The following is a 72,089-nucleotide window of genomic DNA, read 5'->3' on the forward strand; positions in this document are numbered from 1 at the left end:
ATAACTTGAGCAAATTTTTAGGCACAGTGGCAAGGAATTCAGATTTTTGTTCATTAAGTTACACAAATTGAAAGGGGATTAAAGATAAAGAAGCTATTTGGGACTCAAAGACTCTGGATGACAGCTTCTTATCATGCCATCTTTTTGGTTTCTCTTTGTAAACTTTTGCATTTTCGAAAGCATTGAGTCTGAATTCCTCTAGCTCATTTAACTAGAGCAATCTTTTCTCTCCAGCTAACTTGGCATCAAGGTTTAGGAATCTGGTTGCCCAGTAGGCCTTGTGTTCCAGTTCCACTGGCAAGTGACAGGCTTTTCCATACACGAGTTGGTATGGAGAGGTCTCTATAGGAGTCTTGAATGCTGTTCTGTATGCCCACAGAGCATCATCCAAGCTTCTTGCTCAATCCCTTTTATGGTTAATCATAGTCTGTTCCAAGATTCTTTTAAGTTCTCTATCAGAGACTTCAGCTTGTCCATTTGTCTGTGGATGATATGGAGTTGCCACCCTATGGCTAACTCCATATCGAACCATAGCAGAGTAAACCTGTTTATTGCAGAAATGAGCGCCCCCATTACTGATTAGTACTTTAGGGACACCAAATTTGCTAAAGATGTGTTTCTAGAGGAATTTCAACACTGTCTTAGTATCATTAGTGGGTGTTGCAATAGCCTCCACCCATTTGGATACATAATCCACTGCCACAAGAATATAAGTGTTTGAGTATGATGGTGGGAAAGGCCCCATGAAGTCAATACCCCATACATCAAACAACTCAATCTCCAAGATCCCTTGTTGAGGCATGGCATAACCGTGAGGTAGATTACCAGATCTTTGGCAATTGTCATAATTACGTACAAACTCTCGGGAGTCTTTATAGAGAGTAGGTCAGTAGAAGCCATATTGGAGGACTCTTGTGGCTGTTCGCTCACTTCCAAAATGTCCTCCATACTGTGATCCATGGCAATGCCAGAGGATCTTCTATGCTTCTTCTTTAGGCACACATCTACGGATTACTCCGTCTGCACATCTCTTGAAGAGATATGGTTCATCCCAAAGATAGTACTTTGCATCCGAGATCAATTTCTTTGATTGCTGCCTACTATACTCTTTGGGTATGAATCTCACAGTCTTGTAGTTTGCAATGTCTGCAAACCATGGTACTTCCTGGATGGCAAAGAGTTGCTCATCCGAAAATGTTTCAGAGATCTCAGTAAGAGGGAGGGACGCCCCTTCTACTGGTTCTATTCGGGATAGGTGATCTGCTACTTGGTTCTCTATCCCTTTTCTGTCTCTTATTTCTATATCAAACTCTTGCAGAAGCAACACCCATCTTATTATTCTGGATTTTGAATCCTGCTTTGTGAGTAGATATTTAAGAGCAGCATGGTCAGTGTACACAATCACTTTTGATCCTACTAAATAAGATCTGAACTTGTCAATGGCGTAAACCACTGCAAGTAACTCTTTCTGTAGTTGTGTAGTTCTTCTGTGCGTCATTTAAAATACGACTGGCATAATAAATGACGTGCAGAAGCTTTCCATGCCTTTGTCCCAACACTGCACCAATGGCATGGTCACTGGCATCACACATTAGTTCAAATGGTAATGTCCAGTCTGGTGCAGAGATGACTGGTGCTGTGACCAGCTTAGCTTTCAGAGTCTTAAATGTCTACAGACACTCCTTATCAAAGATAAATAGCGTGTCTGCAGCTAGCAGATTACTCAGAGGTTTTGCAATTTTTGAAAAATCTTTTATAAACCTCCTATAGAATCCTGCATGCCCCAGAAAGCTTCTGATTGCCTTAACATTGGCAGGTGGTGGTAATTTTTCAATTACCTCTACCTTAGCTTGATCCACCTCTATTCCCTTGTTCGAAATTTTGTGCCCAAGGACAATTCCTTCAGTCACCATAAAGTGACATTTCTCCTAGTTTAAAACCAGGTTAGTCTCTTGGCACCTATTAAGAACAAGTGCTAGATGGTCAAGACAGAAGCTGAATGAGTCTCCAAATACTTAAAAGTCATCCATGAAGACTTCTAGAAATTTTTCTACCATATCAGAGAAAATAAAGAGGATGCACCTTTGAAAGGTTGCAGGTGCATTGCACCGACCAAATGGCATCCTTCTGTATGCAAATACTCCAGATGGACATGTGAATGTTGTTTTCTCTTGATCTTGGGGATATACTGCAATTTGATTATAACCTGAATATCCATCCAGAAAGCAGTAGTAATCATGACCTGCTAGTCTTTCTAACATCTGGTCTATGAATGGTAAAGGAAAATGATCATTTTGGGTAGCTGTATTGAGCCTTCTGTAATCAATACACATACGCCACCCTGTAACTGTTCTTGTAGGAACCAGTTCATTTTTTCATTATGAACCACTGGCATGCCACCCTTCTTAGGGACGACTTGAACAGGGCTCACCCAGGGGCTATCAGAAATAGGATAAATAATCCCAGCCTCTAGTAATTTAGTGACCTCCTTCTACACCACCTCCTTCATGGTTGGATTCAGCCGCCTCTGTGGTTGAACCACTAGCTTAGCGTCATCCTCCAATAAGATCTTGTGCATGCATCTGGCTGGGCTAATGCCCTTAAGATCACTGATGGACCACCCAAGAGCTGTTTTGTGTGTCCTCAGCACTTGAATTAGTGCTTCCTCTTTCTGTGGCTCTAAGGTAGAGCTTATGATTACAGGAAAAGTCTCACCTTCTCCCAGAAATGCATATTTCAGGGATGGTGGTAATGGTTTGAGCTCGGATTTAGGAGGTTTCTCATCTTCCTGAGGGATATTCAGAGGTTCTATTATTCTCTCTGGTTCCTCCAGATCAGGCTGAACATCTTTAAAGATATCCTCTAGCTCTAATTCGAGACTCTCAGTCATATTGACCTCTTTCACCAGAGAGTCAATAATATCAACGCTCATGCTGTTGTTTGGGGTGTTTGGATGCTGCATAGCTTTGACAACATTCAACTTAAACTCATCCTCATTGACTCTCAGGGTTAATTCCCCCTTTTGGATGTCAATGAGGGTTCGGTCAGTTGCTAGGAAAGTTCTTCCTAGAATGAGAGTTGCACTCTTGTGCTCCTCCATTTCCAGCACCACAAAGTCAATGGGAAAGGTAAATGGCCCAACCTTGACAATTATGTCTTCAATCACGCCTGATGGGTATTTAATGGAGCCATCAACAAGTTGGAGACATATCCAGGTTGGTTTGACTTCTTTAGTCAAACCAAACTTTTTGATAGTGGATGCAGGTATTAGGTTGATACTTGCTCCAAGATCACATAGAGCTTTCTTGGTACAAGTACCCTCTAATGTGCATGGTATCATGAAGCTTCCGGGATCTTTAAGCTTCTCTAGTAAGCTTTTCAGAATGACTGCACTGCATTCTTCAGTGAGGTAAACTTTTTCAGTTTCTCTCCAATCCTTCTTATGACTTAAGATCTCTTTCATGAACTTAGCATAAGAGGGTATTTGCTCAAGTGCCTCTGCAAACGAAATCTTTATTTCAAGAGTCCTGAGATAGTCTACAAAGCGGGTAAATTGCTTATCCTGTTCTGCTTGGTGGAGTTTCTGAGGATAAGGCATTTTAGCTTTGTATTCCTCAACCTTAGTTGCTGCAGGTTAATTTCCTACAAATGTGGTTGGAGAAGCCTTTTTAGAGGGGTTGCTATCAGTACTTGTATGTGTCTAATCTCCCACTGACGTTTGAATGCCAGAGTTGGAAGCTGGATTGGCGTTGGACACCAACTCCTTACCTATTTCTGGCGTTTGAACGCCAGAACTGAGCTTTCTTTGGGCATTCAACACCAACTCCTTACTTGTTTCTGGTGTTTGAACGCCAGAACTGAACATTGGTTGGGCGTTTAACGCCAGCTCTCCACCCTTTTTTGGCATTTGAGCGCCAGAATTATTCCTCTCTGGGCTCTTACTATCCTCAGAGGGATTTTGAGTAGTAGTTTGTTCATTTCTTGGCTTCATATTGCCTTGAAGTGAGGTATTTAATGTTTTCCCACTTCTTAATTGAACTGCTTGGCACTCTTCTCTTATTTGTTTTGATAACTGTTGTTCTGTTTGCTTCAACTGTACTTCCATGTTTATATTAGCCATTCTTGTGTCTTGTAGTATCTCCATGAATTCGGCTAGCTATTTTGTTAGAAAATCTAATTGCTGATTGAATTTAGTAACTTGTTCTGCATGACTGAGTTCAGCAGTTACTGTTTTAGCCTTTTCTTTCATGGAAGACTCACTACTTAGGTACAGATGCTGATTTCTGGCAACTGTATCAATGAGCTCTTGAGCTTCTTCAATTGTCTTTCTCATGTGTATAGATCCACCAGCTGAGTGGTCCAAAGACATCTGAGCTTTCTCTATAAGCTCATAATAGAAAATGTCTAACTGCACCCACTCTGAAAACATTTCAGAGGGGCATTTTCTTAGCATCTCTCTGTATCTCTCCCACGCATCATAAAGAGATTCATTATCTCTTTGTTTAAAGCCTTTGATGTTCAGCCTTAGCCGTGTCATCCATTTTGGAGGGAAATATTGATTCAGGAATTTTTCTGACAACTGTTTTCATGTCCTTATGCTAGCCTTAGGTTGGTTATTTAACCACCTCTTAGCTTGGTCTTTTACAGCAAATGAAAACAGTAATAATCTGTAGGCATCTTAATCTACTTCCTTATCATGTACTGTGTCAGCAATTTGTAGAAACTGTGCCAGAAACTCTGTAGGTTCTTCCTGTGGAAGACTAGAATACTGGTAACTTTGCTGCACCATGATAATGAGCTGAGGATTCAACTCAAAACTACTGACTCTGATGGAGGGTATACAGATACTACTCCCATATGAAGCAGTAGTGGGGTTAGCATATGACCCCAGGGTTCTTCTGGACTGTTCATTTCCACTTAGGTCCATGATGGAGAAAGGGAGATGACGTGGATTTATTTTATTTATTTTATTATATTTAAAAAAATTTCGAAATAATAAAATAAAATAAAAAATAAAATAAAAATAAAAAAATTTGAAAATATTTTATGAGAATTTTCGAAAAATGAAGAGAGAGAAAAAGTGGTTAGGAAGTTTTGAAAAATATATGATTTTTAAAAAAAAATTAAAAAGGATATGATAAGATAAAATTTTGAAATTGAAATCTGAAATTTTTTTTTGAAAAATTTCGAAATATTTGCTTAAAAATAGTTAGAAAAGATATTTTTATTTTTGAATTTTATGATGAAAGAGAAAAACACATAAAAGACACAAGACTTAAAATTTTTAGATCTAATGCTCATTGTTCTCAAAAATTTTGGAGGGAAAACACCAAGGAACACCAAACTTAAAAATTTTAAGATCAAAACACAAAGAAGACTCAAGAACACTTTGAAAACTCACAAGAACAACAAGAACATGAAGATAGAACACCAAAATTAAATTTTGGCACAAGATTTAATCAAAGAAAAATTATTTTTGAAAAAGTTTTAAAAGGAAGATACCCAACTACCAAGAACACAAGCACAATGATCTAGCCAACTGAGCTATAAATGTAACATGTTTTAAAAAGGTATTTTTAAAGGAAAATAAAAGCATGCAATTCAAAAATTGAAAGATGAAGAAAAGCATGCAATTGACACCAAACTTAAAACATGACACTAAACTCACAGAAAAACTCAAAATTAATAAAGAAAAATAATATTTTTGAAAAATTTTTGAAAAGAAAATAAAAGACTCTGACCCAAAAGACAAAATTTTCCTAATCTAAGCAACAAAATAAACCGTTAGTTGTTCAAACTCGAACAATCCCTGGCAACAGCGCCAAAAACTCGGTGCACGAATTTGTAAATCACACTTTTCACAATTCGTACCACTAACCAGCAAGTGCACTGGGTCGTCCAAGTAATACCTTACGTGAGTAAGGGTCGATCCCACGGAGATTGTTGGCTTGAAGCAAGCTATGGTTATCTTGTAACTCTTAGTCAGGATATCAATTATAAATATCAGTTGACTTGCAAATGAACAAGAGAGCATGGATTAAATAATACTTATTATGTAGTAATGGAGAATATGTTGGAGTTTTGAAGATGCTTTGTCTTCTGAATCTCTGCTTTCCCCCTGTCTTCTTCTTCATGCACGCAAGGTTCCTCCTATGGCAAGCTGTGTGTTGGTGGATCACCGTTGTCAATGGCTACCATCCGTCCTCTCAGTGAAAATGGTCCAGGTGCGCCGTCACCGCACGGCTAATCATCTGTCGATTCTCACTCATGATGGAATAGGATCCATTGATCCTTTTGCGTTTGTCACTACGCCCAACCCTTGTGAGTTTGAAGTTTGTCACAGTCATTCAATCCCTGAATCCTACTTGGAATACCACAGACAAGGTTTAGACTTTCTAGATTCTCAAGAATGCTGCCAATGAATTCTAGCTTATACCACGAAGATTCTGATTAAAGAATCCAAGAGATACTCATTCAATCGAAGGTAGAACGGAGGTGGTTATCAGGAACGCATTCATAGATTGAGAATAGTAATGAGTGTCACGGATCATCACATTCATCATATTGAAGTGCGAATGATCATCTTAGATAGAAACAAGCGTGTTTGAATAGAAAACAGAAATAATTACATTAATTCATTGAGACGTTGCAGAGCTCCTCACCCCCAACAATGGAGTTTAGAGACTCACGCTGTCAAAGAGTACAAAGTTCAGATCTAAAATGTCATGAGGTCCAAAATAAATCTCTAAAAGTTGTTTAAATATTAAACTAGTAACCTAGGTTTATAGAAAATGAGTAAACTAAGATAGATAGTGCAGAAATCCACTTCTGGGGCTCAGTTGGTGTGTGCTGGGGCTGAAACTTGAGCTTTTCACGTGCCTGGGCTATTTCTGGAGTTAAACGTCAGGTTGTAACCTGTTTTGGGCGTTTAACTCCAATTTGCAACCTATTTCTGGCGTTTAACACCAGAATGGAACATGGAACTAATGTTAAATGCCAGTTTACGTCGTTTGTCTTCGAGAAAAGTATAAACTATTATATTTCTGGAAAGCCCTAGATGTCTACTTTCCAACCCAATTGAGAGCGCGCCAATTGGACTCCTGTAGCTCCAAAAACTCCATTCCGAGTGCAGGGAGGTCAGAATCCAACAACATCAGCAGTCCTTTTTCAGCCTGAATCAGATTTTTGCTCAGCTCCCTCAATTTCAGCCAGAAAATACCTGAAATCATAGAAAAATACACAAACTCATAGTAAAGTCTAGAAATATGAATTTTTCCTAAAACTAATAAAAATATACTAAAAACTAACTAAAACATACTAAAAACTACATGAAATTACCCCCGAAAAAGTGTATAAAATATCCGCTCATCAAGTTGCTTGGATGGAGAAAAGTTGAATTTGACAAATAAAAGTTCTCTAATAATAAGTGGCAGTGCATTAAGTGTGATAATCATGGATTGAGCTAAAAGGGTTAATGATCGTGTATAAAAAGGAAGGATGATTCCTTATGAGCTTGAGGCTTAGAGAGGTATTATGAGATTTTTTACCATGAGAAAAGAATCCTTGAAGTTGAATTGAAAAAGAAAAAAAAGAAAAATAAAGAGAGAAAAGAAACAACAAAGAAAAATCAAGATAAAGATCAAAAGTTGCAAAGCTTTGAGCATCAATGGTTAAAGAACCCAGTTATGTGTCTGTGGTGTGATTGTCCAAGGATAGGACTTGGGCGATTAGAACCGAGGGGTGCTTCATCACCCAGTAACTTAGGCTAACTGGTCTGGGATTATCGATTGAAAGCCCACCATCAAGAGTTCCCTTGAGACAAAGCATTTAAAAGCCCAAAGAGGCTTTGGACATCGATGGCTGGAAACTTAAAATCTTTAACTATATGTTTGTGGTACGAACGTATCAAGGAGTGGGTCGGATAATTAGATCCAAATGGTGCCTTATCAGCCGGTAACTTAGGGCAATTGGCCCGGGATTACCGATTGAATGCCCACTATAAAGAGTTGCCTTGAAAATAGAGCATTTAGAGTTGTCAACCTGAAAAGCTCTCTGTGCAAATAAAGGATTCAAGGATTAATCAAAGAGTAAAAGAAGGATCTCATCATATTATCCGAACCTTAACTCTCAGGGATCCTCCACTCCTAGGAATACAAGATTCATTAAAGATAGAGAGAATTCAAGGTACTTGGTGGATGAAATTGTGATCACATCAATGTAGTACTCTTTGTTATTGTATGGAATCATTATTATGGCTCTTTGCTATGTGCGGACACAACTCCGTTCAACTAACCAGCAAGTGTACTGGGTCGTCCAAGTAATAAACCTTACGTGAGTAAGGGTCGATCCCACAGAGATTGTTGGTATGAAGCAAGCTATGGTCATCTTGTAAATCTCAGTCACGCGAATAGTAATTGATTATGGAATTTCAAAAATCAATAAAAAATAATAAACATAAAAAAAAGTTAAATTTACTCATGTATTTCCATGGTGGGAATTTCAGATAGGTGTATGGAGATGATGTGCTCCTTCTGAATCTCTGCTTTCCTACTTCTTCCTTCTTCCTTCTTTGTCACTCCTTTCCATGGCAAGCTGTATGTAGGGCATCACCGTTGTCAATGGCTACATCCCATCCTCTCAGTGAAAATGGTCCAAATGCTCTGTCACAGCACGGCTAATCATCTGTCGGTTCTCAATCAGGTTGGAGTAGAATCCCTTGATTCTTTTGCGTCTGTCACTAACGCCCAGCCTTCAGGAGTTTGAAGCTCGTCACAGTCATTCAATCCCGGAATCCTACTCGGAATACCACAAACAAGGTTAGACTTTCCGGATTCCCATGAATGCCGCCATCAATTCTAGCTTATACCACGAAGATTCTGTTTAAGGAATCCAAGAGATATGCGCCCGGCCTAAGGTAGAACGGAAGTGGTTATCAATCACGCGCGTTCATAGGTGAGAATGATGATGAGTGTCACGGATCATCACATTCATCAAGTTGAAGTGCAAAGAATATCTTAGAATAAGAATAAAGAGAATTGAATAGGAAATAATAGTAATTGCATTGAAACTTGAGGTACAGCAGAGCTCCACACCCTTAATCTATGGTGTGTAGAAACTCCACCGTTGAAAATACATAAGTGAAAGGTTCAGGCATGGCCGAATGGCCAGCCCCCAAAACATGATCAATAGCCTCCTAAGATGAAGAATAAAACAAAACTGAGACCAAAGATGTAACGTGGTCAAAAGACGACTAATACACTAGTAAAAAGTCTTATTTATACTAAACTAGCTACTAGGGTTTACATGAGTAAGTAATTGATGCATATATCCACTTCTGGGGCCCACTTGGTGTATGTTTGGGCTGAGCTTGATCTATCCACGAGCTGAGGCTTCTCTTGGAGTTGAACGCCAAGTTATAACGTGTTTTGGGCGTTCAACTCCGGGTTGTGACGTGTTTCTGGCGTTTAACTCCAGACAGCAGCATGTACTTGGTGTTGAGCGCCACTTTACGTCATTAATTCCCGAATAAAGTATGGACTATTATATATTGATGAAAAGCTCTGAATGTCTACTTTCCAAATCCGTTGAGAGCGCGCCATTTGGAATTCTGTAGCTCCAGAAAACCCATTTTGAGTGCAGGAAGGTCAGATTCCAACAGCATCAACAGTCCTTTTGTCAGCCTTTTTCAGAGTTTTGCTCAAGTACCTCAATTTCAGCCAGAAATTACCTGAGATCACAGAAAAACATACAAACTCATAGTAAAGTCCAGAAATGTGAATTTAACATAAAAACTAATGAAAACATCCCTAAAAGTAGCTTGAACTTACTAAAAACTACCTAAAAACAATGCCAAAAAGCGTATAAATTATCCGCTCATCACAACACCAAACTTAAATTGTTGCTTGTCCCCAAGCAACTGAAAATCAAATAGGATAAAAAGAAGAGAATATACTATAAATTCCAGAATATCAATGAATATTAATTATAATTAGATGAGCGGGACTTGTAACTTTTTGCTTCTGAACAGTTTTGGCATCTCACTTTTTCCCTTGAAGTTTAGAATGATTGGCTTCTCTAGGAACTTAGAATTTCGGATAGTATTATTGATTCTCCTAGTTAAGTATGTTGATTCTTGAACACAGCTACTTATGAGTCTTGGCCGTGGCCCTAAGCACTTTGTTTTCTAGTATTACCACCGGATACATAAATGCCACAGACACATGACTGGGTGAACCTTTTCAGATTGTGACTCAGCTTTGCTAGAGTCCCCAGTTAGAGGTGTCTAGAGCTCTTAAGCACACTCTTTTTGCTTTGGATCACGACTTTAACCACTCAGTCTCAAGCTTTTCACTTGGACCTTCATGACACAAGCACATGGTTAGGGACAGCTTGTTTTGGCCGCTTAGGCCTGGATTTTATTTTCTTGGGCTCTCCTATCCATTGATTCTCAAAGCCTTGGATCCTTTTTTTACCCTTGCCTTTTGGTTTTAAGGGCTATTGGCTTTTTCTGCTTGCTTTTTCTTTTTCTATTATTTTTTTTTCGCCAATTGTTTTTTTTTGCAAGCTTTTTGCTTTTTCACTGCTTTTTCTTGCTTCAAGAATCAATTTCATGATTTTTCAGATCATCAATAACATTTCTCTTTGTTCATCATTCTTTCAAGAGCCAACATTTTTAACATTCATAAACAACAAGATCAAAAATATGCACTGTTCAAGCATTCATTCAGAAAACAAAAAGTATTGTCACCACATCAATATAATTAAACTAAATTCAAGGATAAATTCGAAATTCATGTACTTCTTGTTCTTTTGAATTAAAACATTTTTCATTTAAGAGAGGTGAAGGATTAATGGGATTTATTCATAGCTTTAAGACATAGTTACTAACTACTAATGATCATGAAGTAGAGACACAAAACATAGATAAACACAATATAAAAACCGAAAAGCAGAAAGAAATAAGAACAAGGAATGAATCCACCTTAGTGGCGTCTTCTTCTTGAAGGACCAACAATGTCCTTAAGCTCTTCTATGTCCCTTTATTGCCTTTGTTGCTCCTCCCTCATTGCTTTTTGATCTTCTCTTATTTCATGGAGAATGATGGAGTGCTCATGATGTTCCACCCTTAATTATTCCACATTGTAGCTCAAATCTTCTAAGGAAGTGTTGAGTTGTTCCCAATAGTTGTTGGGAGGAAAGTGCATCCCTTAAGGCATCTCAGGGATTTCTTGATGATGAGCTTCCTCATGCATCTCTTGAGATCCGTGGAGGGTCTCTCTTGCTTGCTCCATCCTCTTCTTGGTGATGGGCTTATCCTCCTCAATGGAGATGTCTCCTTCTATGATAACTCCAGCTGAGTAACATAGATGGCAAATGAGGTGAGGAAAAGCTAGCCTAGCCATGGTGGAGGGCTTTTCGGCTATTTTGTAGAATTCATTGGAGATGACTTCATGAATTTCTACTTCCTCTCCAATCATGATGCTATGAATCATGATGGCCCGATCCACAGTAACTTCAGATCGGTTGCTAGTGGGAATGATGGAGCGTTGAATGAACTCCAACCATCCTCTAGCTACAGGCTTGAGGTCCAGTCTTCTTAGTTGAACTGGCTTGCCTTTGGAGTCTCTTTTCCATTGAGCTCCTTCCACACATATGTCCATTAGGACTTGGTCCAACCTTTGATTAAAGTTGACCCTTCTAGTGTAGGGGCGTACATCTCCTTGCATCATGGGCAAGTGGAACGCCAACCTCACATTCTCCGGACTAAAATCTAAGTATTTCCCCAGAACCATTGTGAGATAATTCTTTGGACTTGGGTTCATACTTTGATCATGGTTCCTAGTGATCCATGCATTGGCATAGAACTCTTGAACCATTAAGATTCCGACTTGTTGCATGGGGTTGGTTATGACTTCCCAACTTCTTCTTCGGATTTCATGTCGGATCTCCGGATACTCATTTTTCTTGAGCTTTAAAGGGACCTCAGGGATCACCTTCTTCTTTGCCACAACATCATAGAAGTGGTCTTGATGGCTTTTGGAGATGAATCTTTCCATCTCCCATGACTCGGAGGTGGAAGCTTTTGTCTTCCTTTTTCCTTTTCTAGAAGATTCTCCAGCCTTAGGTGCCATTGATGGTAATGGAAAAACAAAAAGCTTATGCTTTTACCACACCAAACTTAAAATATTGCTCACCCTCGAGCAAGAGAAGAAAGAAGAGAAGAAGAAGAAGAAGAAGAAGAAAAATAGATGGAGGAGAAGGGGGAGTGTAGGTTTCGGCCAAGGTATAGAAGAGGGGGTTTGTGTTGTGTGAAAATGAAGTAGAATGGAAGGGTATATATAAGAAAATGGGAGAGGGTAGGTTCGGCCATTTAGGGTGGGTTTAGGTGGGAAAGTGTTTTTGAATTTTGAAGGTAGGTGGGGTTTTTGGGGAAGAGTGGATGGATGTGAGTGGTGAAGGGGGTAATTGGGAAGAGAGATTGAAGTTGATGGGAAGTGTGACATGGGGAAGAGTGAAATAGGATTAGGAGGTAAGGTGGGAATATGTTAGGTGGGGATCATGTGGGGTCCACAGATCCTGAGGTAATCCTGTGGGGTCCACAGATCCTGAGATGATCCTGTGGGATCCACAGATCCTGAGGTGTCAAGGAATTACATCCCTACACCAAATAGGCATGTAAAATGCCTTTGCATACCATTCTGGCGTTTAAACGCCGAGGTGATGCACGTTCTGGGCGTTCAACGCCCATGTGAAGCATGTTCTGGGCGTTCAACGCCCATGTGTAGCATGTTTCTGGCGTTGAATGCCAGTTCCATGCTTGTTACGGCGTTCAGCGCCATCTTTCCTCAAGGCACATTTCTGGCATTCAAACGCCAGAATGTTGCTTGTTTCTGGCGTTCAGCACCAGATTCATGCTCTGTTCTGGCGTTGAACGCCAGCCAGATACTCCTTACTGGCGTTGAACGCCAGTCTGTCCTTCCTCCAGGGTGCGAATTTTTTTCTGCTGTTTTTGATTCTGTTTTTAATTTTTATGATTTTTTTCGTGACTCCTCATGATCATGTACCTAATAAAACACAAAATAACAATAAAATAAAATAAAATAAAAATTAGATAAATAAAATTGGGTTGCCTCCCAACAAGCGCTTCTTTAATGTCAATAGCTTGACATTGTGCTCTCATGGAGCCACAAAGGTGATCAGGTCAATGTTGTATAGTCCCAACACCAAACTTAGAGTTTGGATATGGGGTCTTAACACCAAACTTAGAGTTTGGTTGTGGCCTCACAACACCAAACTTAGAGTTTGACTGTGGGGGCTCTTCTTGACTCTGAACTGAGAGAAGCTCTTCATGCTTACTCTCTTTTGTCACAGAGGGATGGCCATGTGTCTTAAACACAAGGTAGTCCCCATTCAATTGAAGGACTAATTCACCTCTGTTGACATCTATCACAGCTCCTGCTGTGGCTAGGAAAGGTCTTCCAAGGATGATGCATTCATCCTCTTCCTTCCTAATGTCTAAGACTATGAAATCAGCAGGGATGTAAAGGCCTTCAACCTTTACTAACACGTCCTCTACTATTCCATAAGCTTGTCTCAATGACTTGTCTGCCAATTGTAATGAGAACAAGGCAGGTTGTACCTCAATGATCCTCAGCTTCTCCATTACAGAGAGTGGCATAAGATTTATCTCTGACCCCAGATCACATAGACCTTTTCAAAGGTCATGGTGTCTATGGTACAAGGTATTAAGAACTTGCCAAGATCTTGTTTCTTTTGAGGTAAAATTTTCTGAATCCAGGTATCTAGTTCACTAATGAGCAAGGGAGGTTCACATTCCCAAGTCTCATTACCAAACAACTTGGCATTCAGCTTCATGATAGCTCCTAAATATTGAGCAACTTGCTCTCCAATCACATCTTCATCCTCTTCAGAGGAAGAATAGTCATCAAAGCTCATGAATGGCAGAAGGAGATTTAATGGAATCTCTATCGTCTCTATATGAGCCTCAGATTCCATTGGATCCTTAATAGGAAACTCCTTCTTGCTTGAGAGATGTCCCAGGAGGTCTTCCTCACTTGGATTTTCGTCCTCCTCCTCCCTTGTGCATTCGGCCATATTGATTACATCAATGGCCTTGCATTCTCCTTTTGGATTCTCTTCTGTATTGCTTGGGAGAATACTGGGAGGAGTTTCAATGACTTTCTTACTCAGCTGACCCACTTGTGCCTCCAGATTTCTGATGGAGGATCTTGTTTCACTCATGAAACTGAAAGTGGCCTTTGACAGATCAGAGACTACATTAGCTAAATTAGAAGTGTTTTGTTCAGAATTCTCTGTCTGTTGTTGAGAAGATGATGAAAAAGGCTTGCTATTGCTCAGCCTATTGCGTCCACCATTGTTAAAGCATTGTTGAGGCTTTTGTTGATCCTTCCATGAGAAATTTGGATGATTTCTCCATGATGAATTATAAGTGTTTCCATAAGGTTCACCCATATAATTTACCTCTGCTATTGCAGAGTTCTCAGGATCATAAGCTTCTTCAGAAACTGCCTCTTTAGTACTGTTGGATGCATTTTGCCATCCATTCAGACTTTGAGAGATCATGTTAACTTGTTGAGTCAACACTTTGTTCTGAGCCAATATGGCATTCAGAGCATCAATCTCAAGAACTCCTTTCTTCTGAGGTGTCCCATTATTCATGGAATTCCTCTCAGAAGTGTATATGAATTGGTTATTTGCAACCATGTCAATTAATTCATGAGCTTCTGCAGGCGTTTTCTTTAGGTGAATGGATCCACCTGCAGAATGGTCCAATGACATTTTCGAAAACTCAGATAGACCATAATAGAATATATCTAATATGGTCCATTCTAAAAGCATGTCAGATGGACACCTTTTGGTCAACTGCTTGTATCTTTCCCAAGCTTCATAAAGGGATTCACCATCTTTTTGTTTGAAGGTCTGAACATCCACTCTAAGCTTGCTCAGTTTTTTAGGAGGAAAGAATTTATCCAAGAAGGCAGTGACCAGCTTATCCCAGGAGTTCAGGCTATCTTTAGGTTGTGAATCCAACCATATTCTAGCTCTGTCTCTTACAGCAAAAGGGAAAAGCATGAGTCTGTAGACTTCAGGATCAACTCCATTCGTCTTAACAGTCTCACAAATCTGCAAGAACTCAGTTAAAAACTGGTAAGGATCTTCAGATGAAAGTCCATAAAACTTGCAGTTCTGTTGCATTAAAGCAACTAGCTGAGGTTTAAGCTCAAAATTATTGGCTCCAATGGCAGGAATGGAGATGCTTCTTCCATCAAATTTGGACGTGGGCTTAGTAAAATCACCAAGAATCCTCCTTGCATTATCATTATTGGGTTCAACTGCCATCTCCTTCTCTTGTTCGAAAATTTCTGAAAGGTTGCTTTTGGATTGTTGTAATTTAGCTTCTCTTAGTTTCCTCTTCAGAGTCCTTTCAGGTTCAGGATCAATTTCAACAAGAGTGCTTTTGTCCTTGTTCCTGCTCTTATGAAAGAGAAGAAAACAAGAAAAGAAGAGGAATCCTCTATGTCACAGTATAGAGATTCCTTTATGTTAGTAGAAGAAGAAAGGGGAGAAGAGTGAAGGAGAATAGTTTCGGATTTTTAGATGAAGAGAGGTGAAGAGAAGTGTTAGTAAATAAATAATTAAATATAATAAGAAAAGAGATAGAAAATTTCGAAAATAATTTTGAAAAAGTGGTTGGTGATTTTCGAAAATTAAAGATAAGATATGATTAAAATTAAAATTTAAAACAATTAAAAAGAATTTTTGAAAAAGAGAGAGGTATTTTCGAAAATTAGAGAGGGATAGGTAGTTAGTTGGTTTTGAAAAAGATAAGAAACAAACAAAAAGTCAAATAGTTAGTTAAAAAAAATATTAAAATTAAATTTGAAAAGATAAGAAGATAAGAAGTTAGATAAGATATTTTGAAATCAAATTTTGAAAAAGATAAAATTTTGAAAAAGATAAGATAAAAAGATAAGATTTTTAAGAAAAAGGCATTTTGAAAAAGATTTAATTTTTAAAATGACTTAACTAACAAGAAACTACAAGATAAGATTCTAGAATTTAAAGATTAAACCTTTCTTAACAAGAAAGTAACAAACTTCAAATTTTTGAACCAATCACATTAATGGTTAGCATATTTTCGAAAATATGATATAAAAATAAGGAAAAGGATTTTGAAAATAGTTTGAAGAAGAATTTAAAAAGATAAGATTTTTAAAATTGAAATTTTGACTTGACTTGTAAGAAACAACTAATTTTAAAAATTTTTGACCAAGTCAACCCAAAATTTCGAAAATTTGGAGAGAAAAAAAGGAAAAGATATATTTTTGATTTTTTTGAATTTTTAATTATGAGAGAGAAAAACACAATTATGACCCAAAATTTAAAAATTTTGGATCAAAACACTTAATGCATGCAAGAACATTATAAATGTCAAGATGAACACCAAGAACACTTTGAAGATCATGATGAACATCAAGAACATATTTTTGAAAAATTTTTAATGCAAAGAAAACATGCAAGACACCAAACTTAGAAATTTTTAATGCTTGGAAAATATGAATGCAAAGATGCACATGAAAAACAACAAACAACACAAAACAAGAAATCATCAAGATCAAACAAGAAGACTTGTCAAGAACAACTTGAAGATCATGAAGAACACTATGAATGCATGGAATTTTCAAAAAATGCAAGAAAAATTTTTAAAGCATGCAACTGACACCAAACTTAAAAATTGACTCAAGACTTAAACAAGAAACACAAAATATTTTTAGTTTTTATGATTTTATTAATTTTTTTGGATTTTTATTAATTTTTTTTCAAAAATATTTTTGGAAAAACGAAAAAGAAAAGAAAAATTTTGAAAAAGTTTTTGAAAAGAAAATTACCTAATCTGAGCAACAAGATGAACCGTCAGTTGTCCATACTCGAACAATCCTCGGCAACAGCGCCAAAAACTTGGTGGACGAAATTGTGATCACATCAATGTAGTACTCTTTGTTATTGTATGGAATCATTATTATGGCTCTTTGCTATGTGCGGACACAACTCCGTTCAACTAACCAGCAAGTGTACTGGGTCGTCCAAGTAATAAACCTTACGTGAATAAGGGTCGATCCCACAGAGATTGTTGGTATGAAGCAAGCTATGGTCATCTTGTAAATCTCAGTCAGGCGAATAGTAATTGATTATGGAATTTCGAAAATCAATAAAAAATAATAAACATAAAATAAAGATAAAGTTACTCATGTATTTCCATGGTGGGAATTTCAGATAGATGTATGGAGATGCTGTGCTCCTTCTGAATCTCTGCTTTCCTACTTCTTCCTTCTTCCTTCTTTGTCACTCCTTTCCATGGAAAGCTGTATGTAGGGCATCACCGTTGTCAATGGCTACATCCCATCCTCTCAGTGAAAATGGTCCAAATGCTCTGTCACAGCACGGCTAATCATCTGTCGGTTCTCAATCAGGTTGGAGTAGAATCCCTTGATTCTTTTGCGTCTGTCACTAACGCCCAGCCTTCAGGAGTTTGAAGCTCGTCACAGTCATTCAATCCCGGAATCCTACTCGGAATACCACAGACAAGGTTAGACTTTCCGGATTCCCATGAATGCAACCATCAACTCTAGCTTATACCATGAAGATTCTGTTTAAGGAATCCAAGAGATATGCGCCCGGCCTAAGGTAGAACGGAAGTGGTTGTCAATCACGCGCGTTCATAGGTGAGAATGATGATGAGTGTCACGGATCATCACATTCATCAAGTTGAAGTGCAACGAATATCTTAGAATAAGAATAAAGAGAATTGAATAGGAAATAATAGTAATTGCATTGAAACTTGAGGTACAGCAGAGCTCCACACCCTTAATCTATGGTGTGTAGAAACTACACCGTTGAAAATACATAAGTGAAAGGTTCAGGCATGGCCGAATGGCCAGCCCCCAAAACGTGATCAATAGCCTCCTAAGATGAAGAATAAAACAAAACTGAGACCAAAGATGTAACGTGGTCAAAAGATGACTAATACACTAGTAAAAAGTCTTATTTATACTAAACTAGCTACTAGGGTTTACATGAGTAAGTAATTGATGCATAAATCCACTTTTGGGGCCCACTTGGTGTATGTTTGGGCTGAGCTTGATCTATCCACAAGCTGAGACTTCTCTTGGAGTTGAACGCCAAGTTATAACGTGTTTTGGGCGTTCAACTCCGGGTTGTGACGTGTTTCTGGCGTTTAACTCTAAACAGCAGCATGTACTTGGCGTTGAGCGCCACTTTACGTCGTTAATTCCAGAATAAATTATGAACTATTATATATTGCTGAAAAGCTCTGGATGTCTACTTTCTAAAGCCGTTGAGAGTGCGCCATTTGGAGTTCTGTAGCTCCAGAAAATTCATTTTGAGTGCAGGGAGGTCAGATTCCAACAGCATAAGCAGTCCTTTTGTCAGCCTTTTTCAGAGTTTTGCTCAAGTCCCTCAATTTCAGCCAGAAATTATCTGAAATCACAGAAAAACATACAAACTCATAATAAAGTCCAGAAATGTGAATTTAACATAAAAACTAATGAAAATATCCCTAAAAGTAGCTTGAACTTACTAAAAATTTCCTAAAACAATGCCAAAAAGTGTATAAATTATCCGCTCATCAGTACTCACATGGTTTGCTAAACCCCACTCCTAAGAGAGAAATAAGCTTCAAGAATGATTTAACCCCCTTTCATCTAAAATAATTCTTTTTCTTTTCTTTTCTTTTGCTTGAGGACAAGCAAAAATTTGGTGTTGTGATGCGTTTGCATCTTTAGTGTTTTTCTCTTAGAATTCCATTCGATAAACTAAGAATTATTGCAAGTTAAATAATAATTTCATAGTTAATTGAGCAATACTTTGAGTTAGTGTGCATTTATTAATTTTAGGGAATTTGGAAGAGAATTAAAAAAGATTTAAAGAGAAAAGGAGCCAAGAATCCCTTTGAGCATAAAGAGAGAAGGAAACAGAAAGCTCTCTGGACTAAACAGAGAGCTCCTTGTGTTAAAATCAGGTTTCACGTGTAGCATGGGGAGGGCAACGTGCCACGACAATCAATTACACCCTCCCAGGGGCACTAGACACTCTAACGTCCAACGTAGGAGCACTAGCGTGCAACAGAAAAACGGAAGCCGTGTGTACGTATGTCCTCATTTCAATGTGGTATGTAGAAGAATAGACATGGGACGTGAAGGCTTTCACATGGGACATTACATGCGTACGCACAACAAGAAGATTTTGAACTATCGTACATACGCATGATGTATGCGTACGCACGATTACACTTTCGTGTGGGATGTGATTTTTTTCACATACAATGCAATAGAGCAAACAGAGCCAACTATTAAAGTAAATGAAGACCACGTACCATGTGAGACATTCTACGTGCAATGTGATCCATCCAGTGAGTGAAACAAATGGAGTTTGAGCTCCACGTGCCATGTGAAATTCTGATCACTCTCCGGAGGCTCAATTTACCCACTAAGTTTTCAATCCTTCAACAATTATCTGATTTGCTCAAAGCTCAATCTCAAGCCCACTAATCACAACAATTAATTGAGGATTTCAAGGAGATAGGATTGAGAGCTTTGCTGAAAGAAAACATTAATTAGTTAGATTTTATTTTATTTTAAATTTGATTCTATTTTTGTATTGAATTTGAATTTCATTAAGGTTAGTATTTAAAGAGAGTAGTTAAACACTTTGAGGATCTTCTCTTCTTCTTCGGCAACTTTTACTTTTGATAATTCTAGGATTTCTCTAAAGAACATGAGCAACTAATTCTCCTTGGTTAAGGTTAGGAGCTCTGTTAATTATATGGATTAATATACTAGCTTTTTCTACCTTTGATTTATACATTGATATCTTTTCAAGAATAGGTTTTGGTTCTTTATCCTAAAGGTTTTGAATGTGTTAGGAAACAATTCTTCTCTAACTTGAATTCTTTTAACTTCTTAAAAAAGTTAATTAATTGAATTAAGCTTAAAAACCAATTCTCACAAATCTTAAGTTTTGAAACTAGACTTAAGTGACATAAAATCAACTAGGAGAGATTCTTATGAATTGTGTGGCTTATGAATTAGTGAACGTGCTTAACTCTTTTCTTAAATAATTGACTAAGGGATTAGCAATTAATTAGGTTAAAGAGAAATCGAATTGCCAAAAGATTGGAGTTTGATTATTGATGATTCGCCATGATTATATCTTTGCATGATCAAGGTGGAAAGTAAAAGGTATTAATCCGAAAGTTTCAACATCTCAAAAACCTTAACTCTTTTAATTATATTCTCTTCCAAAGCTCACTATTTGCTTTTGTTACTTTACTGTTTATATTAAAGCTTTTAAAAAACCCTAATTTTAGTTGTCTGACTAGATTAATCGATTGACTATTCCTTGCTTAATCCGTTAATCTTCATGGGATCGACACTCACTCACCGTGAGTTTATTACTTGGTACGACCTGGTGCACTTGCCGGTAGTATTGTGGTGTAAAATTCGCATCAAATTTTTGGCATCGTTGCAGGAGATTAATCATGGTTAAAAAACTACCAATCAATTGATTACCTAGATTAGACCTTTTTAGCTTTTATTTATTTACTGTTTTTGTTTTATTTCCCCTGGGAATTTCCTTCGTCACTGTGAAGGGAGTTCCAATTTGATTTTCTTGTTGTTTTTGTATATACAGAACAACAGGGACAAATAACCTCTTCAATAAGATCCTGAAATTGAAATAACTCTTTGGCAACAAAGAAAATAAGCTAGAAATTAAAGAGTTGAAGAAGAAATTAAAGAGGTAGTTGCATAAGAGTTTGAATTCAACATGACAGAGAATGCAAATCACAATAATAATGCTCCTCAACCTAGGAGGATCCTTGGATCTTTCACTACTACTAGTATTGTGACACCTATTGTTAATACCAACAATTTTGAGTTGAAGCCCCACCTTGTTACATTGGTTCAACAATAATGAATTAGAAACAAATCAATGTGCAAACTTAGTGAACGCTTTGCAAAGAGTTAGAAATGCAAGATGAAGTTCTCATCACTTTCATTCTGTTTGTAACTTAATAAAGAATGTTTATAACTATTCATACTATTTTTAATAACATTATTGATAAAATTACAAATTTTGCTAAAAAAGGTGAGGCTTATAGTGTCAAGAAAGTGCTATCCTCATTTGAATTTTTTTCATTACATTTGATGAAGGAAATTACTAATATTTCGTGCCCAACATTATAATAAAAATTTCAAGATATTTTGAGTGCAATGTATGTTATTTTCACATCAAAATTACTTCAAAAATTGAGGATAATGATAGATGTGCTTTTAGCAGCAATTGACTTTTAAATACAAGAGTTAATTAGTAGATTTAACGAGAAAATCATGAAATTTTTTACTTTAAGTATTACTTTGGATCTTAAAGACAATTTTAGATTGTTTAATATTCAGAATATATGCAAGTTAGTTAAAAAAATTTATCCTTTTTATTTTTTAATCATGAATCTTTTCAATGTTTAATTGCAATATTATAAATTTGATATACTGAATCATTTAAAACATGTTAGATACTTTCTGAGTTATATCAAAGATTGAAAGAAACGAAAAAATCAAGAACTTATCATTTAGTTAATACATTGATTCGCAATATCTTGACTCTTTCAGTATTTATAGCTACAACAGAAAGAACATTCTCAATAATAAAAATTATTAAAATAAGACTATAAAGTAAAATGGCAAATGAATTTCTTGCACATTTACATTGAGAAAGAAATTGTAACTACTTTTAGTATATATTCAATAAATAAATATCTTTAAATTAAGAAAATAAGAGTCTAATTGTTTATGTAAGTTGTAAATTAAATTTTAATTCATTTCAATTCTAGTAATACTATTATTAATTTTTCCATTACATAAGTTATAGTTGTGATTCAAATTATTTACATGAATTATAAATACATTTTCTTAAATAATTTCTTATAATTTTGCTAGAAATATCTAAAAAGGTTTTGACTAATATCTGTAGATTTTAAATACAACCATTTATCTTTATAATATTTAATGTTATTTTTTAAATATTTGGATTTAATTATTTTGATATACATTATATTCAATTATCTTGTAAGAATTGTCTTAAGTTTTAGTTGTTATTTTCAACTAAAATTTTGTATATATAGTTATTTTTAATTTTTTTGTTAAAGTAAAAAATTCAAAAAAAAATATTGCCCCTCTCCAATTAAATATTATCTAGCTTCACCCCTAATTTAAAGGAAGAAGTTGGCTACAACAATTATTATAGAAGCAAAAATATACAACATCAATAAAATTATGGTATGCAGTAGGTATGATTAATAATTTTGAGATTTGAAACATAAAAGGAGTTATTGCCTTATGAATAAGAAGAAGAAAGAGATTGTGAATTCTATTATTGAAACACAGACGGAAGAGATTTCAGATAAAGAAGTTACAAGATTATTTTTAAAGAAGAATTAACTACAGAAAGAAGTTTTGATGTTTAAAAAAAATTATTTATGACGGTTTTTAGATCAACAAATAATAATAAAAAAAAGATGTACATAGATCATAAAATTTTTTTTAATACATCATTACTTATTTAGCAAGAAAAACAAAAACAAAAAAACTCAAACGTTAAACAACTAGCTTTTACATGAACTAGAAATCCATCGAGGAAAATCACAAATTCTAAAAGCATCTAATAAGGTTTACCAGCACTCTTAACTGAGGAAATAAAAAGGCCTTACTGCATCATCCATTTTTCATTTAACCACGCATTGCATCTTTGCTAAAATTATAATATTTTTATTAACAAAAATGTTGGAATATAACTAAGTACTTCAATTCTGTTTTTATTAGAGTCATAGTTGTAGCTCTTGTTTTGGTACAATAAGTACAAACATACGGTTTATTAATGAAAGATACTGAAATGAGTTAAAGGTTTATCTGTTAATTTAATTAGTTATCCACACAAACGAGGAAAAACTATTGGTGTTCCATATCCTTCACATCGAACTTAGCTCCCCCCAAACAATGTCCTTGAATCTTGATAATCACCATGAGTAATGGTAGTACTAATTTGGTTCCTTGTATCTCTGGCTCGTCTCTCGGCTTCAAGGTAGTGACCAAGAGAAGGAACAATAACATCATTCCCACTCACAACTGCATCGGTACTTAGCCTTGAACAAAGTGACAAGAGCCATGGCTTAAGCTTGTTGTGATGATTCCTTTTGTTTTCTTCCCTTGAGGGTTCCACCACCATTCTTCCCCTTGTTGATCTCCTTGAGAGTTCAAGAAAGCTTGAGATACCAATGAGGCTACCAAGTGTGATGCTTCTGTCATGGAACAATGATACGGTGGACTAAAATCAAAGCCAAGAAAAGAAAAGTAAGACAAAAAAAATATTGATGAATGATGCCATAAACAAGCATATAATTATAGGCAATAAATATTTTTGGCTTCTATTTTGATTAAAAAATACTATTTGTACACTAAAATCAGCTATCAATGTATTTTTATATAAATATATATGTTATTTAATTTATTTTCAATGTGTATTTATATTCTAGCATGTATTTTATACTGGTGGCAGACTTTGGTAGTTAATTTTAGTGTACACGTAACATAACTCATTTTAATAATATCAATTTTTTTTAATATGAATTCATGCAGTGTACAATTCAAAACAATCATATATAATAAAAATTGGGAGATATTTTTATTTTTTTAATATATTTTAAATGAGTATAAATTTCTCAAAAATCCTGTAATCTATTAAAGATTATTGTCATTGTATAAATTCTTCAAAGATTTTTAACTTTTAGAGAATTGATATGGTTGTGTCGAGTCACTGTGACTATTTTAGTATCGGCCAATTTTATAGTGTCTGGGAATTAATATTTAAATTTTACCTAATATATTTTTTATAACAAATTTTAAATTGTTAAAATTATTTATTTTTATACTTTTAAATTAAATATTAATCTTTTTTATAAGTTAGGCAATATCTTTTAAACATCATAGTTATCACATTTAGTGTTTTATAAATATGACAGTATTTTAGATTCGAATTCTATTTTAAAATTTTGGCATACAGTGTCTATAAATTTTTTGTCTAAATTGTATAAATACAAGTGTTGAAAAATGTATTTACTAGGAGATTTATTCTTTATGAAGTTTAAATATATGTAATTTATAGACATCATAAAATATACCTTAAATTATATAGAGATATTAGGAGATATAAATTTTTCTTAGAGAAAAGAGACATATTCAAAAAGTAAGAGATATAATATCTCTATTTCAATAAAAAAAAATTAGGGTGATTTTCTATTTATACAAAAATTAGATATGATAGAAAAGAGACATAAACACAATTTTTTAAATTTTATTTCAATATTTTCCATCTTAAATTAAAGCACTTACCAAAGAGTTTTAAAATACTTTAAAGGAGGACTATAATGTGGCAATACATATATCTTTAGAGGATTGAAATAATGTTTTACTTTTAAGTTTTAAGACAATTTCAATAAGGTTTCTTCCAACCATTTTGACACATACAGTCTTCTATATTGGTTGTTTCAGATAAGATTATTCCTTGATCAAACTGTTGAAAGTGATGTTTTGTTCACATGAATAATGTTTCTTCCAACCTTTTTAATAGAATACTTAAACATTCAACAAAGCATGGTTTGCTTTGATCCGTGTCACTAACAAATACCAATGTACCAACACAATCACAATTAAAAATGAAAATGAATGTCACGTTCTGGCACAAACCATGATGTGCTAGGCCATGCTATGGGGCATTGGCCCCCATTAAAGCCAAGCAATTATTGACTCACCAAAGGAACCAAGAATCCAAGAGGGAGAGATGAATAGATATGGAAAGCTCTATCTATGGCAGTGCTCATTACATGTAGTTTCCTTTTCCAAATTCATGTCTAGTTTGGACTCATTCAGAAGTAATTAGAAAAAGAGAAAGGTAGAAAAAGATAATTAAATGTAATTAAATATGTAATTAAATATGTGCTTATATATTGTATATTGGTTATATATTGTGATATATATATATATATATATATATAACAATGTATTACACATGAAAAGTAAAAATTATAGATCATTTGAATTTCACTTTTTGTTATACTATAAATGTTTTCTCAATGATTACTATAAAAATTCAAGTCATATGTTTAACCATAAATTTCACATGTTGGTAAGATAATTATATCTCATGTATTATATTATTCTTGTGTTTAACTCTGAGATATTATAAAAAATAAGAAGTTTAATAATCTTTATTTTGATTAACCAAAGTTTATTTTGACTTTATTTTTACTATAATATAAAATTTCACATTATTATTAATAGTTTAATATTAAAAAGAAATTATTTGAATTTGAGAAGAAATAAAATTGACCAGTCAAACTTGTAAAGTAGCTGGTTTTTAGTTGGTAACCAACAACATTTTTGAACAATGTGTGAACAATGTGAATTAATATAATTAAAAGAATAAATTTAAATTAGTAGTATTAAATTAGGATAAAGTATATCTATATTTGATTGATAGTTATTTGTATTGTTCAAAATAATCATTGTTTTTCTAACATTTTCTGATTGATTTTTTTATTTTTACCGCCTTGTACTGGTTTTGATCCATTTTTGACATCTCTGTTTTCACCTACGTGATTGGACTCAATCCTAGGATAGGTTTACATCAAACCAAATTTCTAAGACCATCTCCAGTAAGGAACTCATTCTAGTTCCTGTTTATGGCTCACCTATCATAAAAAGGAACTCCACATCAGCTTTTGCGTTATAAACAGTAAATAGGAACTCAAAGCATCTCTCTCTTCTTCATTAGAAGGAACTAACTTTAGTCCCTGTTGTGGTCCCACTTAATTAATTAATTAAAATACTTAAAATTAATATAATTAATTTTTTTAATAATGTAATTTAATAGAATTATAATTAATTATTATAATTATTAATAAATTAAATATAATTTAATTATTTAATATAATTTTTTAAATAACTAAATTAAATACTTACATCATATTTAATTTATAATAATTATAATATTTAATTATATACCTAAAGTTAAATAAATTGATATATAATAAGAGGAAGAACAACCCTTCATTGATAATATATTATGCAACGTTATTAGTTATTATATTAATATCATATTATTTTATTTTTTTAATTTAAGTGCCAATGAAAACAAAGTAAGTCCCTCTGAACAGGGCCTTCTTTACTTTGAAATATGTGCGAGGACTGATGTATGTATTGTTCCAATGGTTGGGTTTTAACTTTTGTCAGAACAGGACTTTCATTTTTTTGCCGTTGGAGATGCTCTAACCATCTTGAATGGCTAAAATTAGAAGTTTAAAACTTTAAAATTCAAATGAGATTCAATCAAATATAATAAAATAATATATTTATTTATAAAATATATTTTTTTAAAGTGAATTTTTTTTGTGATATATTATTTTAAACTAATTAATTACTAAAAAATTACACCGATTTTTAAACAATTTTTTTGTGTTTTTGATATGTTGGTTAACAAATAATTTTTATTTTGGACTGAATGGATGTGATGGTCGATTTTCGATTAACTAGGTCGAACTTCAATCCAATTCTAAAAATTATTCATCCAACCAATCTGTACGAACTAATTTTGAGAACACTAGTCTAAAATCAAAAGCCATGGTTCTAAACAGCATCAGAAAGCAGTAAGAGAGAGAAAAGTATCTGGAATTTAATACAGGTGAATAGGTGAAGAAATCAATAACCAGAAAAAAGGTAACATTAGTATACAGATGAGAAGTGCAACAGAGAATCAGAATCACAGTTGATTACGTAGGCCATTCAAGGTATTCGAAGCAGTCATTATTTTGTACCAGAAAACTATATCGATATATATCATTACAAAATATTTGAGAAGCTATCTCATCCTGTTACTATGGCCATGATCATAAATAATACTCAGAAGAATTGAGATGTGTCATCATTGTAAAAAATAAAGTTGGAAGAAATTTATGGTTATATATAGCAGCCTTGGAAAAAGAAAGAAGCAATAACTGTCACAACAGAATCTTATATTAAATTTCAAATAATAATAATAATAATATTCTATATTTATCACTAATAATTATGCAATATATATATATCGAAGATAGAGACACTCAAACATGCGACATTTTAGATGAGTATAGAAAGACTATATCATTTGAGATATAATTTATTAGCATTGATTATGCAATATATATTAAGAAAGTAATTCGAGATTTCTTAATAAAAATTTAAATATAAATATTATTTTTGAAATTATCAAAAAAATAAAAAATGAAAAATTTATTTATCTCAAACCTGAAAGTATAATTAAGATTATAAATTAGGAATTTCTGCAATTTTTTAATCTATTAAAAAAGAGAGTTTCTAATGGTGTCATTGTGTGAGGTAATTTTTTCCTTTTGGTAACTGATCTATTATTTAGTCACACGCCAGAAGTGATGTCAATCTATTTCACAAAGTGAGTTGGTCTATTTGGTGAATGCTAACGTTCTAAGTAAAATGATATCATAATCTATTTCAGGGTGCTGGGAGAAGTAAAATGATAGCAGCACGTTTTTTAATAGTTTTTAAAAATATGTATTTTGGAAATTAATATATTTAATAGGTGAATGCTACCCTACCCTCTTTAAAGTAACATGTAAGTTACCCTCTCTGATGTGTCACATTTTAATTGGGTGTATATTTTAATCTGAGTTACTTTCTCCACTCTTTCGTCGTCGTTGCGCCTCCAAAGCATCACCGTGTCATTAGTGATTCGTTTTTTCTTCCCAAATCATTTTTCTAAAAAAGGTACTCCAACTCTCTCTAATTGGGTTTACTCCTCCCCACTCATTGGTCGTCCTCATTACGCCTCCCAAGCATCACGGTCTCGTTGTGTATCTTATTTTATCTTACCAAATCATTCTTCCAAAAAGGTACTCCAATTCTCTCTAATTGCGTTTACTCATTCCTATTGTATTCCTTCATTGTCGTCGCATCACTGTCTCATTGGGTGTCTTGTTTTCTCTTCCCAAATTATTCTTTTAGAAAAGGTATTCCAACTCTCTCTAATTGCGTTTACTCCTTCCCACTTTTTTGTCGTCGTCGTTGTGTCTCCTAAATATCACCGTTTTATTGGGTGTTTTATTTTCTTCTTCTGTCAGGTCCTCACCGTCTTCCAAAATATTATTAACTCTCGTGAAATTAAAGTAACTCAGGTTAAAATAAAAATTCAATTAAAATATAATATATCAAAGAGGGTAATTTACATGTTACTTTGGAGAGGGTAGGATAGCATTCACCTATTTAATATATATAAAAAAAATAGATAAAAATACACCTAAAAAAGTTTATTATAATTAAAGATACACACAAAAACTGAAATTATAATAAAAGTACACACCAAAAATATAATTAAAGAGATACATTGTTATTGGAGTTCTATTCGTTTTTATTAAAGTTGTGTTTAAAAGAGAGATTAAGAGACAAAGATTAGGAAATAAAAATTTAAAAACCAAAATTAAATTAAATTTTTGTATTGTTTATATATTATATAAAGTATATATAACTGAATTATATTTTAATATGCTGTTTAATTTAAGATAAATATAAAATTTAAAATAAATATAATTATTTAAATATTTTTATTAATTAAAAAAAATAAATCATAATCTCTCTTCATCGTCATGATCGTTAGAATCCGCCTCACACCTCACCTGTCCTTCTAATATAATAATGAAAGTGTTTTTTTTTTTTCTTTTTACAATAATATATAAATAAAACAGTGTCGTTTTTAGTTTTCCCTTGAGCTTCTCATTTCTAAGGTTTGAGTTTTTTTTTTATTACACACTTAGAAGACGTGTTAGGCAATTCATTGGTATTTTGTTTTTAAATATTTTTTTAATGCAAAAGTGTGAAATTCCACCTCAAGTTTACTAAATAATTCATATTGTGCAAGCTTATCAAATTGAACTGCCACCTAGGTAACTAACTTAATGAAAACGGGTCCTAATAACATGCGTGTCACTTTTGTTCATCAATTATCATTTTTAGTGTGTAGTTTTATAATTTCGATTCTTTAGTGTGTATTTTTGTTTATATTAAACTTTTTTTGTGTGTACTTTTATTTATTTTCTCAATATATATATTTAAATAAAAATTCCCTTTTTATATACGATTTATAAAACAAAAAATTAATTAACTTTAAAAGTGGACTGATTTTTTTAAAGATGAAGAAACATAATTGTGTGTAACACCCTGTGATGATGATAACATGGTGTGTGTTTTTTTAATATGAATGTTAATTTTTTTTTTATTTTAGTTAACAAATTTGAAGGTCAAATTAAAAGAATAGTAAAAATATTAGAAAAATTTGATCTTCAGATTTTATAAATGCAGAAATTTTAAAATTTAGTAAAACACAACTCAAAAGGTAATACATAAATTCAAGGGTCAGATAGACATATTTAAATTTGTGTAACTCGAAATTTGACCGTTTAATTTGTTGAAATCCACCTCTACATCATGGTATAACACACCCCATCTCAACAAAAGTAAAAAACAGCATTATTTTTTCAATATTAAAATTAAAAGGTGCCAAGAGTAAAATTTATGATCTTTTGACTTTAGTATAATAGTTACCATTTTAACTAAATCAAATTTGTTATTATTATCCACGTTTACTTTATAAAAGGACGTATTAATAGGCACAGTATTTACTCTAGTACTAATAAAGGAATTACTACTAAAGATATAATTATTGAAAATCACGGTCCTAAATAGCTATCTCTTACACATAATAATATTGTATTATGTTTAATAGTAATAATAAAATTTGGGTTTAGATTGAAAATAGATTACTGGCCTGAGTGTCAAGATCTGAGGCAGAATCTTTTGAATGAGCGGGAGAATCAGTAAGCATAGTAGTGAATGAAAGTGATCCAGAGTAATCTTCATTATTTCTCGCCAACCGCATTCCTGAGTTCAAGAATCTCAATCCCAAAGGCCACCCTTCTTCCTGCATCAACCAAAGAAAAATTTTCAGGTATTCCAAAAATACTAATATTTTAATGATTTTAGCCGTTGATCCTAATTCATATAAACGGTTAGAACACTAGTATTTTTGAAATATCTAAAATTTTTCCGTAAGAAAAAGAGATAATGGAGAAAAGAGAAAAGAGAAGAGAAGATGGTACCTCTTGAGCCATAATGAAATAATGGAATATTGAAAGTCACTTCTTCTGACAAAGTGTTATTTCAAGATTGTCTGTACTTTTCTTCTACTCAAAAAAGGGAAAAAGTATCAACGTCCATGGCCAGAAACACGCTAGGATTTTGCAACTTCCTTAATAAGTGATATAAATAAAAGAAAAATAATGAAACATTTTTGAGAATTCGAATATATTAAAAAGATGCAACAGTAATAATAATAATAATAATGTAGATGCAAGAGCTTCTTCTATTTGCTTCTTCGGTTCAAAATCTAAAGCTAATTGGAAAAGTTAAATAAATAGGCTCTGAAAGTCACAAATAAAAGAGAAGGTGACGTGAGTGTGACTTCTTACGAGTGAACTTCTCCTTTGTTTTGCAGAAACACAAAACACAGCAGAAGATGGACGCAGAAGTGAACTTTTGAAGTAAAAAAAAATTCTTTTTTTACTTTTTTTTTTTGGGAGAAACATTATGTGAAAAAGAAAAAACTATCTCATTTAAGTTATAACACGTTTACATGTGACCTATTAATTTATTCGTTCATTTGTTTGTGTATAAAATTAATAAAAGTTAAACTAGTTGAGATGATAAATATTTATAATTTAATTAAAAATGTTGAGTTTAAGTATTAGAAATAATAAAATATATTTTTTATAAATTATATATAATAAAAAAATATTTTAGAAATGAAAATTAGATACTAATCCTTTTTATATTCTCATTATATATAGTATATTATATATAATATATAGTATAGAAATAGAAGTATAGATTATATATAGGATAGATATTGAAGGTGACAATTTATTCCAGCTATGTAAAACACAATACTTTTATTAAATTAATTATTCAAATAATTTTCAAACAGAATAACGATTATATATTTGTGAAGAATGATAATTTTAATCAAAACTTTTTAAATGGTCTGTTTTTTATATTAAAAGCAATTATATATATAACCAAATTTATCACATTAGCACTTTAACAAAACAGAATTTCAGTGTATGTGTACACATGGAGTTAACTTTGTCACACGCCTCTGAGTTAAAATTATGTTTTTTTTTAGGTTTGATTATTCTCTTAGTTTTTGTAGTTTTGCGAAATTTTTAATTAAATTTTTTTATATATCTTTTTAATTAAGTCTTTGTACTAATTTTTTTAATTGGATTTTTACACTTTTTTTTATTTAAATTTCTGCACTAATTTTTTTTAATTAAATTCCTACAAAATTAAACTAATTATTATTAAAAGAGACGTAATTAAAAAAAATTAGTGCAGAGACTTAATTAAAAAATATAAAAATTTAATTAAAAATTTTGTAAAACTATAAAAATTAATATAATAATTAAACCTTTCTTTTAATATGCATAAAGGATAACGTTTTAGTTTTTTACTGGCATGCTTATCATGGCATAAAAATTAGAAGTAATGAAATGTTAGGAAGAGTAACCAAAAACCTTTATTTAAGGTTCATTGATGAGGGAGAAGGGACCAGCAATTTTTGTGATTATTAGCCATCAATTAGCCATTAATAATGATTTGATGGTGTGAGATTGGTGTGAGATTTCATCCAATGGCTCACCTTCCTCTGCTGGTTACATGCTGGCCAAAATTCAACAAAACTGCTGGTCCCCTAGACTTTTCCATTGATATTACGTGTGGGATCCAAAAATTTTAATATGGAATAATGGAAAAATTTTAGATGAATATTTTAATTTTTTTATTATATAAAAATAATTTAGACATAATATATAATTTTTGAGTTAGATTTTTTAAAAGGTTTATTAATATATATAAATATATATATTTTTTATAATTTTGTTTTCAACATGATAATTATATAAAAAGACACAACAATATGAATATATTATAGAATTACAAGATATTAATATATTTATGATATATTTAGTTAAAAAATTATCACATATTTTATTAATTAATATTTATTTTTTTAATATTAAAAAAATTAAAAATAAATTATAAATTATTAATTATTTAAAAGACATGGTATCTTTGTAATAAATTATAAGATAAAAAATTTAAAATAAAATGATAGTTGAAATAAATTATGATAAAAAAGGTAAATTTTTGTTCTTTTAATAGTATAAATTTAGAAGAAAATAAGTATGCTTTTATAAGAAAAAATATTTAAAGTATACAATGTGATTATTAAAATATATCTATAAATTATTAATAATCTATATCATAATAATAATAATAATATAAATGTTAAATATGTTAATAGTTTAATATTATTAAAAAAATAACAATTTTTATTTAAATGAATATCGAGATGAATATGAAAAAATTAATTTAAAAAATAAAAAAATGTAAGTTGTTAATATTAAATTAGTTAAATAAAAAATATTAACAAAGTAAATAATTAAAATAAAAACTCATGGATAATATATGTAAAATCATTAAATTCTATAATATTTTTTATTTTTTTAATCATATACCGCACTATATATATATATATATATATATATATATATATATATATATATTAAATCTTTGTATCGATCCGTCCCTCCTTGTATCCGTCCGTGGTCTCATCACGAGAGAAAGAAAGAGGGGATAAACAATTACTGCTATTAAAAATCTTTATATATAATTAAATCAATTTAATTCTAATATAATAATTGTATAAAAATTTTGTGTCTGTATTCAATTATTAATCACTACATTAATAAAAATAACTATTTTTAATAATTAATGCGTAAATATCATCTAAATAAATATATATAATTGAATAATTATATAAAATAATTTACACTAGGAATATATTAACATTATATTCTAGTAAAATATATAGAAAAAATAAATAACAGCGGTGGGACTTGAATTTGATTTACCTACAAGTCAACAACCGTGACTTAAATCAAAATTATAAAATGTATGGATCTTATGCTTCAGCCTTCAAGCCTCCAACCTTCCATCCATATAGAAGGAAAACCATTAATTTCGAACTTTGATCAGGTATATGTTTATAGAATAGTGGCAAATATCATTTAAAGGAAAGAAAATGAAATTATTTCATGTAGGGGCCTGGTTTCCGTGTCATGAGACATTTATGGAAGGGAAAAACTTTGCACACTTTGCAATAATGTTCTTGTCAATTTGCCATACGTTACAAAACTAAATATGTGCGAGTTATAAGAAGACAACTCAAGAATTGACAGACGCTTCTACATATGAAAGTCCGACCTTTATAATTTCCTTCTCTCGTCCCTATTTTAATTTCCGAAATTTGGTTTCCATGATTTTTATTTTATTTATTTCTTTTATCAAATTATTGTACTACCAGTCTACCACCATCCAAATTTTATTACACACATTAAAATTTTAACTAGTCTTATTTAACCTGACTGAAGTTTCATAAAATTGGTAGAGAAATTCTGACAAGACTTCTTTTCTATTTTCAATATTAGAACTCAAAAATTAATATTGATTAAGGAATAAAATAATACTTACAAGCAGGGTCGGAACTAGATAAAATATTAAAGGGGTCAAAAATATTTATACAATAAATTAAGATTAAAATTAAATTTTAAAGAAAAATTAAACTAAAATTTATATATAATTTACATATAAAAAATTAAAATTAGGGGTCATCATCTCTCTTTCCTACCACCTGGCTCTGTGCTTGCTTACCAGTTTAAACAGTTTTACATTATATTGATTTCCATAATAATGTTACTAAATGTTTAATTGCATACCAATAATGATAATAAGAAGCATTTAGGAAGTTAGATTTGTTCAATATGAATATGATATTGAATAAAATTAAAAATTTTTGAGATACTCTCTTATTATAATTACTTTTCGGGTTAATAATCCAAATGGTCATTGAAATATTATATATGTGTCAATTTAGTTCTCAAAGAATGAAATATTTTAAATTTATCTCTATATAATATAATCGTGAGTCAAGTTTTTTTCATTAATTTAAATAATAAGATATGGTATAAATTAAGTTATCTTATAATGCATCATTATTTAACGAAGCAATTAGATATATTCTCTTTAAAGATTAAATTAATGCACTCATGATTTTTTATAGACTATTTTAACCATTAATCCATTATTTCGGTAACAAGTTCTGAAATGTATATATATCAACACTTTTTGTAGGTCTGATCGATGTATTCCGGGGCAAAAATCAATAAATAAGTAAATAAAGATGCAGTTTTCAAGGTCTGAAAATGAAAAAAAAAATTTCTGTTATGGGTGCATATGAACTTATGAAGTGGCTCAACTTGTATTTCGAGGAATCTTTTCCATTTTGGCCCACAACATGCAGTCATGCGCTGGTCAATTCCTCGTAATTGAGTCCAAGAATCAGGCATAAGATAGTCAGATATCAAATACATAATTAATTAAACTACTACCCACGTAGGATAAAAAAAATTTAATATTTATTCATGTGATAAGGATAAAACATGAGGTGAATGAAGATCGTTAATATGGACGTTTAATTTTAATACTGAATAGTTTAACTTCTCAAGGTAAACTAAATTAATAAAGTTGAAAAATGTAAAACTTCTTTGTCTATAAATAAAAAAGTAACAGAGATATTTTATATATTAATAAAATTTTTTCTCTCTCTTTATATTTCATTATTTTATATTTGTTATCTCTTCCTTATTTATTTATTTAGTTATTTTATAACATGTTATCAGCACGAATCTCTAACAAAATTTTAGGAAGACTTCAGGTAACAAATTTGTATTATATCGAAACTTTTTCATCTTAAATATAATACTTTTGATATATCTGGAAAACAATTATTTATCATAGATACTATATGCTAAAATCCATCTTGATTCAATGGATCTTGAAGATATCATTAAAGCTGAAAATAATACATTCCAGAAGGATAAAGCCAAAGCTATGATTTTCCTTCATCGTCATCTTGACGTATGATTGAAAAATGAATATCCCACATTAAAAGATCCTGCAGATCTGTGGAAAGACCTTGAAGAAAGGTACAATCATGTGATACTTCCTCAAACCCGATATGTTAGAGAAAACTTTCTCGACCTTCCATGCCTCGAATGTGCTCTTCAAGTAGCAATCGAGAAAAAGAATTTAAAAAATATTCTGAGTTAATTTCTTGCTTTTTTGTTATTGAACGCAACAATGAGTTGCTCTTAAGAAATCATGAAGCGCGCCCAGCTGACGCCGCTCCATTTTCTGAAGCAAATGCGGCAAATTATAACCCCAGAAGAGGTAAATGGCAAGATTTTAATAACAGAAAAAATTATGGAAGGAAAAGAAATTATGTTCACAAGAAAGGATATCACCAGAAGTGGGATAAAGAAAGAAACAATGGGCAAAGTAAATCAATTGAGGATAAATGCTTCCGTTGTGGTGGAAAAGGCCATTGGTCACGTACCTGTCGTGCTCCAAGACACCTAGTTAATTTTTATCAAGCATACTTGAAAAGGAACGACAAAGGCAAGGAAACAAATTTTGTTTCAAATGATGAAAATTCCACCACTCATTATGATGTATCTAATTTCTTTAAGCATTCTGAAAGAAATATTGGCTATTTGATTAATGATGAAATAGTTTGATATGTGTATGTGTTTGTTAAGTATTCATGTGAATAATTTTACTGTGCATGTACTTCTACTCATTTTATTATTATTATTATCATTTGTCTTTGAAGAAAAATGGCAAGGACATATTCTAAAGATATTTGCCTTGCAGATAGTACAAGTTCGCACACTATTCTTAAAAGTGACATATATTTTACCCATCTTGTACCAAAAGAAGAATATGTTAATACTATTATTGGCTCAGACAATGTGATAGAAGACTCCGAAAGAGCTATAATTTTGTTTTCTAGAAGAACAAAATTTATAATAAATAATGTACTATTATCTACCAAGTCTCTGAGGAACTTGTTGAGTTTCAAAGATATTCGCCGAAATGGATATCATATTGAAACAATGAATGAGGGAAATCATGAGTATTTATGTATCACAACTCATGATTTAAATAAAAAGGTTATATTGGAAAAGTTACCCTCACTTTCATCTGGGTTGTATTATACCAAGATTAGTGCAATTGAATCACATGCCATTGTAAACTAGAAGTTTACTAGCCTAAATGAATTCATAACTTGGCATGATAGATTGGGTCATCCGGGAACAACCATGATGAGGAGAATTATTAAAAACTCTCATGGACATTCACTAAAGGACCAGAAGATTCTTAAAACTAGTGAATTTTTTTGTGCTGCATGTTCTCAAGGGAAGTTAATTTTAAGACCATCACCAGTAAAGACTAAAGATTGGATTTGAGTCCCTGAATTCCTAGAAAGAATTCAAGGTGATATATGTGGACCTATTCATCCATCATGTGGCTCTCTTAGATATTTTATGGTCCTAATAGACGCATCTTCGAGATGGTCACATGTGTGCTTATTATCTTCTCGCAACCTGGCGTTTGCGAGATTACTGGCTCAAATTATTCGATTAAAAGCACAATTTCCAAAAAATCCAATCAAAATAATTTGTCTTGATAATGCTGGTGAATTTACTTCCCAAGCCTTTGATGCTTATTGTATGGCTAATGGAATAAGTGTTGAACATCCAGTAGCTTATGTTCACACACAAAATGGGTTAGCAGAATCACTTATTAAACGCCTCTAATTAATTTCTAGACCCTTGCTTATGAGAACAAATCTCCCATCCTCGGTTTGGGGGCATGCTATTTTACATGTTGCAGCACTTATTCGTTTGAGGCCAACGAGTTACCATCAATTCTTTCCTATGCAATTAGCTTTTGGCCAGTAGTCAAATGTTTTCCATTTAAGAATATTTGGGTGTGCGATATATGTTCCCATTGCACCACCTAGTCGCACCAAAATGGGACCCCAAAGAAAATTGAGAATATATGTTGGATATGATTCTCCCTCTATAGTGAGGTATCTTGAGATACAAACTGGAGATGTATTTAAATCTCGGTTTACGGATTGTCATTTTGATGAATCAAAATTTTCAATATTAAGGGGAGAGAATAAGCTTCTTGAAAAGGAACTTAATTGGAATGCATCATCGTTGATACATTTAGATCCTCGATCAGGGCAATATGAACTAGATGTTCAAAAGATTATACATTTGAAAAGAATAGCAAATGAATTGCATGATGCATTTTCCGATACAAAGAGGATAGACAAATCTTATATACAAGCGAAAAATGCCCCCAATTCGAATTGATGTCCCAGTAGGACAAGTAGCCACTGAAGCAAATTTATGCCAAAAGTGTGGCAGGCTTGTTGGTTCCAAAGATAAAAATCCTCGAAAGCGAAAAGAGGTAAATACTATTCCTGTTGAAAAATACATAGTAGAGACACCTGCAGTTATCCAAAAGTCTGATATAATGTTAACGCCAGAAGACATTCAGGTACCTGAAAATTGTGAAAATAACGAGATCTCGATAAATTATGTCTTTACAGGAGAGAAATGGGACCGCAATAAGACAATTGTCAATGAAATATTTGCATATAATGTGGGATTAAATATCATGCATGAAAGTAAGGATCTTGAGCCATGATCAGTAGAAGAATGTCGACAAAGGAATGATTGGCCAAAATGGGAAGAAGCCATGAAGGCTGAATTAGACTCACTTGCAAAACGTGAAGTCTTTGGACCTGTAGTTCGTACACCTAAAGATGTAAAACCTGTTGGATACCGATGGGTATTTGTGAGAAAACGAAATGAGAAAAATGAAGTTGTGCGCTACAAAGCCCGTCTTGTGGCACAAGATTTTTCACAAAGGCCCGGTATAGATTATGAAGAAATGTATTCCGCTGTAGTGGATGCGATAACATTCCGTTATTTGCTCAGTTTATCTGCATATCATAAACTACATATGCATTTAATGGATGTGGTAACAACTTATTTATATGGCTCATTAGATCAAGATATCTATATGAAAGTCCCTGAAGGACTAAAGATATCTAAACCATCCAATGAATATTCGCAAGGGTTATACTCAATCAAATTGCAAAGATATTTATAAGGTTTAAAGTAATTTGGACGAATGTGGTATAATCGTCTTTCTGAGTATCTGGCAAAAAACGGATTCAAGAATGATGATATATGCCCGTGTGTTTTCATAAAGAAATCTACATCTGGGTTCATTATAATTGCTGTGTACGTTGATGATTTAAATATCATTGGAACTCCTGAAGAGATTCCAACAATTATAAAAACTCTAAAAGAAGAGTTTGAGATGAAAGATTTTGGAAGAACTAAATTTTGGCTCGGCCTGCAGATTGAGCATATAAAAAATGGGATCTTTATTCATCAAACAACATACATAGAGAAGATCTTGAAAAGATTTTATGTGGATAAGTCACATCCCTTGCGTACCCCAATGATCGTAAAATCTTTGGATGTGGAAAATGATCAATTCCATCCTAAGGAAGAAAATGAAGATATCCTTGGTCCTGAAGTACCCTATCTTAGTGCCATTGGAGCACTAATGTATCTTTCTAATAATAAACGACCTGATATATCATTTGCTGTGAATTTACTAGCAAGATATAGTTCCTCTCCAACCAGAAAACATTGGAGTGGAATCAAAGAGATCTTTTGATATCTTCATGGAATGACTGATATAGGATTGTTTTATCCCTATGGATCCAAGTCACAATTAGTTGGATATGCAGATGTTGGATATTTGTCTGATCCACATAAAGGGAGATCTCAAATAGGATACCCATTCACATATAGTGGTACTGCTATATCATGGAGGTCCACGAAACAGACGATTGCAGCAACATCCTCTAATCATGCTGAAATACTAGCGATACATGAAGCTAGTCGTGAGTGTTTTTGGCTGAGGAGTGTAATCCAATATATTCTATCATCATGTGGACTGATTGATCAGAAGATAGCTCCAACTGTCCTTTTTTAAGACAATACAGCATGTATTGCTCAACTTAAAGGCGGAGATATCAAAGGTGATAGAACAAAGCATATTTCTCCCAAATTCTTCTTCACTCATGATCTTCAAAATCAGGGGACAATTGATATCCAACAAATCCGCTCAAGTGATAATCTGGCAGATTTATTTACAAAGTCACTCCCAAAATCCTCCTTTGAAAGATTGGTACATGAGATTGGGATGCACCGATTTCGAGACATTAAATGATGTCGACAAGAGGGGGAGACTGTACTCTTTTTTCCTTGGTCAGGTTTTTTCCCATTGGATTTTTCTTGACAATGTTTTTAATGAGGCAGTCCCTATCACAAAGGATATTGTACTCTTTTTCCTTCACTAATGTTTTTTTCTGCTGGATTTTTCTTTAGTAAGGTTTTAACGAGGCAATAATCCTAAATGGTCATCCAAGGGGGAGTGTTGTGATAAGGATGAAAGATGAGGTGGATAACCATCATTAATATGGGCGTTTGATTTCAATACTGAATAGTTTAACTTCTCAAGGCAAACCAAATTAATGAAGTTGAAAAATGTAAAACTTCTTTGCCTATAAATAGAGAAGCAACTGAGGTATTCCATACAGTAACAAAAATTTCTCTCTCTCTCTCTCTCTTTATATTTCTTTATTTTATATTTGTTACCTCTTCCTTATTTATTTATTTAGTTATTTTATAATAATTCATTTATATTTTCAATGATCATCAGACTCGATTATTAGTCATCAAGCCGTATGTTAAGTTCGAACAGCTGCATTCTAACTTCTAAGGTTGAATAACCAGATCTAAACATGCAATGATAAGGTATAATAGTAAAAGTGAAATGGACACTAAAGAAAATGAATTTTTTGTCACGCTTTTAAAATGTGTCAAAAAGTGAAAAAAGCGTGCCGATAGTAGCTTTTCGCCATACTTTTTGTTATCGGCACATTTTGTGTGTCGGTTGCTCTATCGATCTATTGGCACGCTTTCTTTTTCACCACGTTTTCATCTAATGTCACGCTTAACACTACTAAAAAAGTATGTTTTAGTGACAAATTTTTTGCGGTAATAACATAATTGCCACTAATTCTTTAATTTAAGTTATATTTTTAGGGCAATTATATATTTGTCATTATTACTATATATTATAATGATAATTATCTTTATTGCTACTAATAAATACAAAAAAATTTCTTTTTAGTAAAAAATTTTTGGTGACCATAAAGTTATAGCCAGTATTGTTATCATTAAAATATTTTTTTATAACAATTTCCATATAGAATGAGTTATTGCTTGCCTTTCTTGGAATTTGGTGTAAAAGGTGTTGATTTAGATATTCAGAGGAAAAAACCTAGCTTATGTTGAAGGTAAAGGATGGTCTCAATGTCGAAACCCTAAGCTTGTCGTAACCATTGCTGCCGCCATCGCCACCGCCACCGCCACCGTTGTCTAGCAAAGGCGCCTCCTCCACCAACGCATCTCCATATCTGGCAGCAACACCTAAATTAAATCTCTGAGATCGATCGAGAAAAAGTGCCTCTTTGTGAACGACGCTGTCGCTACATTCAGCTCTGCCCTTGCCTCCATTTCACAACACCGCACCTTCGCCGCTTGCACCGCCGCTGGTCTTCCGCGTAGGCGTACAAAATCGTCACTGCTGGTAGATCTTCTCCCTTCATTTTTTGGATTTTCTATTTTTCATTTTATATTTTTTCTAATTCTGAAATTCAACAGGATTTTGTTGTTGTTGCCGTTGTCGCCATCACCATCACCAACGGTTGTTGGTGCTCCTTTGTTTCTCTTTGGTAGCTAAACTTGTTGCTCGTTGTTCGTTGTTGCTCTGCTCTTCTGTTTCTCTCTGGTAACAATTGCTACTTCTCACTATCGACATATTTTTTAGTTGTTGAATTTTACTTTTGCTCAATTAATTGTTTGGTTTGAATATTCAAAAGCTTGAGTTTTTATTTTTAGTTTATCTTCTTTTGTGCAGGCTATAAGTGCAGCAAAAATGAATTTCCAATTGCTATATAACCAATAATTCATGTTTGGTGTGCAGTTATATGTAGATTATGATTTTCCAATTGCTATAAATACCCACCTTTGATCTGTGCTTTGTTATATTGTATTATATCTCACATATTTTTCTCTTTTCTATCTATCTATCTATCTATCTATCTCACAATTTGGAATTGAAACAGCAACACTCTGTATCCTTTATAATGTTGTTGTTGTTGAATTCAAAGGGAATATGACAATGGGAGCAGGAATAAGTGTTGCAGATGGGAACTTGGTGCCGAATTAGACCCTTATGAAGTCACAACCAATGCTGTCAAATGATTTATTTCAATTCTAATGACATGATTCAAGTTTTTATTGCAATGTTTCTTATAATTGATTCGAATTTTGTTCAGGACTGTTGAAAAACACATGCAAATATTTTCTCATAGAGAGAGAGAAAAAAGGTAAATCTCATTGTGTTTCTTAATTCTAATGTTTATTAAATGTTGATTAATCATAACATTTTCATAACTTTGTGTATTCAGATGTCAGATATATTGAACTGGTTTGGATGGTGTACATGAGATACTTTTTATACCAATGTCACTTCAGATGGTGTAAAGCAAGGATTAGAGAGGTATTATTCCTTTTCCATGGATAAAATGTCAAGCTATAATAATAGTTAGATTTTTGTATAATATATGTTCTTTAATGCAACTTCAAGGTAGTATTCCTGCTAAGTTTGTTAATGATGGATGGTAATCTACTGGTATGGATGCTAATGGTATTGAATGGAAAGCTGATAATTGTGCAAAGTGAGTACTTCTTTTAATGATTTCATTGTGTATGTAGATTCTAGATTTTACAACATTAAACATGTTTAATTGATTCATTCTTCACCAGCTTTGCGAATCGATTCACAAATATCAAAGAGAATCATAAATTCCAAAGGGATGGAAAACAAGAATCATTTTTAGTTTTATCTTCTTTTGTGCAAGAAGGATATAAGTGTAGCAAAAATGTTGGGGGCAACTAAGATAATAGGGATTGACATAAATGATATGAAGCGAGAAAAATGTGAAGCTTTTGGAATGAGTCACTTTATAAATTCAAGTAATTCTGATAAATCTCCTTCAAAATTGGTTAAAGAATTGAGTGATAGACTTGGTGTGGATTTTTCATTTGAGTGTACTGGAGTTGGCCCTTTGCTTACTGAATCATTAGATGCTACAAAAGTGGTTAGTTTCATTTTTCAAGAAGTTCATCCTTATAAATTTGTGTGTGTACAAATTGAATTAAATCTATTATATAATCCTTGAAAAAAAGCAAGTGAATCTAATTATAATTTTCTCATGTATAAGGATAAAGTAAAACAATAATGCTTGGTGTAGGAACTGAACCTTTTGTATCATTTGGTCTATTTTCTATTCTTTTACAGGTACTTGCTAGATTCCCACACCAAATTAAGATAAGGTATCTTCTTAGTCATGCCTTTCACAATAATGATGATTATTGTACAAAAATACAAATTGCATTTGTTTTTCGATTATCAACAATTAGTAGCAATTTTCATTCGATGACAATCATGATACGGCTGATCAATCAACAAATTAAATGAGTATATAGCTAGCAATTTATGGTAGTGGAAGCTGATTAATGTGGCATTTCATACCAAATGGATCAAAGGCAACATTTTCATGTGTTTAGACAACACTTTTAAAAGATTGTCTCAGTCCACATTCATTGTAGTGAAAAAATTAAATTTAAAACTATTATTCATAAGTAGTATATTATGATTTAGTTTAGTAAAATTTTTATTTTTCACAAGTCATATATTAAATTTGATTTTTTAAAAGATATATCATTCATCATTAAATACATATTTTTTTCAGTAAATTATCTCAAGTAGAATTTTTATAAATTTTTTTTCTTATTCTCTAATTATTACTCTTCTCTCTGTGCGTGTATGTAGCCATTTGTCTTTTTATTATTAGGGAAGTGAAGTTTTTTCAGTTAAATGACTCAACTTTTTGCTTTCTTGCTTACTATAAGTTTATGTTTTTTAAAATTAGGTGCTTATCATATGTTGCAATCATTCATGAGCTCATTTATCTCATATGATGAAAATAATTTATGATTTAAAATACTAAAATTAGTTGGGATATATCCTTTTCCTACTACAACTAATTAAAGTTGGTAGTAGGTAATTTTATCACATAACAGAAGATGCATGTGTATGACTCTCTTATTACTGCGTTGGCATTGGCAGTGTTCTCATTGAATGGTAAAAATAGAAATAAAGTAAAAGTGAGTTGCCCACCATGTATTATTGGTAAACTAAGCAGCTAATTGGAGGGGAATCACACGCACAAGTTTGTTTGGCAGGATTTATCTTTATGTGCAGTGCTTTGGAGTTTATTCTGGTTAAAAGAAAGATTAAGGGACCCTCGTGGCTATAGGTTTTGACTTTTTCAAAGCAAGAGCAAAGACCAACTTCAAAGTTAAGAGAACCGTGTCATTGGTATCAAGGCGAAAAACATTGCCAAGCTATCAATTCCTTGAAAAGTAGCCAAAGGTTTATAGTTTTAGATTCTTTAGTATATTCATGATTTTTCTTCTTCATTTACTTTTAAATTCTTAGATCAATTACTAAAAGCGAAAGCTAGGCTACTTTTAAAAGTACAACTTTAGATCATTGCTAACACTTGTATTGCTACATTGATGTAACATAGTTATAGGCTTGTAGTATTTTTTGTTGTTTAGTTTTGTAACATGATTTACTACTTTTCAAGAGAAATTTGTTTATCAATATTTTGAGTTTAATGAAATATCTCATTTTGAAGTAATTAATTTCAGTATATTTATATTATGTATAACAATAATAATTGTTGGCAAATTGAGATTCTAAAAAAAGATAGTTCGTTGTTTCTAAGAAAATGAGTATAATATAACTAAAAAAGTCTTAAGACTTTAGTGACAATAGTAATGGCTGGTAAAAGTGAATAATATTACAATTTTATAATTATTTTTAGTGGCCATATAAATTGCCAGTAAAATGGGTTTTGGCGACAATAGTAATGGCCGCTAAAAATGAATCACGTTGCAATTTTAGAATTACTTTTGGTGGCCATATAAATTGCCAAAAAAATAGTCGCTAAAAATTATTTACTTTTTGCAGCCATTAAAAAAGTTTTTACCGGCAAATGTTATAATTACCGCTAAAACCTTTTAGCGACAAAGCATAAGACGACTAATTGCCGGTAAATGTATTAGCAACTATTTTTATTGCCACTAAAAGTAAAATAAATGGCTGCTAAAAATGATTTTTCTTGTAGTGTAAAAGCATGACAGTGTGTATAACTCTATAGCTATGCTTTAAAATCGTACAAAAAAGTATACATACAACCACACTTTTGAAGCGTGCTAAGAAGGTTTGGTTTGGCTATACTTTCAAAGCGTGCCGATAAAAAACGATATGGCTACACTTTTTGAGCATGCCAATAGGGTAATAAATGGCTATGTTTAGTAAGTGTGCCTTGATGACTACAAGAAAAAACGCCTACGCTTAAAAAGTGTACCAATAGCTAAGGAGATGGCTATGCTTTTAAAGCGTGCTAGTTTCCAGGTTATGGCCACGTTTATTAAGCGTGGCTGTTGAGCACAACTGTACGATATAGCCACGCTTTTTAAGCGTGGTCATAAGTTAGCTCAGAAAAACTCTTTTTTCATTAATCTTTCCAATAAAAACCTTGCAAAATTCATATATAATTTTAAAATCATAGATCAAAATAATTATGTATATATCAGCCAATCTAACTTATATATAAACTTGTCTCAAAAAAATAGACTTTGATCACAAAATACTAAAAATCAAAGTCATAACAACTACCCATGAATTCCTAATACAGAAATTACAATTCCAACAAGTATCACATATCTACTTTCTTTATATACTTAATTACAAAATATCAAACTCCATGATTAGTGTGATCTTCCACCATGAATTCCATTGATTTTACCACTGTCCTGCACAATTTTAAATATTGTTGTGTTAGTGCATGTTATAAAGGCTAATTAATAATACAAATCTAATTCTAAATTCAAATTGATTAAGAATGAAAATGGTAAGTCGACTTTAATTAGGTCCAGCAATAAAGTTATTAGAATTTAGCAATCACATAATTGAAGCATAAATGCTTAGAGAGAGAAAGAGAGAGAGAGAGAGAGAGAGAGAGAGAGAGAGAGAGAGAGAGAGAGAGAGAGAGAGAGAAAGGGAGGGAAAAGAGAGCATATAATTCATCAATAATAACTAAAAAAAGATAGTACCAAATAAGCCACTTGGATAGAAGAATCTAAGAATATATATATATATATATATATATATATATATATATATATATAAATATATTTAGGCCCTTCAACTGCCATATGAAAAATGTGATGCACCTTGTTCTCACATCTTTTTTTATTCACCAACTTCATTAATCCAAGCACATGATTCATAATATTCAAAGTTTTTTCTACTAGCATATAATATATAGGCATTTTGTATTGTTTTTTCTGAAATTTGGTTGCATGATAATTCAAAGTTTAAGACATTGGAGGACACTAATTTTCAATGCTATACATAGTTAACAACCATAAGCTGAAATTCAGAATAGATCTAAATTCACACCAAACTAAAGCAATGAAGTTTGATTCAAAGGAGATATTTAGTTCCAAGTACTTATCAAAAAATATTTTCGAATTACCAAGCACTCTGCTTGTTGCAACTGTGGTACTCTTTCCTTTAACAAGAATCACAAACAAACCACATTTATATGGGAGTATATAAGAAGAAACAAGAGAATGTAACATATTTTATGGCCATTGGGCTACTTACCATCCTAAGGAGCCTTATTACAATAATGCAACATATTTTGCTTAAACACAGATTCTACCACACAATACATAGACATCACTATCTAATAACTAACTGATTGCTAACAAAATCAAGTAACAAAGAACAATCAATAGTACACTACAAGAAAATTTAACAACCTACAATGTATATTTAGCCAACAATAGAAATTTAACATGAATACTAAAATTCTATAATCCAAAACAACGAGGCAGTGACCACTTATTTTTCTCTCTTTTTTTAATTAGCATCTTTGTATGACAATAATACGATAAAGATAATTACTTATATCATTGGTTGGTGGAATGTAAGTTGATTCGGAGGAACGGAAAAAATTTCTTGGTCTACTATTTGAGGCATCCAAAATAGAATTTTGGGTAGCTTGCACTAAGGCTGCTACCTCTTTGTCAGTCATTCTAAGGTTGATTTGGTGCAACATCACCTTTAATAGACCACAAACATTGTCCATCTTCTTCTCTAATGATAAGACTTTGTCATTGTATTTAACTTTGACTTGGTGAATCTCCTTATCCTTTTTAAGAGAGCTTATTGTAATCAAAGCCCCATAACAACGAACTCAACCTGGTTAGTCCTTTCCTAGCATGGCTACAAATGCATCCTCATGATTTTCCCTTACCTTTATGCGGTTTTGAAGTTCATTTTATCAAAAGTAACAACATAAAAATACAAAGTCATATTAACTTAATATAAATATAAATCTATTTAGAATTTATATTGTCCAAATCCAAACACAAATACAAACAACTCACAATTGTTGTTTATGTTTTAGCATCAATTTCTTTTCTATTTTTACTTGTGCGAGTTGCTGTGAAAACTTTAGCCTTTGATGGTTCTTCATTGTTTTCTTTAGAGTCATGCTAGAGTATGAAGAGAAAAACTTACATGAATCATACTAACTAGACAATATAACATGGATATAAAGGAGAAATCACAAACAAATAAGTTATGTTACCAGCTGCTTGTACTATTCCAAAATTTGTGGAATCCATTTAGTGAGGAAATGTTTACTTTGACCTATTTTCAGTATTCTTAGCAGACATGGCCTAAATATAAACATGAAAAAGAGGTATTATTATTCTTAGCAGACACATTTTCTTTCTCTTTGAAAATCACATCACCTTTTTTTGAAACACGAAGTCTAATTACATAAAGAATCAAGGATAGTTGGAAGAAATAGAAGACATATAGCATTACCTTGATAGATGGAAGACTCCAATACCGAATTATTTTGTGAAATTGAACCTCAATGATCTCTAATGGTCGGTTCTGTATCATTTCTTTCTTTGTATTGTACTTCAAGAAATGTTCCTTTTTGATTTCGCCCTTGTATTTTTTCTATGCACGACAACATCCCCACATTATCCGCGACTGTGAACTTATTGGAAAAATGAACTTTTGCAATTCAACACAATACATTAGAATGCCAAAGGTTAGCATAAAATAACAAATAGATAAATAAAAAACTGTCCATAATTCTATATTTACATACGTTAGCGTACTCCCACATGTCTTCCTTAAGTTTATTAGGCACACCATGCCAACTAGTATATAGCAAAGTTACAAAATGAGGATTTCTAACTGCTATAGATACGACCTCTTTGGTTGGACCTATAGGCTTCCCTTGTGAAAACTTTACCTCCCGTCGATATTTAAAATTAGTGGCATGAAGTTTTTGCATAAGGTCTTACCACAAATTTTCTTTATTGTGCCTAAGTCCAATTAGAATAATAGAATTTTAAGTTAACCTAATTGAAAAGAAATATAAGCTATAATTAGACAATAAGGTAGACAAGAAAAGTACATTCATTACTAGCTTACACTACAACAAATAAGGGTTTTTGCAACGGTCGAAAACTGTTGTCATAGATCGAAGAACCATTCTAAAAACTTTAGGCGACGCTTTGGCAACGGTTTTTGATCTGTGGTATATGCGGCCGTTACCAATGCTCATATGCAACGATTTTTTATCTAAGGAAACGGCAACAAAAAACTGTTAGCATAGTTACTAGCATAGACAATAGTTTTGACAATAATTTTTAAAGAACGGTTTAGTTCCAACTTTTTTTTAAATGTAGTATCAATAAATAATCTAAACTATTTGAATCAAATTACTAAAGAAAACTAATTGAACATTTACCATCAAATTTGACTTATAAAAATTGTTGTAAGATCCACAATCACATTATATCATCATTACAAAATAACATATTACTAGTCTAGGTCATAACTATTTGTACTTACATCATCATCATTTTCCAAAATACCATAATACTATAGCCTAAGTCATGACGATTTTGAACTATATAATCTAATTTCGCAAAAAATATAATAACAAAGAAGAGTTGAAATAGATAAGTAGCAAATAGATTTATCATCATGTCCACAAGTTCAGGACTTTTACTCTCTAACATTTACTCTTAAAAATTTGAGCTTAATTAAGTTCAATTTCTCTTTTAACATGGTTTTTCTGTAAACAAAATAAAAAATAATAAATCAAATATAAAACTAGACATCTTTAATACTAATAATATTTACTAAAAATGTTTGAGAGAGAGAGGACAAACATATATATAATAACATTCTTCTATTTGGATACACAAAACAATTGAATCAACATCAACATAATCAACCATTGTTTAAGATATGATAACTTATAGAAACTTTAACAACAAATAATACCTCCACATTCGCATCATTGTTCGGATTGCTTAAAGTGCTTCCTAGTTGAGCAGCTAACATCTTAAGGTCCACTCCTGAGCTTTTTTGTTTCAACATCATCTTAACAAGAGATTTTAGTTCATTTACTTCTTTTTACATCACATCAATCTTACCTTCTAATGTTGTTTTCTCAGCTGCATGTTGCTGCTTAAGAGTGACAATTTCTTCATTTTTCTTTAACAAAGTTAGTGTGGTAACTCTTCTATGACATCGCACTCGCCCTGCTTTCTCTTTCCCAAATATGGATTGAAGAGCTCTAATTGCTGATTCTTTAGACTTTTTATTCTCAGCTTGAAAATGTGCCTAATTTGAAGAAAAATAACAATAATTAAAAAAAAGAGTAACTACACAATTAGACTAAAACCATATATCATTTGACAACATCAAAGAAAATAATAAAAATTAAGAATAATATCAAGATTCTTTAACTCAACTACAAGCGTAAAAATAACAACAACTGATGGACAATTCGCCAAAATACAAGAAATCCATAACCTATTTTAATCAAATTAACTCTCAATACTTACATTAACATCCAAAGTATCTTCATCCAATGATTTTCGCTTTATGCTTTGGCGAGTCTCAACAAACATTTCTACTTGAGTAGGTGGTTCAGTATTTTTCTTAGAAGCAGCCTGTAAGTCCAGTTCAAATAACATTTATATAGAGTTAAAATAAGTTTATTTTTTAAAATCAACACATACTTGATACTCAAAGACACACGCAACACATACACATACAAATGCACAACAAGGTTTAAAAAATTGTATCAATCTTGCACGTATTCTTGCAAAATTTATTGGTCTCTTTCGATGCCTAAATTTCTGTTGTGCTCTATTTTTCTTATTCTGCACAAACATTTTCTACATAGCAAGAGACAAGTATTATCAAAAAGTCATCATATTTCACTCATAAATGTATAAAATATAATTGCATAAACAATTACACTAGGTTTCACATAGCTTACCTTAGCTTTCTCAGTTCTCCAATAAGCAATTAACTTTCGAAAATGACTATCAGGTATGCTTTTAGGATGGTTTTTCAGCATCTCATTAACACATTTGTATGGGGAAAAAATGACTTTGCTTGATCGTGGTATTATACCGTCTCCAATTGTCATTGATACGACCAAGTACCATCTTTTTTCCTTGAATTGGAATAATGAATTTAGCCTATTAAACACAAATATTATTTGCTAGTAAGAATAAAATATTATGTACATTTCCTTAAGTTCCTAAAAGAAATAAGACTAATATTCTCACTTGAACCAGGGCAGAAAGTTCTGCTGTTTAATTTTAGGCTAAGATTATTTCCCGGGAAATTGAAATCCCAGTAGAGAGGACCATATGTGATTACAGGTGTGTCACCATATGGATACGTAGAGCTTCAGGATAATGATTCTGACAAAAAGTTCATTGTTAATAGACAGAGAGTCAAACATTATCTTGAAAGCAATTTTGAGCAAGAATGCTCAAAACTGAAACTTGATTAAAGCTCAGTAATAGTCCAGCTAAAGACAATAAAGAAGCACTTGCTGGGAGGCAACCAAGCCATTAATAAAGCTTATTTGTTAATTACATGATAATTTTACAGGTTCAGATTAATTATCTTCAAGGTAAAATAACAATTGCATGAGTTCACAGAGTTATAGAAGGATTCAGAGGATGAAACAGCAAAAAGAAGCTCACTGGTGCGAAAAAGCCAGTAAGAGCTATTTTGGGCGTTTAACACCCAAAAGAAGCATCTACTGGGCGTTTAACGCCAGTAGAGATAACCATATGGGCATTAAATGCCAAAAAGAAACAGCTTCTGGGCGTTTAATGCCAGATATACAGCGTCTTGGGCGTTCAGAAAAACACCCAGTGATAAAGGAGTTTCTGGTGTTTAACGCCAGCTAGAAGCAACAGCTAAGCGTTAAACGCCCAGACCAAGCACCAACTGGGCGTTAAACGCCCCAAACATGCAGCAGTTGGGCGTTTAACGCTAGGATTGTGGAGGGGAGGAAATTTTTGTTCCCAACTTGATTTTTTTTCAAATTTTCATGTTTCCATCCATAATTTCTTGCATAAACACATTACAAATCCTAATTTTTCAAATCCTTTTTTAAAGATATCAAATGTATCTTAATTCTAAACATAAATCTTTTTCAATTCCTCCTCAACTTCTTTTCAAATCTTTTTTAAAACTAAATTATCTTTTTGAATTCTTTTCAAATCTTTTTAAATTCTTCTCAAATCTTTTTTTAAACTCATCATATCTTCTTTTCAAAATTTAGATTTATCTTTTCAAATATCTTTCATATCTTTTCAATTTTAAATTACATCTTTTTCCTATCATACTTATCTTTTACAAATCATATCTTTTATCCTACCTTTTTCAAAAATTTTTTTTCGAAAACCCACCCCCTTCCCTTTAAATCCATGTTTGGCTCCCTTCTCTCCTCCACCATTCGAACTTGGCTCTCCCTCTATCCATCTCCTTTCCTTTCTTTTGCTTGAGGACAAGCAAACCTCTAAGTTTGGTGTGTTTATCTGTGATCACTAAACCAATACCCACTAAGATCATAGCTCCTAAGGGAAAACAAACCACTCCAAGAGGCAAGAAAGAGAATATTCCAAAACCACTTTGGACTCAAGGGAAGTTCTTAACCAAAGAACATTCAGACCATTACTACAAATAATGGGTCTAAGGTCAGTGATCCCGGAAGTTAAATTCGATCTAAAAGAAGACAAATATCCGGAGATCCAAGAGCAAATTTGAAATAGGAGCTGGGAAATCCTAGCTAATCCTAAAAAAACGTGGGAAGAAACATGGTTCAGGAATTCTATTCTAATCTGTGGCAAACAGACAGGCAGAGAATAGCTGAAACCGCCTTCTATGACTATCAAACTCTGGTCAGAGGGAAGATTATTCACCTCCACCTTGACAAAATAAGAGAGATCTTCAAGCTGCCTCAACTGCAAGATGACCCAGACTCCTTTAATAGGAGAATGATGAGAACAAATAAGGGCTTGGATGAAATTCTAGAGGACATATGCCTCCCTGGAACCAAGTGGACAACCAACACAAAGGGTGTCCCAAACCAACTCAAGAGAAGAGATCTCAAACCAGTTGCCAGAGGCTGGCTAGACTTTATTGGGCGTTCTATACTACCCACTAGCAACCGCTCTAAGGTTACCATCAAAAGAGAAGTAATGATCCATTGCATCATGTTGGAAAAAGAAGTGGAAGTTCATCAGCTGATCTCTTGCGAACTTTACACAATTGCAAACAAGAACTCCAAAGATGCCAAATTGGCTTATCCAAGCTTAATCTCCATGCTATGTAAAGATGCTGGGGTAAAGATGGGAGTAAATGAGTATATCTCAGTTGAGCAACCAATTACCAAAAAGTTAATGGAAGGACAACAAGTGCAGGACGACCCCATCAAGAGGAAAGCACAGGAGTTCCTCCCCAAAATCCCTCAAATTGAATACTGGGAGCGTCTTGAAGCATCTGTTACCAAGTTGCAAGAAGCTATAGACCAACTAAAGGAAGAACATAAAAATCAAAATAGCATGCTTTGCAAACTGCTTGGGGAACAAGAAGAGCAAGGGCATGAACTGAAGGAACTGAAGCGTCAGAAGCTATCTCTTGAAGGGCCAAGCACCCCACAGATTAAAGGAGCATCCACCTCCCAAAATAAAGGTTGTTGAGTCCTAATCTTAGCCTTAACTCTGTGATAATTGTTCTTATTATGAATTTACCTTAGAAGTTATATATGAGTAGTAGTAATTAGTATTTCTATTTTAATTTTATCTCCAATTAAGCTATAATTTATTTTTCTCATCATCATCAAACATGAATAAAATAGCAGATTTTTAGAATAAGGAGGCAATATTTTTTTCGAGTTTTTAATAAGGAAAATTCTAATTATTTATATGTGGTGGCAATACTTTTTGTCTTCTGAATGAATGCCTGAACAGTGCATATTTTTTATATTGAATTTTATGAATGTTAAAATTGTTGGATCTTGAAAGAATGATGAACAAGAAAAATGTTATTGATGATCTAAAAAATCATGAAATTGATTCTTAAAGTAAGAAAAAGTAGTGAAAAAAAAAGAAGGAGCAGCAGAAAAAGCCAATAGCCCTTTAAACCAAAAGGCAAGGGCAAAAAGGATCCAAGGCTTTGAGCATCAATGGAAAGGAGGGCCTAAAGGAATAAAATCCTGGCCTAAGCGGCTAAATCAAGCTGTTCCTAACCATGTGCTTGTGTCATGAAGGTCCAGGTGAAGAGCTTGAGACTGAGTGGTTAAAGTCGTGATCGAAAGTAAAAGAGTGTTGATGCCAGGGCATCTAGGCCAGTTTCACTGACCTTTACTTTACTGTTTTAGGATAGTTTCATGCATTTTCTTACTGAATAAGGCAAGTTTTGAATGAAAATACACTTACACCTTGATTCAAGCAACTATTGTGAATTTTATATGATTTCAAAGGATTTTGCAAGAATTGAATGACAAATTGATGATGCATAATCTCATGACTTTGGCTAGAGCTTTGATGCACTTTATTTGCTTGATTTCAGGACAAAGGAAGCAAGGAAGAACCACGTTAGTAGTCACGTTAATCTAGTTAACGTGACCACTAACGTGGAATAGGAATGAGCTTGCAACGTTAATGAGAAAAGTGATCACCAATAACGCCTGCGAAGCCATCATAAGCCCACGTTAATTGCCACGATAACTAGGTTAACGTGGTAGTTAACATGGAGATAAAGAGAGCTCCAGCGTTAGTGGTAAACGTGAACACCACTAACGCTCCAAAAATTGGCAATGAGCCATGTTAAGAGTCACGTTAACTTAGTTAACGTGAACTCTAACGTGGAAGGGAGGAACAATACCAATGTTAGTGACACTCACCTTTGTCACTAACGTTGGAGATGGCATTCACTACCACGTTAACTTAGTTAATGTGAGCTCTAACGTGGAGAGTAGGGGCGTTTGGAGCGTTAGTGACAAAGGTAAGTGTCACTAACGCTCTCGAAGATGAAGCATGCCCACATTAAGAGCCACGTTAGTTATACTAATGTGAACTCTAACGTAGGAACAAGGGGGACAAGGCAACGTTATTGGGAAAGGTGAGTCCCAATAACGCTTGCAAAGGTTCATAAGGCAATGTTAGTGCTCACGTTAGTGCCACTAACGTTGAAGTTAACGTGGACTATATGGGGTTGGAACGTTAGTGAAAAAGGTGATTGCCACTAACATTCTCGAACCCACAATTTCACTTAACGTTAACATCACTAACGCCCATGCCTAACTCACACTTTTCTACAAGCTGAGCCCACTGAAGATTGTAACTGCTTCAACTCAAGATCTAAGGCCCACATCCAAGACTTGAAGAACTCACTAGAAGATCAAGAGGAGTAGTATATATAGGAGTAGTTTTGAACTATAGAGGAGCTTTTGGTACTTTGGAGCACTACCCTCTGTATATTTACTCTTCTGCAATTTGAAGCATGTATTCTTTTCTGCCATTTTTTCATTTCTAGGGCTATGAACAACTAAACCCCTTTCATTGGGTTAGGGAGCTCTGTTGTAATTTGATGGATCAGTTATAGTTTTCATTCTTCTTCTTCTTTCTTATCTTTTGATTTACTAGAAAGCTTTCAATCTTAATTCAATTGGTTAGTTGTCTTGGAAAAGAAACTCTCCATAATTGGATCTCCTCTGAGCCTTGGAAAAGGGATGAGGAGATCATGCTAGAAATGTTTTCTCATGTTGGACCAAATTGGGGTCTAGGCGGATATAGTGACATGTTATCCTCCCAACACTTTGATTTGGTAATACATGTGGTATAATCAGTGACCACACTTCATCTCTTCCCATGAGTAATTAAATCAAGGAATTGGGCAATTGTTTAAGCTTAGTGAGATTGGGTTGCTAAGGAATTGGAACCCAATCACTTAAGATTGCTAAGGAGATCAAGATATGCTTTGATTGAGGAAGAGATGAAAATGAATTTGATCCGGCGAATACAACATCTCCTGAGCCCAATAAATTCCCCATTTCTAATCTTACCCATTCTCTTTACTTTCTGCCATTTATTTCCATGTTCATTTCCCCAAATTCCCATTTAAGATTCTACACTTTATTTTTTGCTATTTACTTTTCCGCTATTTAATTTTCTGCAACTCTCAAACTATACTCTGTTTAGCTCAACTAGCATACTCTTCCAACTAAAGTTGCTTGACCAATCAATCCCTGTGGGATTCGACCTCACTCTATTGTGAGTTTTTACTTGACAACAATTCGGTATACTTGCCGAAGGGAAATTTGTTGAGAGACAAGTTTTCATGCATTAAGTTTATGGCGCCGTTGCCGGGGATTGATTTTGTATCAACATTGATTAAGTTGGAAGTTCACTAGATTGAGCATTTTTCTTTTGTTTGTTTATTTTATTCAGTCATTTACCTTCAGTTTATGTAGTTTCTTCCTCATATCCTATACCCTCTCTGTTTTCTTTCTTTCTTAGTTATTATTTGCAATTCTGCTCACTAACCCACTAAATGTTTGATAATTGGCACTACTCACACTAACAATCACTCTAACAAGAATAATCTCTTCATTTTATCTCTTGCTGTGTGCTTTGTTATTTGTATGACAGGGAGAAGAGGCGGAGCTTCAACTTCATTCGATTCAGAACCTGAAAGGACCCTCCAGAGACTAAGGAGGGAAGCAAGAGGAAAAGGAGTTGTTGGTGCTGAGGAAGAGGAAGAGTATTTTGAAACAAGCATGGAGGAGAATTTGGAAAACAATCATGAATGAGAAGCTCACAACCATGCCAGAGAAGGCCCTGCAAATCATGCTGGGCAAGAGAGGAGAGTTCTAGACTCTTACATCAATCAAAATCCAGGAAACTATGGAAGTAGCATCCAAAAGCCCACCATACATGCCAACAACTTTGAATTAAAACCCCAGCTCATCACCCTTGTTCAGAACAACTGCTCATTTGGAGGAAGTGCCCCAGAAGACCCCAATCAACATCTAACCACCTTCCCAAGAATATGTGATACTGTGAAGTCTAATGGGGTCCACCCGGATGTCTATAGGCTGCTTTTGTTCCCTTTTTTACTAAGGGACAAAGCATCCAAGTGGCTGGAGTCCTTTCTGAAGGAGAGCTTAACGAATTAGGAAGAAGTGGTGAACAAATTTTTGGCAAGATTCTACCCCCCTCAAAGAATTAACAGGCTGAGAGCTGAGGTGCAGACTTTTAGGCAACAAGATGGTGAAACTCTCTATGAGGCATGGGAGAGGTTCAAGGACTTAACAAGAAGATGCCAACCGGACATGTTCAATGAATGGGTTCAACTTCACATTTTCTACGAAGGTCTCTCTTATGAGTCAAAGAAGGCTGTAGACCATTCTTTAGGGGGCTCTCTAAACAAGAAGAAAACCATTGAAGAAGCCATAGATGTCATTGAGACGGTAGCTGAGAATGACTACTTCTATGCTTTTGAAAGAAGCAACATTCGAGGAGTAATTGAGCTGAACCACATGGATGCATTGCTAGCTCAAAATAAGATGATCACCAAACAGCTAGTAGATCTTACCAAGAAGGTGGAGGAAAACCAAGTTGCAGCAGTCATCACTTCATCACCAGCTCAAGAAGGAGTGAATATAGGAGAAGAAGGTGACTGGGAACAAGCCAATTATGTTGGAAACTCACCTAGACAAATCCATGATCCGTACTCCAAAACTTACAACTCTGGATGGAGAAATCACCCTAACTTTGGATGGGGGAATCAACAAGACCAAGGCCAAGACCAGAGACGCCACAACTACAACCCCAACAACAATGCAACTCACCAACATACCTCACAGAGATCCTATCAACATCCATCTAACCACCCTTCTCAACCACCTAATCCCAACCCACCATCACTAACTGAGGATAGACTTTCCAAGATCGAGACTCTACTTGAAGACATATGTAGAGAAGTCCAAGACAATAAGGTGTTTAAGGATGAAGTGCGAGCCAATATCAAAAACCAAGGGAAAACCATCAAAAGACTGGAGTCCCAAGTAGGGTATCTATCTCAACAAATTCCCAAACCCATTGATAGATTTCCCAGTGACACAGAGAAGAATCCAAGAGGAGAAACAAGGAAAGTGAGGTGGGAAGAATGCAAGATGATCACCACAAGTGATGAGAGGAGTATGGAGGAAGTAGAACACCTCCAAGACAGTCCAAAGGAAAATCATGAAGAAAGAAACCATGCACCCCAACCCACACTCAGGGAAGAGCTAAAAAAAAGGGAGATCCTGAACCCATATGCACCCTTTTCCCAAAGGCTTAAGGGTGGTGTAGCAGGGAGAATGTATTCAAGGTTCCTCGACATGTTTGCATCTCGATGTAAATATACCATTCATTAAGGCCCTCCAGTAAATGCCTTCCTACATCAAGTATATAAAGGAGCTACTGGCCAAAAAGAGTTCATTGAAGGGTGGACAAACAATGAAGATGAACAGGGAGTGCAGTGCTATTATCCAAACAGGGCCACCTACAAAGAAGAAAGATCCAGGGAGTTTCCACATTCTCTGTGCTATAGGAGAGACAATGTTTGATAAAGGGCTCTGTGACCTGGGAGCAAGCATCAACTTAATGCCTCTGTCCCTCATGAAAAAGCTTCAAATCAATGAGCTAACACCCACAGATGTAATCATCAAACTGGATGACAAAACCCAAAAACAGGCAATAGGAGTGGTTGAGAATGTGTTAGTGAAGGTTGGGAACTACTTTCTCCCCCACAGACTTTGTTATCCTGGAAATGAAAGAGAATTCCATTCACCCCATCATTCTGGGAAGGCCATTCTTAGCCACAGCCAGAGCACTTATAGATGTGGAGCGAAGGGAGCTAGTATTGAGAATACATGATGAACAGCTCACCTTCAATGTTTTCAAACCCTCACAAGAAGCAGATTATGATAACAAGGAGTCAGAGGAAGAGCACAAGAAAGAGCCAAACAAGGGAACACAAGTACCACATCTGAAAACCCCCATTGGTAACAACCAGTGTGATCAGAAGAAGCAACAATCAAGTGTAATCCAAGAAGAACTAAACTCATAAGAGTCATATGAGACAAGCAATAGAACCCTTTTGAAAGAAGAAACCACAAGGAACAAGGTGACATCAAGGGACACAAGAAAAAAAGTCCCAAAGGGATGGAAAAACAAGAAAATCCCGACAGAAGATTTCTCTCCAGGAGATGAAGTGATCTCTACATACTTTCTATCTATACCACCTCACCTCCCCACTATTCCATCCCAGCTACCACCCGTGTACACCATCAACAAAATCTCGTCCTTAGAACATGTGGAACTTCTTAAAAAAGCCAATGGAAACAGATTCACTGCAACGGGGGAAGATTTGAAGCACTACCAACCACCCTGACAAGGACCAAACGTCAAGCTAATGACGCTAAAGAAGCACTTCATGGGAGGAAACCCATGTTCTATACCCTCTCTTTTTAATCTCTAATAATAGTAATAAAGCAAAGTTTATGAATTCTAAATCAACTTCGACAAACAATATAAGACCTCCTACATGCAGCATATAGTACATGATAAGTTTGGTGTTCAAGGCACACCAAGAGGGCTTGAACACAGTTCATGATGTGAGATTATTTCTGAATCTTGTTGCACCATATGATCACAAACAAGTTTGGTGTACCAACGTTGCATGCATGGGAGAATGAGTGGTCGATTGATTTGTATTCATGAAAAGCATTTAGTTATTTCAAAAACAAAAGAAAAAAAAGATTTTAATAGTAGCTATTTCACATTTTAATTCTTCCCACCAAAAATTCAATTGACCAATTTGCATTCCTTTTGTCTTATATAGGAAATCAAAAAGGGTATTGATGGTACTTGATAAGACAATCAAGGAAGGGAGATTCGGCCACTATACCAAGGAAACCTCACACTTGTCTTCAAGGGGAGTATCTTTGGAAGTGTTGCCATGCAACATTGGGAGTTGGATAGCCTTGGAGACCGAACCAAGACCCTCATAAAAGAGGTGATCCTGGTGCTCATCCAAGGTCAAGCCCCAACCGTCCATCATAAAATAACACTATCAATCCACACCTTTCAAACACCCACCATTCTTCTATATAAATGATCCTCATTCTACAACCTCTCCGTACACACTTGTTCTCGTTCATCTCCCTTCATTCTCTCGAGCACACACACTTCATCCCCCATCAAAAATTCCATACGCACCCTCTTAGCCACATCTTGTGAGCCACAAACATACCAACCATCACTCATGGCTTCATCTAGCTCTAAAAGGAGAAGAGGGAAAGAGCCCATGGAGCAGCCTCCTTCCGATGCCAGGAGATTTAAGACTGCCTTCCATGAGCTTCAATATGAACGGATCAAAAACAAGAAAATGTTGCCTGAATTGACATTCCAGTTCAACGAGGATGAGTGCCCAAAGATCAGAGAAAAGATTGCACAGAGGGGTTGACAAAAGCTCACCTACCCAGAGACAAAGATAAATGCAAACCTCATCAAGGAGTTCTATGCAAATGCAGTCAGAGAAGACAATACAAGGGCCCCCACCTTCAAAAGTTATGTAAGAGGAACAGAGGTAGACTTCAGCCCCAATGCTATAACAAGGACTCTTCAGCTGAAATCACCACATTTTGATGAGCTTAGCTATCAAGTAAGAATAAGTAATGCTCTCGAGGAAGATGAACTTGAAGAAATCATGAATGATATGTGTGTTATTGGGTCTGATTAGGAAAGATACTCAGACAAAAGGCCGAGGTTCATTAGGAGAGGAGACCTTATCCCAGAAGCCAAGGGATGGTTTGAGCTAGTAAGGAAGTCTATCCTTCCAGCCGCAAAGAATTCTGAGGTCAATATTGCTAGAGCTAGCATGGTACATTGCCTAGTAAAGGGTGGAAGCATTAGTGTGCATGAAATTATAGTTGAAGGGATCCAAGATTCAGCCAAGAAGAATGATTCGGGTGCTAGACTTTGGTACCCCAGCACCATCCTGAGACTATGCATAAAAGCCAAGGTGGTATTCAAAGACAACAATCCACAATGGGTAAATCCTGGGAGGTTAGTCACACTCCAACACATAAATTATGTGGCACCTGCCCAACAGCAAAGGAGGCCTCAGATAAGGAAAAGAACTGCACAAGAAGAGCCCTACCAAGAAGAACCTCACCAAGAAGAACCCCAACAAACAGGGCACCAGCAAGAAGGACAATATGATCCAACCAATATAAATTTGTTTCACATCAAGGAAGCCAATGAGTATATGGCAAGTAGCTATATAAAGGGACAAGAACAACAACTACATGTCCAAGCTCAAAGGATGGATCATCAAGAAAAACTACTCTCTAGTTGGATAGATCAACAAAGAGAGTGGCAGAAATAGCAAATGGAGTTGCAACAGGAGCATTACTCCCAGCTCACCCAAGCCATCAATCAAGTGTCCGAAAGGCAAGAAAGCCAGGACAAACGCCTTCAAGAACTCAACCAACGCCAGATAGCTCAGATGAAAGCATTCAACGAATTCAGTGTGCTCAATAAAGGAAGGCAACTGCATCGAGAAGAATTTAGCATAAACACTCAGGCCAAGTTAACTTATATGACTGGGCATATGCATAACTTGCACCCTGCCATCCTAAGTTATGAGGCAGTCCGCAAGGACTTAACAGAACAAGAAGAGGGGAAGGTGAAACAGTAAAAGGAAGCATTAAAGAAGAAGATGAAGGATGCTGGTTTCTGGAAAAAGCTGATAGGGAAGCGCAAAGGGAATGGGGACTCAAGCAATCAAGGAGGATCCCAAGACAAAGGGACATGAGCATTCCAATGAGTGAAAGGTGGTGGAGTTCCTTTTTAGTTCTATCTCTTTCAAAGCTTTAAATAAGGAAAATCATGTATGAAATAGAACATGCTTCCATAGTAGCTTAGGAATTTTCAATATTGCTTTAAAATGTTGTTGCTTAGGTCCATGCTCACTAGTCTAAGTCCCTAGTTTTCACCTTCATCTTTCTTAATTGTATGCTTGTCCTTTAAGTTAATCAAAAAGAGAATGTTATGAAAAGAACAGGAGTGGAGTTATTTTGTGAAGTGAGTCCTGAATATTGGTGGTAGGGTGATTAATTAGCTAAGTGGTTCACCAACAAGGAAAGAAGGCAACTATCTATCCTGAATCCTATGCTTGAAACACATCCTATGAGACTAACTAAATAATAAGATCCCAATAAGAAAAGAGAAAGAGCAATAAAAGTTGGAAAGGAAGGAAAAACAATAAGGAACAATGCTAGGCACCAAGGGTTTGAAGATTGAGGCATGTGTCTGTGGTGTTCATGTGCAAGGGATATGCTTGGATGAATAAGCTCTTAGGGGTGCCTTATCACTTGGTAACTTGGATTAACTAATCCGAGATTAACAGCTGAAAGTCCACTATCAAGAGTGACCTTTGCTACAGAACACTTAGTAACCCAAAGAGGTGCTGGACACCAAGGTCTCAAGAAAGCAAAATAAATAACCATGTGCCTGTAGTGTGTATGTATGAGGGAAAGAGACTTGAGGGAGTAAGTCCTTAGCGGTGTCTTAACACCTAGCACCTTGAACCAACTGGCTCGGGAATGTTGGCTGAAAGCTTATCATAAAGAGTCACCCTCTTACAGAGCACTTAGCCTAAAAAGGAATGCAATAAACCTTGGAAAAGAAAGAAGGATCAACAATTAGGAAGTCACAAAGGATGCAATCAAGAGAGTGATCAAAGGCATGATAAAGGCCTGAAACCCAGTAAAGGAATGAACCTAAGTTGCTATGCATGAAACCCCATAAACCAGGAATTTTACTTTTATATTATTCATCTTGTTTCTTTCATTCATCCTTCCTATGTTTTAGTACTTGCTTAGGGACAAGCAAGCTTTAAGTTTGGTGTTGTGATGCCAGGGCATCTAGGCCAGTTTCATGGATGATACGTAAAAATTTGATTTTACGTATAACCGGCAAGTATACCGGGTCGTATCAAGTAATAAAACTCACTAAGAGTGAGGTCGATCCCACGGAGATTGGTAGATTAAGCAACTTTAGTTAATGGTAAATTTAGTCAAGCAAACATGGTTTTGATTTCATGAGCATTTTGATTTTTGAACATAATTGCAAGAATTTAAATGGCAAAGAATGTAAAGAACTAGAAGAGAGAAATGAAATAAAAGTAAATAGCGGAAACTTAAATTGCAAGAAACTTAAATGACATCAAAAGTAAATTGCAAGAATATAAAGTGTTGAATTCTAAAGAGCAGAAGAGTAAATAGCAAGAAATAAAGAAACAGAATGTAAATGACAAGAATAATAAATTGCAAGAATGTATAAGGGAATTGGGCAATGGGTTTTCTAACACTAAGAACAAAAGAAATGAGAATTAATGATAGAGAGGATCATTAGGGATCAGAGATGCTAGTTTTCATGAATTGATGTTAGTCAAATCCTTCTCAATCATGGGTATAGATCCATGGCAAGTGGGTAATTGAATCCCAATCTCTTGGTGATTCAATTTCTCTCAACATAACCAATTGCCACTCTCGTGATCTAATTGTTCATGAGAAGAGATGAGGCTCAATTCTAATCCAGCCACACAATTCCCAAAGTCTCAACCATGGAAAGTTACATCTCACATACTAACCAAGGTTTATTGATTGAGGGAATCATGAAAGGATGAACTCTAAACTGAATTATGTGGCTCATTCCTCAAATTCACCACACAATTCTCATAGATTAACCCCTCTCTCGATGGTGGTTGAATCTTTGAAGAACAAGAGTTTCCTCTTTGGATCAACCACATGAATTGAGGAGGAAAAGAGGAGTTCATCAATTCATTGTAACAAGCAGAGCTCTTCCCCCTAATGAATGGTGGGGTTTAGTGAATCATAGCTCCAATTGAAAACTAAATTGCATGAAACTAAAGTGCATGAAAATAAAGAGTGAGACTTCAAAACAGAAATTGAGAATTCAAGAATTCATAGATGAAAACTACAAATTAAACTACACTACTACTAAGGAAGAAGAGAAGGGGAAGTGAAGAAGAGTGTATGAAGGGGAGGGGTCCGAAGACCCACTCTCAATGGAGTGTGCCAATTCACAGAATTCCAAATTGGTCTCCTCCGTATCCCCCCAATCCCCCTCCTAATGCTATGAGGCTATGGCCTTTATATAGGCTTTTCTAAATTACAAATTGAAATGAAATTAAAAGCAAATTACAAACAAAATGAAAATTAACTATTCTAGATGATTCTTGTGGCCTTGATTGGTTGAGATTTATGGGCTTTGCTTGCTTGATTTGGATTAGCTTCATGAAGGAATTCTTGTCAAACAGAGGAAGAAGAGCTCATTCACATTGCTTCTGGCCCAATGGCCTGGCGTTATTGGCAACCACGCCAGTTCAAAGGGGACGTTGGCAACGTGCCAATACACTTCCTGGGCTGGTAGCTTGGTGCTTGGGCGTTACTAGCCCAAGTTGTTGCTAACAACTTGCTTTTCTTCTTCTTGACTTTACTTTCATGCTTAATGTTGCCCAGAATTTGATGTCTACTTTCCAATGCCACTGAAATCACCTCATTTGGACTTTCCTAGCTCAAGTTATGCTCCATTGAAGAGGGCAAGGTCAGGCTGCCCTGGTTGGGCGTTTTTGTGGATAACGCCACCAATAACGTGCTCAACAACGCCCCTAGCCCAAATTTCTTGGCCTGGGCGTTGTTGCTGGAGTTGCCAAGGAACACGCCAGTTCATTTTGGCCCTGGCAACGTGTTCGACTCCCCCTCCTTGGCCTACTCATGCTTCCTTGAATTTCAACCTCATTTCCTTGTTTTTGGGGCCTAAAGATGACTCTGATTCGAGCTTCCATTTCATGCTCCACTATAGACTATTATATATGGTTGGAAAGCTCTAAATGTCAGCTTTCCAATGCAATTGGAAGCACTCAATTTGGACCTCTATAACTCAAGATATCTTCCATTGAAGGAGGTAAGGTCAGGCTGCCTTGTTGGAGTTGTTGTGGATAACGCCCCTATATTCCAAGTTAGCAACGTGCTACCTCCATTCTTCACCATCCAAAGCTTCCTGGCGTTGTTACCAAACACGCCAATGCTTTCTTGAGTTGGCAACGTGGTTGGCACCAAGACTTGGCGTTGGCAACTTGATTGGCACCAAGACTTGGCGTTGGCAACTTGGTTGGTGCTCCTCTCTGGCGTTAGCAACGTGAATGGCACTCCTTTCTTCATTTTGGGCGTTGGCAACTTGGTTGGGCGTTGCCAACTTGGTGAGCAAGCCAGAAACAATACTTTCCATGTTTGAGGCTCTAAATGAAGCCAACATTTGAACCTTCAAATGAACTCCAATTTCATATTGTGATATATGGTTGAAAAGCTCTTGATGTCTACTTTCCAATGCCACTGATTTCACCTCAATTGGAGTTTTCTAGCTCAAGATATACGTTCTTGAAGAGAGCATCCTCAAGCTGCCTGGGCGTTGTTGCCCAAGTTGTTGGCAAACACGCCAGCAACAACGCCAGGCTCTTCTTCAACTTGGCTTGGGCGTTGCCAACTTGGTGTTGGCGTTGGCAACGTGCTACTCTTCCCCTGGTGTCTTCCCCTGATGGCTCCTGGCGTTGCCAACTTGCTGCTCAAGTTGGCAACTTGCAATGCTTCATTTCCTTGCTCTTGGGGCTTGAGTTTCCCTCTGATTTGAGCTTCCATTCCTTGCCACATTATGGACTATTATATATCGTTGGAAAGCTCTTGATGTCAGCTTCTCAACGCAATTGGAATCATGCCAATTGGATCCTTGTGGTTCAAGATATTCATCCTTGAAGAGGGGGAGGTCAAGCTGCCAACTCTGCTGGACACACACTAGCAAGTTGCCAACTTGATTTCCAAGTTGCCAACTTGCTTGTTCTTCCTTTCTCCAATATTTTCTTGCTCCATTGTCTTCTTGCTTCATCACCTAACATAAACCAAAGAACTTTCCTCAAAGTTTTGCCATCTTATGCAATAATTTTCAAGGGAATCATTCACATCAACTTGTATATAAACTCCTTGATTTATTTGCATGAATTATGCCAAATTTCACTTAATTCTTGGTTCATGGATGCATGGAGGAAAACTCACAAAATTGCTCATTTATTTCAAAGAAAGTGAATGAACCTAAGCTAAAACTAACTAAACTAACTAGTTAAAATGGCAAATATGCGAATGCATCAATGGACCTTTACTTTACTGTTTTAGGGTAGTTTCATGTATTTTCTTAGTGAATAAGGCAAGTTTTGGATGAAAATACACTTACACCTTGATTCAAGCAACTATTGTGAATTTTACATGATTTCATAAGGATTTTGCAAGAATTGAATGACAAATTGATGATGCATAATCTCATGACTTTGGCTAGAGCTTTGATGCACTTTATTTGCTTGATTTCAGGACAAAGGAAGCAAGGAAGAACCACGTTAGTAGTCACGTTAGTTAACGTGACCACTAACGTGGAATGGGAATGAGCTTGCAACGTTAATGAGAAAAGTGATCACCAATAACGCCTGTGAAGCCATCATAAGCCCACGTTAATTGCCACGATAACTAGGTTAACGTGGTAGTTAACTGATGAGCGGATATTTTATACGCTTTTTGGGGGTAATTTCATGTAGATTTTAGCATGTTTTAGTTAGTTTTTAGTAAAATAATATTAGTTTTTAGGCAAAAATCATATTTCTGGACTTTACTATGAGTTTGTGTGTTTTTCTGTGATTTCAGGTATTTTCTGACTGAAATTGAGGGAGCTGAGCAAAAATCTGACTTAGGCTGAAAAAGGACTGCTGATGCTGTTGGATCCTGACCTCGCTGCACTCGAAATGGATTTTCTGGAGCTACAGGAGTCCAATTGGCGCGCTGTCAACGGCGTTGGAAAGTAGACATCCAGGGCTTTCCAGCAATGTATAATAGTCCATACTTTGCATGAGGATAGACGACGTAACTTGGCGTTAAACGCCAAGTTCATGCTGCTGTCTGGAGTTAAACGCCAGAAAAACGTCATTATCCGGAGTTGAACGCCCAAAACACGTCATAACCTGAAGTTTGACGCCAAGAAAGGCCTCTACACGTGGAAAGCTTTAGTCTCAGCCCCAGCACACACCAAGTGGGCCCCAGAAGTGGATTTCTGCACCAATTATCTTAGTTTATTCCTTTTCTGTAAACCTAGGTTACTAGTTTACTATTTAAACAACTTTTACAGACATTTCTTGTACCTCATGAAATTTTTCAGATCTGAATTACATACTTTGTGACGGCATGAGTCTCTAAACTCCATTGTTGGGGGTGAGGAGCTCTGCAGCGTCTTGATGATTTAATACAATTCCTCTGTTTTCCATTCAAACACGCTTGTTCTTATCTAAGATGTTTATTCGCGCTTAATTGTGAAGAAGGTGATGATCCGTGACACTCATCACCTTCCTCAACCCATGAACGTGTGCCTGACAATCACCTCCGTTCTACATCAGATTGAATGAATATCTCTTAGATTCCCCAACAGAATCTTCGTGGTATAAGCCGGATTGATGGCAGCATTCATGAGAATCCGGAAAGTCTAAACCTTGTCTGTGGTATTCCGAGTAGGATTCCGGGATTGAATGACTGTGACGTGCTTCAAACTTTAACCTGCTGGGCGTTAGTGACAGATGCAAAAGAGTGATTCTATTCCAGTAGGAGCGGGAACCAACCGGTGATTAGCCGTACTGTGACAGAGTGCGTGAGCATAGTTTTCACTGCGAGGATGGGAAGTAACCACTGACAACGGTGACACCCTACATAGAGCTTGCCATGGAAGGAACCTGCGTGTGAGAAGAGGATTTCAAGGAAGAGTTGAAGTCAGAGGACAAAGCATCTCCAAAACTCCAACATATTCCCCAGCACTGCAAATCAAAGTAACATTGTTCCCTCTTTTATTTTTATAATCAAATCCAGTGATTTCACTTTTAATCCAAAACAATCATATTGACATCCTGACTAAGATTAATAAAATAAATATTGATTGCTTCAAACCAATAATCTCTGTGGATTCGACCCTTACTCACGTAAGGTATTACTTGGACGACCCAGTACACTTGCTGGTCAGTTGAACGGAATTGTGCAAGTAATCAGTTAGTTAAATTAGTTCTCCTTGGCACATGCCAAGGAGCCATTAATTAAGGATCACAATTTCGTCCACCAAGTTTTTGGCGCCGTTGCCGGGGATTGTTGAGTTTGGACAATTGAAGGCTTATTTTATTTCTTAGATTAGGAATAATTTATTTTTATTTTTATTCTTATTTTTTTTAGAGTCATTAATTCTTGATAGGATAGTCTCTTTTCAAAAATTTCTTTTCAAAATTTATTATTTTTCTTTTAATTAATTGCTAATTTTCGTGAGTTTTAGTGTCTTGTTCTAAGTTTGGTGTCAATTGCATATCTACATCAAGTGTCATATTTATTCCCAATTGGCTAAAGCATTGGTTTATATTCTTGATAAGGGAGCACCAGTACCTTTGAAAATCTTTTTCAAAAATAATTTTTCTTGATTTAATCTTGTGCCAAACTCTAAGTTTGGTGTTTTATTGTTGATCTTTTTATGATCTTCGAAAATTTTATTAAAGTTTTCTAAAAATTTTAAGTTTGGTGTTCTTCCTTGTGTTCTTGGTGTTCTTGTGAATATTCAAAGTGTTCTTGAGTTTTCTTGTGTCTTGATCTTAAAATTTTTAAGTTTGGTGTTCCTTGGTGTTTTCCCTCCAAAAATTTTCGAAAATAAGGAGCATTAGATCTAAAAATTTTAAGTCTTGTGTCTTTTGCGTGTTTTTCTCTTTCATCATAAAATTCAAAATTCAAAAATTTTAGATTTTCCAACTACTTTTTCGAAATTTTTTTTTAATTTTTAGATTTTAATTTCATTTTTTTCGAAAAAAAAATATATATTTTTAACTTCTTTTTATTTATTCCATTTTTATTTATTCCATAAATAATTCTCAATATATAAATTCTCAACTTGTATTCAATCATGGAAGCAAGTAGGAATGAACAGTCCAAGAGGACTCTGGGGTCATATGCTAACCCCACTACTGCTTCATATGGGAGTAGTATTTGTATACCCTCCATTGGAGTTAGTAGCTTTGAGCTGAATCCTCAGCTCATTATCATGGTGCAGCAAAACTGCCAGTATTCTGGTCTTCCACATGAAGAACCTACAGAGTTTCTGGAACAATTTCTGCAAATTGCTGATACAGTACATGATAAGGAAGTGGATCAGGATGTCTACAGATTACTACTGTTTCCATTTGCTGTAAAAGATCAAGCTAAGAGGTGGTTAAATAACCAGCCTAAAAACAGCATAAAAACATGGAAACAGCTGTCAGAAAAATTCCTGAATCACTATTTCCCTCCCAAACGGATGACACAGCTAAGGCTAAGCATCCAAGGCTTTAAACAAGGAGATAATGAATCCCTTTATGATGCTTGGGAGAGATACAGAGAGATGCTAAGAAAATGCCCCTCTGAAATGTTTTCAGAATGGGTGCAATTAGACATCTTCTACTATGGGCTTACAGAAAAAGCTCAAATTTCTCTAGACCATTCAGCTGGTGGATCTATACATATGAGAAAAACAATTGAAGAAGCTCAAGAGCTCATTGATACAGTTGCCAGAAATCAGCATCTGTACCTAAGCAGTGAATCTTCAATGAAAGAAGAAGCTAAAACAGTAACTGCAGAACTCAGTCCGGTGGATCAGGCTAATGAATTTAATCAGCAATTAGACTTTCTAACTCAGCAGCTAGCCGAATTCAAGGAAATGTTACAGGAAACAAGAATGGCTAACAGGAACATGGAAGTGCAATTAAAACAGACAGAAAAGCAACTGTCAAAACAAATAGCAGATGAATGCCAAGCAGTTCAATTAAGAAGTGGGAAAACATTAAATACCTCACTTCAAAGCAGCAAGAAGACAGGAAATGAACAAATAGTTACTCAAAATCCCTCTGAGGACAAGCAGAGCCCAGAAAGGGATAAAGCTGGCGCTGAACGCCCAAACCATGCTCATTCCTGGCGTTCAACGCCAGAAACAAGCATGGATCTGGCGTTGAACGCCCAAAAGGAACATGGTTCTGGCGTTCAAACGCCAGTGACAAGCAAGGAGGTGGCGTTTAACGCCACCCCAGCTTCCACCCCTGGTATTCAAACGCCAGTGGGTGATCAGTCACATACAAGTGCTGATAACAACCCTTCTAAAAAGGCTTCCCAACCCACTTCTGTAGGTAATAAACCGACAGCAACTAAGGTTGAGGAATACAAAGCCAAAATGCCTTATCCTCAAAAACTCCGCCAAGCGGAACAGGATAAGCAATTTGCCCGCTTCGCAGACTATCTCAGAACTCTTGAAATAAAGATTCCGTTTGCAGAAGCACTTGAGCAAATACCTTCTTATGCTAAGTTCATGAAAGAGATCTTAAGTCATAAGAAGAATTGGAGGGAAACTGAAAAAGTTTACCTCACTGAAGAATGCAGTGCAGTCATTCTGAAAAGCTTACCTGAGAAGCTTAAAGATCCTGGGAGCTTTATGATACCATGCACATTAGAAGGTGTTTGTACCAAGCAAGCTTTATGCGATCTTGGGGCAAGTATCAACCTAATACCTGCATCTACTATCAGAAAGCTTGGTTTGACTGAAGAAATCAAACCAACCAGGATATGTCTTCAACTTGCTGATGGCTCCATTAAATACCCATCAGGCGTGATTGAAGACATGATTGTCAAGGTTGGGCCATTTGCCTTTCCTACTGACTTTGTGGTGTTGGAAATGGAGGAGCACAAGAGTGCAACTCTCATTCTAGGAAGACCTTTCCTAGCAACTGGCCGAACCCTCATTGATGTCCAAAAAGGGGAAGTGACATTGAGAGTCAATGAGGAGGAGTTCAAGTTGAATGTTGTTAAAGCCATGCAACATCCAGATAACCCAAATGACTGCATGAGTGTTGATATTATTGACTCTCTGGTAAGAGAGGTCAATATGGCTGAGAGTCTCGAATCAGAGCTAGAGGACATCTTTAAAGATGTTCAGCCTGATTTGGAGGAATCAGAGAAGATAATAGAACCTCTGAAAATTCCTCAAGAAGAGGAGAAACCTCCAAAACCCGAGCTCAAACCATTGCCACCATCCCTGAAATATGCATTTCTGGGAGAAGGTGAAACTTTTCCCGTAATTATAAGCTCTACCTTAGAGCCACAGGAAGAGGAAGCACTAATTCAAGTGCTAAGGACGCACAAGACAGCTCTTGGGTGGTCCATTAGTGATCTTAAGGGCATCAGCCCAGCCAGATGCATGCACAAAATCTTGTTGGAGGATGACGCCAAGCCAGTGGTTCAACCACAAAGGCGGCTGAACCCAGCTATGAAAGAAGTGGTGCAAAAAGAGGTCACTAAATTACTAGAGGCTGGGATTATTTATCCTATTTCTGACAGCCCCTGGGTGAGCCCTGTTCAAGTTGTCCCTAAGAAGGGTGGCATGACAGTGGTTCATAATGAAAAAAATGAACTGGTTCCTACAAGGACAGTTACAGGGTGGCGTATGTGCATTGATTACAGAAGACTCAATACAGCCACCAGAAAGGATCATTTTCCTTTACCATTCATAGACCAGATGCTAGAAAGACTAGCAGGTCATGAATACTACTGCTTCCTGGATGGATATTCAGGTTATAATCAGATTGCAGTAGATCCCCAGGATCAGGAGAAAACGGCATTCACATGCCCATCTGGAGTATTTGCATACAGAAGGATGCCATTTGGCCTGTGCAATGCACCTGCAACTTTTCAAAGGTGCATGCTCTCTATTTTCTCTGATATGGTGGAAAAATTTCTAGAAGTCTTCATGGATGACTTTTCAGTATTTGGAGACTCATTCAGCTCCTGCCTTAACCATTTAGCACTTGTTCTGAAAAGATGCCAAGAGACTAACCTGGTTTTAAACTGGGAAAAATGTCACTTTATGGTGACTGAAGGAATTGTCCTTGGGCACAAAATTTCGAACAAGGGGATAGAGGTGGACCAAGCTAAGGTAGAAGTAATTGAAAAATTACCACCACCTGCTAATGTTAAGGCAATCAGAAGCTTTCTGGGACATGCAGGGTTCTATAGGAGGTTTATAAAAGATTTTTCAAAAATCGCCAAACCTCTGAGCAACCTGCTAGCTGCAGACATGCCATTCATCTTTAATGAAGAGTGTCTGCAGGCATTTGAAACTCTGAAAGCTAAATTGGTTACAGCACCAATCATCTCTGCACCAGACTGGACATTACCATTTGAACTAATGTGTGATGCCAGTGACCATGCCATTGGTGCAGTGTTGGGACAAAGGCATGACAAGCTTCTGCATGTCATTTACTATGCCAGCCGTGTGCTAAATGATGCACAGAAGAATTACACAACCACAGAAAAAGAACTACTTGCAGTGGTTTACGCCATTGACAAATTCAGATCCTACTTAGTAGGATCAAAAGTGATTGTGTACACTGATCATGCTACTCTTAAATATCTACTCACAAAGCAGGATTCAAAACCCAGACTCATCAGATGGGTGCTGCTTCTGCAAGAGTTTGATATAGAAATAAGAGACAGAAAAGGGACAGAAAATCAAGTAGCAGATCACCTGTCCCGAATAGAACAAGTGGAAGGGGCGTCCCCCCTCTCACTGAAATTTCTGAAACTTTTCCGGATGAGCAACTACTAGCCGTCCAGGAAGTGCCATGGTTTGCAGACATTGCAAACTACAAGGCAGTGAGATTCATACCCAAAGAGTACAGTAAGGTGCAATCAAAGAAATTAATCACAGATGCAAAATACTATCTTTGGGATGAACCATATCTCTTTAAGAGATGTGCAGACGGAGTAATCCATAGATGTGTGCCTAAAGAAGAAGCACAGAAGATCCTTTGGCATTGCCATGGATCACAGTATGGAGGACATTTTGGAAGCGAACGAACAACCACAAGAGTCCTCCAAAGTGGCTTCTACTGGCCTACTCTCTATAAAGACTCCCGAGCATTTGTGCTTAACTGTGATAGTTGCCAAAGATCAGGCAACCTGCC

General features: G+C 34.7%; 1 protein-coding gene, 1 long non-coding RNA gene, 1 other non-coding gene and 1 pseudogene across 5 annotated transcripts; 2 read left to right on the forward strand and 2 right to left on the reverse strand.

The window, feature by feature from the left end:
• Window positions 1–14,878: 14,878 nt before the first annotated feature.
• On the forward strand, window positions 14,879–14,982 carry LOC112798438 (small nucleolar RNA R71). Its single transcript, XR_003200049.1, has one exon. It is a non-coding gene; the product is annotated as a small nucleolar RNA R71 (small nucleolar RNA).
• Window positions 14,983–22,902: 7,920 nt separating this feature from the next.
• On the reverse strand, window positions 22,903–30,808 carry LOC140184440 (uncharacterized). Its single transcript, XM_072235595.1, has 4 exons — window positions 30,701–30,808; window positions 30,332–30,415; window positions 30,001–30,153; window positions 22,903–23,439 (listed from the first exon to the last, which is right to left on the reverse strand). Exons 2-4 carry the CDS (start codon window positions 30,341–30,343, stop codon window positions 23,095–23,097), a joined length of 510 nt encoding a protein of 169 aa, XP_072091696.1. The 5' UTR covers window positions 30,344–30,415; window positions 30,701–30,808; the 3' UTR covers window positions 22,903–23,094.
• Window positions 30,809–40,550: 9,742 nt separating this feature from the next.
• On the forward strand, window positions 40,551–44,127 carry LOC112796813 (uncharacterized). 3 transcript variants are annotated; one of them, XR_011881140.1, is made up of 7 exons: window positions 40,551–40,943; window positions 41,018–41,144; window positions 41,695–41,745; window positions 41,827–41,918; window positions 42,006–42,096; window positions 42,720–42,754; window positions 43,551–44,127. It is a non-coding gene; the product is annotated as an uncharacterized lncRNA (long non-coding RNA). The 3 variants fall into 3 exon arrangements; XR_003199400.3 differs by lacking the exon at window positions 42,006–42,096; XR_011881139.1 differs by lacking the exon at window positions 42,006–42,096 and having other exon boundaries at window positions 43,667–44,127.
• A 12,021-nt stretch (window positions 44,128–56,148) lies between these two features.
• Window positions 56,149–56,250, reverse strand: LOC112798887 (small nucleolar RNA R71; annotated as a pseudogene).
• Between the last annotated feature and the right edge of the window lie 15,839 nt (window positions 56,251–72,089).

The sequence above is a fragment of the Arachis hypogaea genome, chromosome 4 (genome assembly GCF_003086295.3).
Source record: "Arachis hypogaea cultivar Tifrunner chromosome 4, arahy.Tifrunner.gnm2.J5K5, whole genome shotgun sequence".
NCBI classification, from domain to species: Eukaryota; Viridiplantae; Streptophyta; class Magnoliopsida; order Fabales; family Fabaceae; genus Arachis; species Arachis hypogaea.

What these genes read in the sequence shown, in the direction of transcription:
- LOC140184440 (XM_072235595.1), bottom strand. An exon ending in CCTCAGATCTTGACACTCAG is followed by an intron (nt 23,440 to 30,000) that starts GCCAGTAATCTA and finishes CTTTGATTTTAG; the next exon opens with TCCACCGTATCATTGTTCCA.